The sequence below is a fragment of the Coenobita brevimanus genome, chromosome 106, assembly GCF_032717465.1.
Source record: "Coenobita brevimanus isolate Jiangsu-jjx chromosome 106, ASM3271746v2, whole genome shotgun sequence".
In the NCBI taxonomy this organism is placed as follows: domain Eukaryota; kingdom Metazoa; phylum Arthropoda; class Malacostraca; order Decapoda; family Coenobitidae; genus Coenobita; species Coenobita brevimanus.
In genome coordinates, this window is record NC_137059.1 from 4,506,324 (window position 1) to 4,578,412 (window position 72,089).

General features: G+C 40.9%; 2 protein-coding genes across 3 annotated transcripts in view; one reads left to right on the plus strand and one right to left on the minus strand.

Moving 5' to 3' along the window:
* Positions 1 to 4,754, plus strand: part of LOC145416435 (spondin-1-like) — a 186,973-nt gene extending 182,219 nt beyond the window's left edge. For both annotated transcript variants that reach the window (XM_080285388.1, XM_080285389.1), the window contains exons 18-21: positions 285 to 523; positions 1,290 to 1,471; positions 3,167 to 3,235; positions 3,575 to 4,754. In XM_080285388.1, coding sequence (XP_080141514.1) covers positions 285 to 523; positions 1,290 to 1,471; positions 3,167 to 3,218 — 473 coding nt within the window. In that variant the 3' untranslated portion in view covers positions 3,219 to 3,235; positions 3,575 to 4,754. The remainder of the gene's footprint in view (positions 1 to 284; positions 524 to 1,289; positions 1,472 to 3,166; positions 3,236 to 3,574) is intronic.
* An 18,427-nt stretch (positions 4,755 to 23,181) lies between these two features.
* LOC145416495 (uncharacterized) lies at positions 23,182 to 52,337 on the minus strand. Its single transcript, XM_080285452.1, has 20 exons — positions 52,181 to 52,337; positions 50,074 to 50,190; positions 47,308 to 47,461; positions 46,090 to 46,288; positions 44,183 to 44,392; positions 40,580 to 40,705; positions 38,956 to 39,149; positions 36,963 to 37,086; positions 35,617 to 35,726; positions 31,782 to 31,808; positions 30,659 to 30,777; positions 30,009 to 30,170; positions 29,315 to 29,558; positions 28,548 to 28,727; positions 27,103 to 27,195; positions 26,454 to 26,562; positions 25,639 to 25,806; positions 24,875 to 25,074; positions 23,588 to 23,720; positions 23,182 to 23,301 (listed from the first exon to the last, which is right to left on the minus strand). The coding sequence occupies exons 1-20, from the start codon at positions 52,335 to 52,337 to the stop codon at positions 23,182 to 23,184; spliced, it is 2,946 nt and encodes a 981-aa protein (XP_080141578.1).
* Between the last annotated feature and the right edge of the window lie 19,752 nt (positions 52,338 to 72,089).

Consider the following 72,089-nt stretch of genomic DNA (forward strand, 5'->3'; position numbering starts at 1 on the left):
CTCTCTCTCTCTCTTTCTCGATCTATCTATCCATCTGTCTATCTATTCAACCATCCAGTGATCCATCTATCTGTCTATCCATTTATGTATCTACGTACATTACCTTCCTATCTCTACCTATCTATCTACCATACAATTCATCTATATATCTATCGATCCATTCATCCACCAATCTCTATATCTATCTGTATCAACTTATATTACCTACTCACCTACCTATCTATGTGTACCTATCGATCTATCATATGTAAACACCTCTCTCTCTCTCTCTCTCTCTCTCCCAGCCAACGCTTTCGGTGGTCTAGTGTCACGCAGCTTACACCGAGACCCAACACCCGGGGCCAATACCAGCCACCACACGCCCACCACCCTGCCCCCGCCCTACCGCCCGCCCACGCCCAACCCCCAGCAGCCCTACGAGAGTCATGACTTCATCGCTCCCGCCCTCTTCAACCCGCCCATCTCCTACAACGGGGGTGGGGGTGACAGGCCAAGTTTTCCTGATCTCGAACAAGGACCCAGTGTAAGTGACCTGTGATGTGTGGGTAGATTCTTTTCATCCTCTCTCTCTCTGTATTTATATATCTATTTATCGGTGTACCTCTCTATCTGCCTATCTATCAACCAGCCATGGATAAGAATGGTTTGGAGGTAAAGAACAAGAGAACGATTACGATAAATTCCTTCCCGTTTTTCCTTTCCATTCTTATCAATCTGTCAGAGTGGAATACCTACCTAACTATTCGCCTATATCTATCTACCTATCTATATATCCATTCTGTTTTCCTAACTACCTACATCCCTGCCTATCTACCTACCTACCTACCAACCTATCTATCTACCTATCTCTACCTACCTACATACCTATGCATCCAGTCTGTCTTCCTACTTACCTACAAACCTCCCTACCTACCTACCTATCTATCTACCTACCTACCAACCAACCTCTTTATCTACCTCACACTCTTCCTCAGCTCTATCTACCTACCTACCTATCTACCTACCTACGTATCTATCTACCTATCCCTAACCTACCCACATATCCATCTATCTTTCTGCCAACCAACCTACGTACCTACCAACCAACCTCTTTATCTACCTCACACTCTTCCTCAGCTCTATCTACCTACCTACCTACCTATCTATCTACCTACCTACCTACTGACCCACATATCCATCTATCCTTCTGCCAACCAACCTACGTACCTACCAACCAACCTCTCTATCTACCTCACAGTTCACACTCTCCCTCAGCTCTGCCTACCTCTCAACCTCACACCCTCCCTCAGGTTGACTGCGAGATGAGTGACTGGGGTCCATGGTCGCCCTGTACCCACTCCTGCGGTCCAGAATCCCTCCAACAGCGGTCCAGGAGGGTGTTGGTGGAGGCGAGGGGAGGAGGGATAAGATGTGGGGACAGAAATCAGAGGCGCTACTGCAACCTTATGCCATGCCCTAGGACTTCACACAGGTTAGTAGTAGTAGTATCGTAGTAGTAGCAGTAGTAGTAGTCTTTCAAACGATCCAAAATTGCTATGGTATTTCTTTAACCTCTTCTATCCTCATCCATTATAAATTGACCTAAAACCTACATCATCCGCTCCTATCCTCATCCATTATACCGTAACTTAAAATTTACACCATCCTCTCCTATCCTCATCCATTGTAACTTAAAATTAACTCCATCCTCTCCTATCCTCATCCATTTTAACTTGACCTAAATTTACACCATCCTCTCCTATCCTCCTATCCTCGTCCACTTAAACGACCTAAATATATATAACGGTAAATATAGTTACTCGTAGCATCAATTATGTATACTCCGAAACAGCCAGTATCAGGTTTTGCTTATACAGTAGATGTAAACTAGATAACTTTATATTGTAGTTTATGCTGAATAATGGTGAGAATTATTTGTTTACACGGACTTTATATGTACGAGTTTGGAATGTGTCAAATTTCACCAAGTTGTGTGTGTGTGTGTGTGTGTGTGTGTGTGTGTGTTTCTCAGTCCAATGAAAAAGACTACACGATTCTTTTCACACGTTCTTTAGCCAATAACGCTAAAACTAATGCAGAGAAAAAACTTTATAATTATATACTCAACCCTCAAAATAATAAATGGGTGTATGGTGTCTGCTCTGAACGAAAAACGAGAACTCAAATCCCGGACGTGACATTAACCAAGTATCACACACTTTCACACCTTCACTAATAACATTCAACCATTCATTTATCTACCTAATCTTAGCCTAAAAAAGCTCCCTACTATAATGACAACTGGTGATGAGAAGTATTCACTCCACTAGTCTTTCCAAACCTGAATAAAATAATCTGGAATCAGGAACAATGAATTTAAAAAGACATTCAATGTTTGTTTACATACCTCGTCGGCAATGTTGGCAGCCCTGCATCCTTTTAAATTTTCCAGTGTGGCAATTTTTTTTTTTTTTTTTTATCGACACTACACAATTTATCTGCAATAAGTGTCTCTTTTCTGGTGGTATATGACAACACAATATACCAGTAACAAATTAAGTGCCTCAATTTTCTCGAGGCAAATGTGATGGAAGGCGTCGGGGGTGAACACGCTGGCAGGCGGTGAATGACATGGAGCAGCATCAACAACTTCCAGTTTAATGCTTACTTCTCCTTCCTACGCTTTCTTCTTACGCACAAGCACTTCAGTACACAATCACGGTTTGTTTTTGAACGTGTGCAGTTAATCAAGAGTACCAAATCTATTAAAATAGCACACAACACGCACCGGAAAACAACGCGAAATACCCACACCGTAAGCAGAAGGGGTACTGATGGTCACGTGACTCCGCCAAGCTCCCTCGCGTCTGTTTACATCACTTTTTAAATATCTCTGGTTCTTAAATGCCAACTCGCGATTTAAATTCTGCATATTATGAGCGATAGTACTTGATAATTTAACTCAGCAAACAGTGACAGTATGATATCTGTAACAATATTCTATATTTTTTATCGTTTACTCCTTTCATAACCAATCATAACGCTGCAACTCCATCGAAAGTAGGTTACTGTAGTTATTTATTTCTATGATGAGATGATAACAATTAACAAATAACCGCGTCTTCATGAACTATCCATCAACTTTTAAATCAACGTAAAAATTTAATAATATTCTTCTCCAAAACAGATACCAGCGTGAACCGTGGAACTCTGGTGAAGGCAATTCCTGGCAACCGTGAAAGTACCAGAAATTAAGGCAAGTATCATTACCTTAACAATTAATCATGTCAGTTATGTGTTTCGAGTTATTTGACAATTTTTGGAACCATTAGTTTAACTTAAAAGTATTAATGGGTTCATCAATTCGAGGGAGAAGATTTCGTAAACATGTGCACTATTTTTTATTCCGCTATAAACAGTAAACATTTATAAATCCTTTCTATCATTTGCAGTTTACTTTCTATCTATCTATCTATCTATAGCCCGACGCCCTAATCCCGTAAAGGGTGGCCGCAGACAAAACGCCCCCAAGTCACTGTCACCCACCATTTGACCACAACTAGCAATTATATGAATTACACTTCTTACTCCCCAGGGACATGGAATAATTGTAACCGGAAGGCAAGAAGAGAATGGATGAGGACAACTGCCACTGAAGAAAGAGAAGTGCATTGGAATCTGTTACAATCTACCAGAGAAGCCATTTTCTGCATGATTTTGAGAACTACACAAATTTATTCACTCAATCTAACATGTGCCAATCTAGAGGCAGCTTAGACGATGTACAGTACAGAGGAACTAACTTAATAGCCTAGTACTTCCTAATCAAACTTCATTTCTTAGATCTTTGTTAGTTACACCTCGTTAGGCTAATTATGTGCGCATGTCTGTTTGTTAGGTGATGAGTGGAGTTTGTTTTTTGGTGATTTACCTTTGATTAATGTGATTACAGATGTGAGAAGTATGTAACAGGTCAAATATTACAATCCAGCGGTATTTAAAGTTAGTTAATTGTATAATAATTACAAAAGGGAAATATTTGAAACCTTATTTTCAACTTCAGGGCGTAATTAGCAAAATATTAATTAGGCAGGATTAGGCTCACATGCATAGTAATTACACATGTCCATCTCGCCTCCCACATTATATTAATCAAAGGCCTTTTTTATTAGTATAGAAAATGCTGTTTATAATAAGATTTGAGAGTGAAGTGTTAGTATATAATGTAGCATATGACCCCGGTGAGTATGATAAATGAAGTATAGCATTTGGCATCAAGTGCTTAGTATACTTTTTTTGTAATGAAGTCTGGTATCAAGTTCATGACAAATGGCAAAAATATATGTTATACTTTGGCATTATTATATATGGTATACTTTTCCAATACTTCTATATGGTATGATTTTCCATTGCCAGATCATGTAAACATTCACAGACGTAACATAGGCAAACTCTCTCTCTCTCTCTCTCATTAGCTTACTCTCTCTCTCTCCCTCTCTCTCTCTCTTCTGCCGTGGTCATGAACTTCAGTCTGAGAGGTGCTGTATTCTGTCATGAATTTAGTGTTCATTGTTTATATGTGTGATAGATAGACAGATAGATGTAAGGTGGCAATAATACGTGTTTGGTAGAGGATAACAACATATATATATATATATTTTCATGTACTGTACCTAATGTTGGGGAAATACATATACAGTATACTTATGTAATTTTTTGCCTTGTTGTAAAGGACATATCCTAACCATATCAAAAAATATAACTATCATAACACCGACCTTCATTTATTATTAGAACCTAAAAATTAAAAAAAGTGGTAAGTGACGGCGTCCACTATTCACTCACTCGATGAAGTGCTATCTCCAGGTGACTCTACGCTGACAAAGTAAATTTTTTCGCCTTTGCTACGCTGGGTGGTAACCATATAACCAAATGAACACCTGCTGGGCCAGTCATTTGGGTTAAGGCGCTCAGATCGGATGAGACCTGTAAATGTCTACATCTGATGAACTGTAAAGGATTATTGCCTACGTAATGCCACTCAGGAGCAAGGAAGGCTGGTCATTCTTGCCTATAAATGTCAGGACTGAGTAATAATAGTAAAAATAATACTAATAACAACAACAATAATAATAATAATAATAATAATAATAATTTTGTTTATTAAATCTCATACATCGTAATTTCTCAACTTTAGGGGATTCACTGCACTACCAATATTTAAGTTATAAAAATCACTCTACTAAGAAAAAAGTGAAATGGAATGAAATTTAAAAATCCTAAAGACGAATGAAAAAGCTAGAACATTATTGGAACGAATATGAAAATTTAAAACGACTATCCAACTCAAAAATAAATTACTCCAACGCGTTACTGACACAAAATAGATCACACATATTTAAATTACAGTTTTTTTGGTGTTTGACTAATAGGGCAGTGCAAGGAATGGGAAACTAAGGGAGAATGGGAAATCTTTACTCTTTGGTCTTCTTCCCTGGCGAGATCAGCGTGGGTTGGTGTTGACGATGCTTATGGAGGTATTGTCTTTGCACCTCCTTTCCACCCGTAGCTTCTCTTCCCCGTACCGTACTTTCCACCACCGCCCTACGTACCGTAGTTATCGCCGGAACCTGTACCGCCTCCCGCCATCTGTATACCGTAGGCTCCCTCTCCACCACCTGTACCGTAGGCTGCACCACTTGCACCGTAGCCTCCACCATCCGTTGCGTAGCCCCCACCACCTGTACCGTAGCCTCCACCACCTGTACCGTAGCCTCCACCACCTGTACCGTAGTCTCCACCACCTGTACCGTAGCCTCCACCACCTGTACCGTAGCTTCCACCACCTGTACCGTAGCCTCCACCACCACCGCCTGCACCGTAGCTCCCACCACCTGTACCGTAGCCTCCACCACCACCACCCGTACCGTAGCTCCCACCACCTGTACCGTAGCCCCCAGCACCACCATCTGTGCCGTAGCCTCCACCACCTGTACCGTAGCTTCCACCACCTGTACCGTAGCTCCCACCACCTCCCCCAGTACCACCACCTGTACCGTAGCTTCCACCACCTCCCCCAGTACCACCACCCGAACCGTAGCCTCCACCACCTGTACCGTAGCCTCCACCACCTGTACCGTAGCTCCCACCACCTCCCCCAGTACCACCACCTGTACCGTAGCTTCCACCACCTCCCGCAGTACCACCACCCGTACCGTAGCCTCCACCACCTGTAACGTAGCCCCCACCACCTGTACCGAAGCCTCCACCACCTGTACCGGGACTACCACTGTTGACAACCGGTACAGTGGTGTCGATGAACCGGCCAGCTGCGTCCACCTTGATGTCACAGTCGTCTGGAGAGGGAGAGGGAGGATGAGTTAGGGAGAGTGAGGGAGAGTGAAGGAGAGTGATGGAGTGAGTGAGAAAGAGAGTGCGAATGAGGTTGAGTGAGAGGTAGAGGGAGTGACAGTGAGGTAGAGTGAGAGAGGTAGAGGGAGTGACAGTGAGGTACAGTAAGAGAGGTAGAGGGAGTGACAGTGAGGTAGAGTGAGAGAGGTAGAGGGAGTGACAGTGAGGTACAGTAAGAGAGGTAGAGGGAGTGACAGTGAGGTACAGTAAGAGAGGTAGAGGGAGTGACAGTGAGGTAGAGTGAGAGAGGTAGAGGGAGTGACAGTGAGGTAGAGTGAGAGAGGTAGAGGGAGTGACAGTGAGGTAGAGTGAGAGGTAGAGGGAGTGACAGTGAGGTAGAGTGAGAGGTAGAGGGAGTGACAGTGAGGTAGAGTGAGAGGTAGAGGGAGTGACAGTGAGGTAGAGTGAGAAAGGGTTGAGGGAGTGAGGAAGAATGACGGAGAGTGAGGTGGAGTGAGAGAGGGAGAGGGAGAGAGGGTGAGGGAGAATGAGGGAAGGTGAAGGAGAGTGAGGGTGAACGAGGGAGTGAAGGAGGGTGAGGTCATGCTGAAGAGTGATAAAGGTATACTCTCTTCACTCTAACTTGTCCTAAAATTGCCATCTGTCCATCTTGAATGCTGAGTTATAACAACAGATTAACACCAGAATATAATGCTATACTCTCTTCAATCTAACTTGGCCTAAAATTCCCATCTCTCTATCTTGAATGCTGAGTTGTAACAAGGAAACACTAGAATATGATGCTAGTCACGAAGAAGTGCTAGGAAATGGATGTGGAGCCGTAGCATTGTCTTTTTCTGCCACTAAGCTACATGAAATAAGCTACAAAAGGACGAAAATTTGGGCAAGTGAAGGTGAAAGGAGTATGGGCATCTGAATTAACACTATTACGCTATATACAACTACAATTGCTATTAAAACTTGTATATAAGACTACTACCTTCGTTTGGCTTCGTTGATGGCCATGTGTAGTCAGACTGGAGGATGAATTTGACTAGTAACCAAGGAGACTCATTCCTACCTTCCAGTCAAGACCCATGGAATTTCAAGCAATCACTACCTAGTATTAAAATTGCAGGTGAGGTCCATTTCTACTACTACTACCACTACTACTACTACTATGGTTACTACTACTACTACTAAAACTTACTATAATTACTTTTCAATATAGTAAGTGTTATAGAGACGTTAAGAAAATAAACTCTCTCTCTCTCATCCATCATCTTCCCCTCTTCCGTCGCCTTGTTACACTTTCTTCCTCCTCACTCTCCATCCCTTTATTTCTTCACATCTTTATTTCTCTCCTTCGTCTTTCCCTCCTTTATTCCTTCCTTTACTTCCCTCCTTCTTATTCTTCCCTTCCTGTTCTTTGTTCTCCTTCCTCCTTGTCATTTCCTGTTCTCTTGTTCTTCAGATTTCTTTCGTATATGTTCTGACTCTCTCTCTCTCTCTCTCTCTCTCTCTCTCTCTCTCTCACCTTCCTTGGGGACTTCACACGGCTCTACTTCTGCCACAGGAACTGCAGGAGAGAAATAAATAAATAAATAATAATAGTAATAATAATAATAATTATTATTATTATTATAACAATCATGGAACTGCAGAACAGAAATATACATAAGCAAATAAATACTAATTATAATCATCATCATCATTACCACCATCATCATCATCTAGGCCTTTCTTCCCAGTTAAAGATGAAGTTAGGTAAATAATAATAATAATAATAATAGTAATAATAATAATAATAATAATCCATCCATCATCCAATCCTACGTTGCCCCATGAGGAACGTAGGAGTCCGGGGCTAGGCAGTTGGTCCTGACATTTAAGATGAGATAATAATAATAATAATAGTAATAATAATAATAATAATAATAATGGCAACTATCTCAGAACATCGTAATATAATCTACCCATAACCATCCCATAACTATCCCAAGACTATCCCAAACTATCCCATACTCACCGTAGGGTTGGAGGCTGGGATGGGCGTCGACGGGCTTGTGGGATGGGACCGTGGGATGCGCCGGGACCGAGGGATGTCCCGGGATGGTGGGATGGGAGTGGATGGGAGGATGGGATGGGACAGTCATGTGGCCGGGGATGTAGGGATGTCCTGGGATAGTGGGGTGACGTGGGAAGGAAGGATGTGCTGGGATGGAGGGATGGGGTGGAATCTTTATGTGGTATGGGACTCCGGAATGGGATGGGACGGCAGGATGGGCCGGGATCCCCATGTGGCCTGGGACAGTAGCATGGGATGGGATTAGTGGGTGGCTAGACACGGTGGGATGGCCTGGGATACTGGGATGTGCTGGGATGGAGGGATGGGCTGGGATGGTGGGATGGGACGAGATGAATGGGTGCGATGGAACAGTCTTATGTATTGGGATCTGGGGATGGGATGGGACGGTCTGGTGGGATGGAATGGAGGTGATGGCCGGGACGGTTGGGTGGGATGGGATATCTGCATGGGCTGGGATAGAGGGATGTGCCGGGACAGACGCATGGGCTGGGATAGGCGGGTGTCCTGGGATGGAGGAATGGCCTGGGATGACGGGATGACCAGAGACATTGATGTGGCCTGGGATATAGGGATGGGATGGAAGCTGCTGGTGGCTTGGCATCCCGGAGTGCCCTGGGATGTAGTCATGGCCTGGGACGGGTGGGTGAGCTGGGATGGTGGGATGCGCCGGGACAGAGGGATGGCCCGGGACAGACAGGTGGGGTGGGACAGCAGTGTGGGACAGGACCGGCTGATGTCCCGATATGGTGACATGGCCCGGGACAGTGGAGTGACCTGGGATGCCACTGTGCTTTGGGATACCGGGATGGGCTGGGACGGTGGGATGGCTTGGGATACTCGGGTGGGCTGGGACAGAGGGATGTGCTGGAATGGGGCTGTGGGCAGGGATCCCAGGATGTGCTGGGATGGAGGTGTGGCTAGGAATCTCAGCATGGCCTGGGACGGTAGGGTGGGATGGGACAGAAGCGTGGGATGTGACGGACTGGTGGCTTGGGATAGAGGCATGGGCTGGGACGGTGCTGTGGCCTGGGACTGCCTGGTGCCCGGGCTGGGACGGGTGCTGCGGGACGGACGTATGGGATGGGACGGACTCATGACTTGGGATAGGGGCGTGACCTGACACCCCTGGATGGCTCGGGACGGTGGGATGTGATGGGATGGTTACATGGCCGGGCACCGAGGGATGGTATGGGATGGATGGGTGTCCTGGGATAGACGGCTGTTGTGGGATAGCTGGATGTCCCGGGATGGTGTCGTGTCCTGGGACAGATGCGTGGCCGGGTACGGTGGGATGCCGTGGGACGAAACCATGGGCTGGGATAGTTGGGTGGCCAGGGACTGCTAGATGCGCCGGGGCAGAAGAATGAGCCGGGATAGATGGGATGGATGGGACGGAGGTCATCCCACTGATGGAGGGGTGAGCTGGGATGGTGGGATGGGCTGGGATGGAAATGGTCTGGACTGGGATAGGAACCTCACATACAATAATCCTTTTAGCACACAACACACTTCTGCTTAGACTCATCCCTATCCCAACACTGAGCGAATTACCTCCCATCGCATCATCCCCCATCCCAATCATCCCACCAGCACCACCCATTCCAGTATCAATTATTCCTCCTCCCATCCCATCATTTCCCATTCCCTCTCCCATCCCACCATCTTCCATTCCTCGCATCCCATCATCTCCCATCCCTCCTCCCATTCCACCATCTCCCATTCCTCCTCCCATCCCATCACCTCCCATTCCACTATCCCCTATCCCAGCATCCACCTCATTCCCATCAAAACCTCCCATTCCTGTCCCCTCATCCATACCTCCCTCCATCCCAGTCTCCCCTTCCGTCCTTTCCTCCATCCCATGTTCTACGTGTCTGGGGGCCCTGGAGGAAAGGAAGGGGGGGAGGAAAAACTGCCCTCCCTCCTCCTCCTCCACGCCCCTCCCTCCATTTTCTCTCCGTCTCAGTGAAGGGGAAGCTCTCGTAGTTACGCTGTTATTTTCCTGATCTTGTGTTGTGTATTCTGAAATGGAAGTGAGTAATTACATTCTAAGGCTTAGTGTGAAAAATATGTTGAGGAAATGCAATGATAACAGCAACGACGAGGATACTACTACTATTACTATTACTACTACTACTACTATTACTACTACTACTACTACTACTACTAATAATAATAATAATAATAATAATAATAATAATATAATAATAATAATAATTGACACCAACTTCAGTCCTCCCATTCTTCAGTGTCAACAATGTTTTCCTTAGCTTTGGCACTCATACTGAGAGAGAGAGAGAGAGAGAGAGAGAGAGAGAGAGAGAGAGAGAGAGAGAGAGAACCGCCTTACCTGTACGTGGTATGGTAGGTTGTGGTAGCGACCCGTGTATGGTAGAATGGTTGGACCCACTCGAAGACCACTCTCTGTCCTCAGCCTCCCTACCATACTGCCTACAGAAGAAGAAGAAGAAGAAAAATACTACTACTACTACTACTACTATTAATAATAATAATAATAATAAAAATAATAATAATAATAATAATAATAAAAGAAGAAGGGGAGGAGGAAAAGGAGGAGGAGGAAGGTGAAATAGGAAGCTTCATAACACTTCTTCCTTTGCGACTGGAGCGCCTTAATTACCCACTAAACGACTAGGCGCCATAGTTTGGTTATATGGTTACCACCCAGCGTAGTAAATTGTTTCCTGGTGTACAGAAAACCATCTGGCTTGTCACTCGGTGTAGAGTCACCCGTACACAGATGGAAGAGGAAAGAATGAAGGAAAGAAAGGCAGAAGAGGAAGGATGGAAAGGATGAAGGAAGAGAGGAAAGGGCAGTCACCCGAGAGCAGCACTACATCGTGTGAGTGGATGGTGAGCGCTCCCACCTACCACTCTTACACTGTAATATTTTCTTTTAATACTACTCATTCTCTTGTTTATTTATTTAATTATTTATTCATTTTATTTTTCATTGAAGTTGAGGAAGCTCCCTAACACCTTCTTCCAGGCAATTTATTTTGCTTATCACACCTTCCTGTCCTCCTCTGTGTTACATGAATCCTTCCAATATCGCCATACTCTGTTTAAGTAACTCACCAAAGGATGTTAACCAGTCATTTCCAAAAATGAATCGCTTAAGAAGAGGTGTTAGGGAGCGTCCTTAACCGATGCCATACTGACCTAACATAGATAAATAGGTAGATAGATAAACTGATAGATAGATATTTATAAAGACCTAAAACTGGTGGAGTGTAACTAATACTGACCAAGTACGAGTCATTTCCCAAAAATAAATACCTAAGGAAGAGGTGTTAGGGAACTTCCTTAACCTGAGAGATGGGGAGATAGATAAATAGATAGATATAGACAGATGGATAAATAAATAGATAGATAGATAGACAGACAGACAGATAGATAGATACGTACATACATACATACATAGACACAGATGGTTAGACACAGATAGACAGACAGATAGATAGACAGATAACTTACTGAGCATGTACTGGAGTTAACAGCATCACCACCACCACCACCACCACACTACCACCACCACCACTCCCCGTCATGTTGCAACTCAGATTTGCATTTGCAGAATCAGCAAGGCGATGGCACGTTAATCTTCCCTCCTTCCTTACCCTTCCTACAAAAAAATAAAATAATAATAATAATAATAATGATAATAATAATAACAATAATAAAAATAATAATAATAATACTTTCATGCTCCATCGCGTTTAAGTCACTTTAACACTCTCTGTCTGTCTGTCTGTCTGTCTGTCTGTGTCTCTAAATAATCGTAGGCAGGAGGAATATTGAGTAAAATATCACTAAAATCTCTCTCTCTCTCTAAATAATCGTAGGCAGGAGAAAAATTTAATAAAATATGTTATCACTAAAATCTCTCTCTCTCTCTCTCTCTCTCTCTCTCTCTCTCAGTGGGTTAATAGTTACCAAGAAGGCGGAGAGGTCTGGATGCCCCTTGCAAGAACTTCCCCTATCCTGCGGACACACGACTGCTTTCCACGGCGCTCCGGCTGAAAGTGACAAGCCAGGGGAGGCGAGGGGATTCACACACACACACACACACACACACACAGACCTTGCCTTGCCTACCTTACACAAACACCTCTCTCTCTCTCTCTCTCTCTCTTTCTCTCTCTCTCCTACATGACCCTACACATATAATTTTGCAGGGATGGTAGGCAACTTAGTGTGCTGCTCTTCGCCTACTAACTCACAGTCGCAGTCTCAGTCCAAAATTTAGACCTCCACCTTCACCCCCTAATTAACTACTGAAAAAATGCCCGTAAAAAGCTCCCAAACATCTTTTACTAAGCGATTTATTTTGTTTATTACACCTTGACGTTCTCTTCTGCGTTAAATCATTCAAATATCACCATACTCTGCAAAAATAACGTACAAATACAGAAATAATTCGCTTAGAAACAGATGTTAGGGAGCTTCCTTCACCGACGAGAAAGCCAATGACGCCTTATATTTTATTTTTGCTGTCTTCTTGGACCCAAGATCGAATCCCGGCTGGGGCAGGGAACAGGTGAAGGATTTAGATTTCGTTAGAGCAGACTTAACTGATCTACCATAAGACCCGCCGACGTATGGTAAAAACACCCCCGCTAATACCAATACACCAGTCCTACATGAGACGGCCCTAGCATGTATTCAATATGGACGGTGGGTGTTAGCGCTGAAATGGTGACATGTGGAGGTGAATGGTATGTAAGACTACTGGGACTTGGGAACAGGTTGTTAAGACTATATCCGGAGGCGGACACACACACACAGAATAAGCCATTACAACGAGGAAGTGTAGTACCCGTTTTGGTGCCAGAGTGGGACGCCTTCACGTGGTGGCACCGATGTAACCAGGCGGCTCCACTGCCTGGTTATACAAATGTCCCTCAACTTACTCCTTATCATCTGAAAGGAGGATGGTGGACTGCATAAAAGGGCAACTTCAACCCGCAGTCCACCGTTTTTACATTCAGATACCATCACACGAACAAAAACAGCTACTACAAATATTACTACTACTACTACTGTACTCTTTTGCAACCCAAGTACATCCTACATAAAAGTATATAAACGTCAGCAGCCTTAAAGAGTCAGCGCATCAAGTGTTATTGTCAGCACGAAGCATCAACATCAGCAGTTCTGGGAAGCGAAGGACGGAGAGGAAATGTTGTTACGATTGCATACTTCAGATTTCACGGATGCGGGATGCGATTCGTAAACTTTTTTAGCTCTGCCGCCACTGCCTTCGTCAACGAAATTGGAGGTTATGTATTCACCCGTGTCTGTTTTGTGTTTGTTTGTGTCCACGATATTTTAAAAACCTGTTATCGGATTTAAATGAAGTCTGGTGGGTAGATAGGCAGAGGTTCAAGGCAGAGTTGATTATTTTTGAGGTGGATATGGAGACAAGAATGTCATAAATTTTACTGGCGTCGAGGGAGGTATGCACTCTCAGATTCTATAACAGGACAGACAAGGAGGAAAAACTGAATGCTTATGTGAGACTGTAAAAGTGTTCGTCTGGTGGGAAAGAGGGCGTCTATCAATAAATCTTGAATTTTATTGGCGATGGCGAGGGTAAGCATTCTGAGTTCTGAAAATTATACTCACATACTAAAATTGTGTTTATTGTGAAGAAAATACAGCTTAGGCCCGACTTGGATCCCCTACCTCACTATACTCGTCACGCAACGCAAGTGACGCAATCAATGGACCACCCTTTATATACCTGAAGAGGGTCCATGTCGAGCTGGAACTGCTGAACCCTCAGAGTAAAACGATTTCAGTGATACAGAGGGACGCCTTCATGTGGTGGCACTGATATGACTAGACGGCTCCACTGCCTGGTTATACACACGCCCCTCAACTACTTCCCTATCCACCGGAAGGAGGATGGTGAACTGCAGGGGCAATTTCGGGTGAACTGGGTTATAACAACGACTGCAACAACTACTAATACTACTACCATCATTACTACTACCACTGCTACTAGCACTACTACTACTACTGCTACCATCACTAATACTACTACTACTGGAAGGTCAGGGTAACTTAAGAAGCATCCCACTTTATTTTTTCTTTTTCTTTCTGCTATAACAAGTAGACCTGTTAGTAGTGGGGAAACTCTCTCTCTCTCTCTCTCTCTCTCTCTCTCTCTCTCTATCGGTCGATCTATCTATCTATCTATCTATCTACGCTGGAGGGAGAAGGAGGAATGTAAAGATATTTTCCTGCAATAATACATCTAAGTTATGGGAGGTGAGTTGATCGAAAGTTTGCTGGTAAAGTATGACCCACGGGGGAAGTTGCTGCTGTTGTTCTTGTTTGCTGTTGTCTCGGTTATGTATTCACCTGTGTTTGTCTGTTTGTCTGTTCGCTTGTTTTTCTTTGTCCACAAGATACCTCAAAAAGTTTTTGATATGCGGATATGTGGGTCATGTGCCAAGGAAGAGCTGATTAAATTTTGGTGGTGATCTGAGTTCTTTGGTATAAACGATGGCAGGAGGACGCGCTTCTTGAGTACAGTAATTGCATTCTTATTGGAACACTCGACTGAATAGGAATTGGACGGAGATTTTGATCATAACATGAATAAAACAAAATATACATCATATCTACACTTCATACATAAGCACTTATCACAAACACTGCAAAAGATGGAGTTTCTTCTCACGCATTTTGGGGAAACTGCACATGGTCACACTCCCTCTGATACTATCAAAACAGATTGAGTGTGGCCATGTACAGTTTGCCACGAGGGTGAAGGAAGTAACTACATTTTATACGGTATCTGTGGTTAGTGGAAGATGTAGTGGTATTAGAGGCAGACTGCGAGATAATACTGATTTCGTACTTGTGTGCGGTGTGTCGGGGAGAGCATAGTTTTTTTTTTTTTTTTTTTTTTTTGAGGGACACGTTATGTTCCTGAGGTGGGGCTGAAACTATAGCTCTGTGGCTAGGGTAAGGTGTGGCTGAGGAAGTCCAGGGAGCTGTTGTCTCTCCTGACATTGTGAGGGCGCTCCCTCCGTGCTAAGGTTTCTTTGTATGCGGCATGTGTTAAGAGGTGTAATGCTGTGTGGTACTGAGACCTGGGCAGTAAAGGAAAAGGATATTCGTAGGCTCAAACGTACAGAAATGGCAATGATCAGATGATTGTGTAGTGTGTCCTTGAATGCGAGGCCTGGGGGAAGAGGGGCTAGGACTGCAAATTGAAGAGTTGAGGGGGAAGGATGGGACGTGAATGTGTTGGTGTTGTGGTAAGGAGAGGTAGACTAAGATGGTTTGTGCATGTCGAGAGGATGGAGGATGAAGACATGGTGCGGTGGGTGATGTGTGAATAGCGGAGATAGCGTCGGGAGAAGCAGACCGAAAAAGACCTGGGACAAGAATGTGACCTCAGGGAAATGGGACTTAATAGGAAGGCTATAAGAGATCAGGCAGCGTGGAGAGCCGCCATTAGGTGACCAAGGCCGACTCATGCAGCCATGTTTGAGCCTTTATAAACGATATGAACAATACGATACGATCATAGTGGAGGTTAGGATCTCTGCACTCCAATGACATATTCTTGTGGTTACAGAAATTACATTTAGCTCAAAGAAACCCACCCAGCCAAGTGAGTAGTAGTAGTAGTAATAGTAGTAGTAGTAGTAGTAGTAGCAGTAGTAGTAGTTGTAGCAGCAGCAGCAGCAGTAGTAGTAGTAGTAGTGGTAGTAGTAATAGTAATAGTAGTAGTAGTAGTTAACGTTGTAGTACCCGCAGGTTCATCTGAAACGTGAACCCAGCAGACTGCAGACTAAGACGCCCTTCACCTTCAATCCACCATCCTCCTTTTGACAGAATAGGGATGTTTGTATAACAGGGCAATGAAGCCGTGGAACTGCCTAGCTATTCAAAAGTCCCTCGTCTCCCTCCCTCTCCCCTTAAATGGAAGATGGTGAGCTGCCGGAGAGGGAAATTTCAGCCTGACGTCCACTGGGTTCCCATATCATTGATCCTGGGGTTACAACAAAAACAAAAACAACAACAACAACAACAACAACTACTACTACTACTACTTGTCCAATGACGTATTTTGCATTTTACTCCTGCTGCCACCAGACCATCTTATTTAACCGGGGGAGACATTTGGGTTTGGAGGGGTCAGATACAGCCTTCATTTACCCTTTCACAGCAAGAGATCTACCCAAAGACAAATGAAACAGTGTGGTGGTACATGATGAAAATGAAATACACATCAGATAGTAGCAGCAGTAATAGTAGTAGTAGTAATAGTAGTTGCAGACCCAGGTTGATCTGAATGTAAACCCAGTGGACTGCAAGCTAAGACTACTCTGCTACAATCCACGATCCATCTTTTGAGGATAGGGAAGTAGCTGAAGCCTGTTACATCAGTGCCACCACACGAAGGCAGCCCTCTCCAGCACCACAACCTCAGACTGAAGAGGTTAATATCACTGTGCTGCATCGTCACTGGCATTGAAGATTTCGTAACCATTCTCTCAGTGACTTTTTTCTTTTCACATTTCACCTTCAGTAACAGAGACAGTTTTTATCAACTAACCTTGAAAAGCCAAGGGTATCATACTGGAATTTCACACACACACACACACTCACTCTCTCTCTCTCTCTGGCAATAGAAACGTGCATGTGCAGCGTTAAAGCTTTTGGTCCCATGTCATTTTTATTTCATTTTTGCTGCTGCCAAATAATTTTATTCAATTTAGTAGAATCCCCTTGTAGAGAAATGTTTTACATTTCTTTTCACTAATGGCAGCATCTAATTCAGCTTAGTAGACAACTCTCTGATTTGAAAAGTTGAACCTTACTATTGCTGTTGCTGTTATGATTCCAAGTTAATCTGGATGTGAACCCAGTGGACAGCAGGTTGAAGCTGTCCATCTGCAGCCCACCATCCTCCTTTCAGGTGACAGGAAGGGACTGAGAGAAATTAGTATAACTGGGCAGTGGAGCTTCCCAGTTACTGTATATTGGTACCACTATGAGACAGCATCCATCTCCAGGACTGGGGTTGATCCTTCTACCACCATGCTAGGTAGGTATACAATATCCTGACCAAGCTTTACAATAACCAGCTCCAAGGATAACACTGTACTTTTCATTGTAAAGTTCATTCCACTTTAACTATGAATGCTTGGTACTGTAGCTACATGACAAAAATTAAAAGTATATACAGTACAATCAATCTCATATGCACATTAAGCTTAAAAAAAGAAAAGAAAAATCAGTACTACCTCATATGCAGTGGAAGTCTCCGGTCAACTTCTCGTGCCCTGACTCACACTCATCACCCTCTCATGCTGTCATGCCTGTTGCTCAGTGCCACCTATTCCCTTCCCCCCTCCCTTTTTTTTTTTTTTCCAGCCTTCACCATGCACATCCTGCTTGCCTTTACATGGTGTATTCCCCTAATCAGTGCCACCACCATCTCAGCCTACCCTTACAATAACCCCTCCCCCACCTCCCCATAACATTTCCAGAACAGCAGATGCACCTGGATCAATCATCACAAAGCTATTGATGAAGACGAGAAATCATACACCAATGTGGATTTGATTAAGAAATTATATGAAGGACAGATACATGATACAGTGGAAAGGAGAGACGGATTACTGTATTGTTTCACATGAGTACACAGTTACAGTGGTGCTGGAGAGGGATGCCTTCTTGTGGTGGCACCAATAATAACCAGGTGGCTACACTGCCTGGTCATACAAACATCCCTCAACTCCCTATCGATCCCCAGGAGGATGGTGGACTGCAGGAAGGGGGCAAATTCAGCCTAGAGTCCACTGGGTTCACATTTCAGATGAACCTGAGGCTAGAACTACTACTGCTGCTACTTCTACTACTACTACTAGTCTACTTTTACTACTACCACACAGGTACACAGTTACAGAAAATCCTTGGTAGAAGTAATCTTTTTTGCTACTAAATCAAAATTAACTACAGCAAAACAGCCTATTAAAGTCCCATTGCTACCTAAATTATTAATTGTCAATTTCTCCCAATTTACAGAACCAGTTATAATGGAAAGGTATGATATTTTGGAACCTGTCCCTTACTGAAAGACATCCCATATCATGTGGTGCTGGACGAGGCTGCCTTCATATGGTGACAGATATGACTCAGTGGCTTCTATGCCTGGTATTAATAACTCTCATATCTATCCCCATTTCATGAAAGGAGGATGGTGGACTGCAGGAGGGGGGAGGGGGGGCAACTACAGCCTGCAATCCACTATATTCACATTTCAGACAAACCTGGCTCCACAACAACTGTTACTATTACATGCAATTACCATCACTGTTGGCACCACAATACAATACTCTTTACTCTGAGATAAGTGCAGGTACAAGCTGTTTCCACCCAGACCCATCACTTACCATCACGACACCCTAACACAGTAGTGATCGAAGGCATGTTAAGAGAAAACTGTTATTCATTCATTCATTGCCAGACGCCATGTATCCCAGACAGGGTGGCCAAAGGCTTAGAGTTAATTGTTTTACAGGGAGGGGCACTAATCCTCCACCAACCCCACTTGACGTAGGGATGCCAACAGCATCTGGTGTTCCCAGGCGGTCACCCATCCAAGTACTAACCAGACCCAACTGTTATGATGTTGATTAATCCAACCTGCCTAATGATGTATTTCTTATTTTACTCTTTCCAGAACTTGACAATTTTATTCACTTTAAGGCAGACTGTTCAGACTGGTGAGGTTCGATATAGTCTTCATTATCATCTTTACTGCTAGACATAATTCTGAAGTTAAATACAATCATCCAGAGACAGCATAAATAAGCTAAAATGATATACCATCAAAGTGAGGGGCTAAACTCCTTGAGGATGTATAAGTATGTCCAGGGGCGTAAAGGACAGCACACTGGGGGGAGATGTATACAGTATAATTTCTAACATTTCCTGCCATTCTAACATTTTCGCTCGTTCAGGTATTCCCATCCTAGTATACCCTGCTATTCCTGCCTCTATCTGAAACTTGGCAATTCCAGTTTTAGTTGAATCTCTCAAACTCTTTTTTTTCTCCATGCCTCAGCTCCTTATCCCACTCAACCACAAGTGCTCTGAGAGGGGAAGCCAAGGGTGTCTGCCAACTCTGCTCACTTAGCTGTGTTTAATGGTGTTTGGAAGACAATGATACAGAAAAATGTTAGAAATGAGTGACAAAAAGTTTTTAAAGAAAGTGAAATAAGAAATATGTGAGAAATGAGTGAAAACGTTTTTAAACAACTTTGTGATAATTTTCTAAACATCTGCATTTTATTTTCAAGGAACTTTATGAACACAAATAAAAATGTGCTTACAAATTACATAACAGTAACTTCACATAACTTCACATGATGATGATTATGCCATTATTAAAGTGGTTATATAATAAAATCAGTTTGTATTGCCTGAATTATCACTTTCAGCAAACACCAGGAAATTTGACACATACCCTTAGTACCATGAAAATACCCATAAAAATGCTTTTCTTACTCTAAGTGACATATTTTACCATTTCATAAGGCTACAGGTGGTTTTTGACAGGTGTGTCCTGTGAAAACACTGAGACCACTGAATTTCTTGAAATATATATTCCTTACTGAGAATGATGTCCTTGTAGCATTACAGTACAGTACAGTTATACAATCTGACAATACCATACCTTTCTTTTCAATATACAGTAAAGTGTTTATGTTTCGAAATATTTTACTATAATTTCATACAGTCTAAACTAACAAGTCTCTTACTATTCCATAAAAATAATTTTATATCATGTTAAATAGTATATAAAACATCTATCAAATATATAAAACTTCTATTAACCTATGTTTCCAGTAACTAATGCCCCATCCTGGGTGTTTATCCATGAAACTTGCAACAAACAGCCAACAAGTGACTCTAACTTGGCAAATTGTAGCTGTTTATTCTGTTCCAGTCAACACTCCATCAGATACTCTTTTATTTATGGTCAGTCCTCAAAGTAACAATAAGAAATCCTGGGAGGAATTCTCAAACATACTGTACTTACAATCAGTTCCCTGTTGTAATTTAGATTTGACTTTACAGAACTAGAGAGAAGGAAAGATTCTGTATTCCTTTTCTATTTCCTTCTTGTAAAACAAAATATTTGGTCTCATAACTAATATCTGCTTTATATGTATTTTTGCAGAAAGAACAAGATTCACTGGAAAATTCTGCACCTTCTAGTCATTCCTGTTAAACAAATGACAATCAAGTTGTGGAATTTATCAAAAAAGTATTTCTAAATCCCTCTCCAGACCACCCTGACTCACAACCACTGCTCTGGCTGACTATACAGTAGGCTAAGGAACTCATTTCACACCTTAGACAGCTGAGACAACGAGAGGACCGGAATCCAGAGTGCCAGTAAATAGAAGTGAAACTTGATCTCCAAAAGTATGTTAAACACCTACTAAAAAGGGTCTTCAAGATCAGTGTGCAAATATGGGTCTAAAAATTGTCAAAGGCTCTGAAACTTAACAATAACAACAACAACAACAACAAGATTATCTGGCACTGAAGGGATGCCTACATGAAGTGGCACTGTACACCCTGAGTGGAGCAAATGCAGCATCCACCTGAACCTCCTCATACCACACCTTCCCACGGGAAGGACTCTGGTCTGACCCTGGTGAGGTGCTGTCTACCATCCTTACATGGTGTATGAATTGTACTGTAACTGTAGGATAGCACCAAAGAAGCAGTTTCTTCCCTGCAGTCGACAGGTCTGCTCACCCATACAGACCTAGGATTACCAACAACAACAACAACAAAGTACTTAATGAACACCAAGGAACCTGTGGAAATAAACCCATGAGTTTGGGGACATACTGTATTGTTCAAATTATTCTTCCTATCACCAAACAAATTGGTTCCCTTTAAGATGGACTTTTCAAACTGGAGGGGTTAGACATAGCCCTCATTAACCCCTGCACTCCAACAGTACATTTATCTGACAAAGACAATGGTAGGTGGTGGCAACCATCATCCACTCACTTGATGCAGTGCTGACTACTTCTTCCTTCACCTTTATCACTGTTTTCTGTGACTGCCCTCCTCTCTCCCAATTTCTCCCATCCATCCTGTCACACTTTCTTACTCTTCTTTCCCTTTTTAGTGGCTCTACACTGAGTGATAAGCCTAATGGTTTCCTGTAACCCAAGAAACCATTTACAAAACTGAGTAGCAACCACATAACAAAACACTGGGGTGATATGAACCTAGTAAGGTAGCCTTGTGAACCAGGTTTTGGTGCCAATATGGCCTCCATCCAGGAACCAAACCTCCACACTGTTCTCTATGCCTTGCTGTGGTGAGGCACTGTCTACCACAAGGGAACACTAGTTCACTGCATGGGACAGCCTTGGAGAGGCAGTTGCTTGGCTGCAGCTGATAGGTCTGCTCGGCCGGACAGATTGGGGTTATTCAACGACAACAACTTGACAAAGACTCCCATTCCCTGTCATTTTGATTAATGGCCAAGTGCAGCCAGATTTTAGAGAATATTTGACCAGTAACCAAGGAGACTCATTCCCACTTCATAACAAAGGATTGACCAATTTCATGCAACCACAACTTGGTAGTCAATTACCAGGTAGTTCCACCGAATGAAAACCAACCAATCACAATAATCCTATCATAGTGTAAATACAGGTGTCTGCAAGCAGGGAGAATATACTGTGTGTGTGTGTGTGTGTGTGTGTGTGTGTGTGTGTGTGTGTGTGTGTGTGTATACACACAGTATATATAAATAACAGCCACTGGATGAAATCATTAACAACAACAATACATAAACACCATCAAGGAACCAATGGAGCTTGCTTCTAAATCTTGCTCTTCAGATTGCCATGTAACCTGAAATGAAAGTACACTTCTTCAGTGTAGATTTGATTTGTACATTTTGAAATTCATCACTTAATTAATATTTATTTTTCCCCCCATTGATGCATTATAATTATGGCAGCCAAACAAAGCAGGCTTGTGGGCTATTTATGGTCACATCCAGACCTGCAAAATTTAGGAGAAATATCTTAAGACTAAAGCCTATATTCTTTTAACTTGACAAAGATCCCTAACTACTTTCAGCTCAACTGACAGCCAAGTGTATTTGATCAGGCTGAAGGGTGGATTTGACTAACAACCAAGAAGGATCATTTCTACCTCATTTCACACAAAATCATGACTTACTTATCAAATTGTGTGAGTGGCCCAGTTCTGTCAAGTAAGGAAGAACTGACTAGGTAAGTCTTAATGACATGCTGGGGATGTGTTCTAATCATGCCTATTTCTATATACAACTGGTTTGTAAATTTGGGAAAGGCAGAAAACCATCATAGGTAACTAGCAATGTAACTTCAATATACAGTTTTTCAAAAAAATACTGGGACTTACAGCAAAAATGTGCTAAAAAAGTTACATATAATTAAGTTCTCCATAGCTAATGACACTATAGTTCTTTCACCTTACCCTGGTACAGAATTTCATCCTTCTGTAGCTAGTTTCATACATCTCTATGGAAGAAAAAGACTGCTATGGCTCTACATCCTTTCAACAGAATTTCTCTGTAACTAGCACCAAATTCAACTAATAATTTACTGTGACAACTATGCATGCAAGATAGAGTAGGGTAATTTCAGGTCAAGCTAAAGTGAAGAGAGTAAAATGTGAATGACTTACTTCTTACGAGTGTGGATATAATGTGAGGCCTGCTGCATGCCACTCTGAAGAGCCCCATGGACTGTTGAGTAGAACTTCTTGCTGTTGGCTTCACCCGCTAACACCACCACTGGAACCTGGGGGTGGTGTGGGGAATTAACATACTCAGCTTAAGGATGAAATTATATTTTTGTTGCTGCCAAACATCATCATCATCATCATCATCAACAACCAGACCTCCCTTCCCACCCTAGGTTGGGTAAGGAAGGGTCCAGAATGCCAGAGAGACCTTGACAGAATGAGATGCTGAAGAACTGTAGCTTTATACTTCCATCAGTAATATTAACCAGTTACTGCAAAGGTGGTGGGGCATCTCTGACAGGACATTTTAAAAGTACATTACTACAGTGGCCTAATACTGACCTGACTGCCATCCATGGACACTGCCATTACTGGAGTGTTGAGGTCCACACTCCCTGGGTCCGAGCAACATGCACAACCAACACCATGGTATGAGTATGACCCATGGAAGAACTTGTCACTGGCCCATCTGGATCTGAAACACACTTTTATCTTAACTTGCCACATACAAGTACTGTACCCAATCAGCTAATGAGGTTGAACCAAACAGCATTAGGCATTAACCTGGGAAATTTATATCGTAATTTAAAAATGGTTAAATAAACTTTCCCATCCGATCTACAACAAAGTGGCTCTATGAAAGGAAAAGATAGAACATTCTTTACATTATTCCACACGTGTCAGATACAACCTGTAAGGAAGGAGAGCAGAAACGCCTAATTAAATTACAACACTTGGCAACACAATATACAGATATAAGCATTCTTAATAAATACATACAGTATAAAAATGGTGAATGACATGCACTACAGTGCTTTGTATTTTTGTCTCTCAAACAAAATCATGTGTAACAATCAGTAAATGTTGTGTACCTACTGGGCTTTCATTCATTCATTCATCATCTAATCCTGTGTTGTCCCATGAGGAGCGTAGGAGTCCGGGGCTAGGCAAGCTGGTCCTGACATTTCAGATGAGAGTGACCAGCCTCACTCATCCCTGAATGGCATTATGTGGGCAATAAACCCCATCCACCCCTTGGATATAAACCTGCACCAGCTCAATCAGGACGGAGCACCTTAATTACCCACTAAACCACCAGGCGCCAAAATTTAGTTATATAGTTACCAACCAGCGTGGTAAATGGTTTCCTAGTGTACAGGAAACCATTTGGCTTGTCACTCAGTGTAAAGTCACCCATAGAAAAAAGGAAAAGGAATGACTGAAGGAAAGAAAGACAGACGAGGAAGAGAGGAAAGGGCAGACATCCAAGCAGCACTAAATCAAGTGAGTGGACGGTGAATGCACCCACCTACTGGGATTTACACATCTTATTTGTAATAAATTAGCATAATCTAGTAATTATAATATGAAAGGTTACAGGAAGGTAAATTAGCAAAGATAACACAAGCAGTCAGTGGTTAGCATCATTTGGTCTCATATTATTACATTAAACAAACTTCTGGCTGTTGCATAATTTCATCAGCCTACTAACCCAATCAAGGGCATGATAAGTGTGCACTTTTATTTCTAGCCTGTATACATTCTTGAGGCATGGAATGTTGGTATGGGGGAGAAAGTACCTGAGGAGATGTGCACAAGAACATAATAAAAGAAATTGTTGATTCTAACCTGTATACTTTCTTTGGATAGGGAATGTTGATATGAGGGAGGAAGTGCCTGAGGAGATGTGTACAGTCTTGTCCAACCTGGTGATCTGTGAGTGTTTCCATGTAGTGTGCCTCGGGGCCACACAGCCACCCACACAACACTGCACGCTGGTTGAATACTGGGTCAAATCCAGAGATGGCATGCACCCAGTACTCACTCATCTGAAACATCATACCAATAGTCTTTATAATGTGATACACTCTTACATCATCTGGTTATTCTCAGTTCTATTCAATAATCTCCACACTCCTCAAGGTTCCTCCAGGATGAGCAGAACAGTCTGACAGTGGGCAGACAAGGTGCCCTTGTCTGAACAAAAACTTGCTTTCTCTATATGAAATCATGGAGGTATCATGGGAAGGAAGGTAAAGTGTCCTGCACCCTAGCACTGCACATAACAACAGTGAAGGCTGGGGATTCAACACAGCCTGATGATGCTGAAACTGATATCCTTGTAAAATTACTATAAATCAAAACAACATTATCCTTACAGTTTTGTGTACTGGTGATTGCAAGTGTGTCAGTGAGACTATGATGAACCTATCCAGTCATTTATGTGTCAGCGAAGTCCATGTGGCTCGCCGCCATCTCAGTTTAAAATGACAATAGTATTTCAGGGAAGTTGGATGGGCATCTACCTTAAATATACTGGAATATGGTATCCTTGCCATGGGTCCCCACACTTTAAAGGGGGTAACAGAGTATGAGATTCACCTCTCTCTTACCTTTTCATGTGATCCATCAGTACACTTAGTATGAGGAGCATGACGTTCAAAATCAGGAATGCGTTTTGTCCACACCAGCTGTATCCCCTCACAATCCTTCCACCACCAGGCTGTGTCATATTCCAGGAAGATCTTGTCCAGTGTTCCATACCCTCTTGATGAAACAGTCTGCAACATAACTTGTCAACTGCACAAAAATACTTGCATCATCATATCACCATCACTATCATCACAATACAATATTTGCAAACAATACTAATCAACTACACAAAACACTTTGCATCATCATATTCATCATCATTCCAATCTCATTTTCCCACTCAAGGATGGAATGAGGCAGGACCCAGAGAACAAGAAAAAATCGTAAATAGGAACTATCAACAGCATGCCCAATTAAATAGGCCACATTCTCATTCACTTAACAGGACATCCTGCTGATAGTTTTCCCTTTATCATATCAACTACAGAAAAAGTCTTTGCATCATATCTGTAACAACAAAATTCTTTCATCATACAGTACTCATCAACTACAAAAAAACTTGTACATCACAAAAATTGCATCACATTAACTACACAGAAACTCTAGTTTCACACTAACTATACAAGCTTGAGGCATACTTTTAATTCATGAATGATGGGCTATTAAAAAAAAAAAAAAAATCATTTCTGATTTCAAAGCAACTTTATAATGAGTCATGAACAACTGTTATGTAAAATATAATGGTTAATTCATCAGCAACTTAGTAATGAAATAAAATGAAACAATTATTAAAAGGCACTGACGGTAATAATGTATGGCACTCACTTCAACTAACCTGCCAAAGCCTGTCAGGTAAAGATGGAGAGAAAAGATCCGGATGAGCCTTGAGGTACCCAATGGAAGTTGTCACAATCACATGCTGAGCCTCGTATTCACTGCCATTTCTGTAGGGCCAAGTTAGACACAGATTAATTCACCAAACACTTGTTCATCTAGAATCTGAATATCAAGGGGCTTATTAATCTCTAGTTACAAATAGTTTGATTCTATCTCATCTCTGTATCTGTTACATTAACTCTGGTGACCTTTCTTGGCACATGTACTGTCTGTCTATATTCTTTTTAAAGGGAAATTTCTTAATATAAATAACTTACACCGTCATATTTCACATGAAAAAATATATGGTGATAAAGTTTTGACTGATTACCTCTATTAGTCAGTTTTACAGTGGAAAAAGTGGAGCACATATCCTTTCAATTTTTACATTTTTCATTTTATCTTTGCTACACTTAACAATAGCATGCTGCTCTTGGGAAACCTTTCATGGTGGAGAAATTTTAATGGAGACTGTTTTAGCCCCTCCAAAGCAAGAAGATTATCCAAAGTTAGATAAAACTACGGATTTTGCAAGAATACGAGTATATACTGTATATAAAAAAAAAAGTCACAGGACTGAAAGGATTAGGTACAAAAGATGTACTCACGAACACTTCACTATCACAGGACATGTTGTGCCATCTGGTCGAACATACTCACAAGCACCTCCCTTCTTGGTAACCTCCTGGCTGTAATCAATGCTGCAACACAACAAACAATATAGTACTGATTAGGCCTTGACTCACAAACAGACTTATAATTAACTCCATATTATAACTAGGATTTTTACTACAGGAAGAACAAAATAAATCAAAAGTTTCTTGCCTCTCCTTTCCTTATCCTCCCTGTAAAGAACATGAAAATAGCTACTAACAATGTTCTTGCTTAAAGCTTTATTTTTGCAGAAAGAAGTGAAGACATGAGAAGACTTTATATTCCTACGGTCCTTCTTCCAAAAACAAATGTGTAATGAGAGGAAGCTGATCAATAATTTTGTTTGTAAATCTCAGTTGAGTAATGTAGGTTGCTTCATCAACTGGAACTACAGTGACTTCCTTATCCTTATAATTCATCAGCCCCTGAAATGCTGGCAGTGTCCATGAACACCAACAGTACTGACTTCATCCATTAAGCAGAACCAGGGCAATAATTGCAGCCATGTATGAGTACTGTACTGTAACAGGCAGCCTCTACATGTCCCACACAAGTCCCACACTCTCAAAGTCTCTCCCTGCTCCCTAATGGGGTAGTTAACCTCTTCTAGCCCCTGGAGGTAATTAATTTCCTTTAATCACCCTGAGAGTAACTGACCCAATATCCCTGGGATTAATGAACTACTGTAATAACTCCCTTACCCTATTCCTGGGGCAATTAACCCCCTCTTCCCCTATCCCCTGGTGGTACTTAACTTCCCAGGTGTAATAACCCCACCTTACCCTTTCATATATGCAGTCAAAACTGCTACGTTATATCTGTGATGATCAGGAAACTATAAAACCTAGAGAGAGGTGAGCCTGGTATTTCTCTACAATTCTATAAGGAAAGATCTGCAGTAAAAAATGGTTCAGGTGTCAGCAATGGGGAAGGGTTCTATGTAGAGGGTTCAGCAATAATAAAATAAGAAAGGTGAGTAACCTATGACCGTCTGGACTAGTTTACATTGATCCAAACTGATGCACATCCAATGAAGACACTTTAGTACAATTAGACTAATACAAAGAATAAATCACCATCATCATCCATTCCTTATATGTCCCACTTGATGCTCATAGGTCCAGGTACCAATACGGCTAAGCTCAATATGATTTGCAGAACATGATCCTTTTCTTAGTCTTGCTTTACAGTGAAAATTCTTAAACCATTCATTAATACAAGTTCACCATAAGACTAATCAAATGAAAGGGAATTGGGGAGGAGGCAGCTTAGAGTTACTGGAAGCAGTTATGGTGAAAGGTTATTACCAAGTTCTGAGACAGGATGAACTCCAGGAAAAGGCATTTGAAAACAAATAGACAGACAGACGGGTAGACAGTGATACAGAAATAAACTTTACCATGTTACTTCACTGTCAAGTTTGAGATCAGCTGTTGTCTCTGCCAGTAAGGCCCTCAAGATGGATATGAAGCCAGTTTGGGGGTTCATATTGTCATTTCCCTCACAATATATATATTGGCCCCAACACCTGGCGGAGAGTTGGTGCAGGGAGTCACAAGCATTGTCGATCCTCTGCCATCTGCAACACAAGAGTCAGAAAAATTAAAAATGCATACAGCATCACAAACATCATCATCTTAACCTTAATTCTTATCATAAACATAACAAATATGCAAAAGTTCTATCAGCTACAGTAAATCCCCTGTGAAATGGTTCATCCATCCACTCATTCACCATACAAGCAGCACACACACACACACACACACAAAATGTCAACCCCTCCCACAGGCAAACAACATCTGTTTAATCTCTTCACTATCAAAATATCTTTCTCCTCCTGTTCCTGCTGCATTCAGTCACTTGAATTCAGCCTGGGGGAGACTTTTTGAAGTGGATGAGTTAGACATAGTTTTCATTAATCCCAAATGGCAGTAAGTAATAGTGGTAGTAGCTGCAACCCCAGGCTCATTTGGATGTGATCCTGATGGACTGCTGGTTGAAAGTTTCTTACTCTAGTAGCTCACCATCCTCCTTTACGGGGATAGGGAAAAAGTTAAAGGATGTCTGTATGGCCAAGCAGTGGAGCCACCCATTTATGTCGATGACATCACGTGATGTCATCTCTCCATAGCACCACATACAAAACTGCAGTACAGAAACACTAACCTCAAGTGCCAGTAGAACAAAGCTTCCTTCAGTGCTCTGGTTTCCGGAGAGTCTCCCGTACATCCTTCCAAGTACTCAAAAAATTTCCTTCTAAATACCTCACCAACAGACAGGCACTCCAATCCATCATGTTTTCTATCATGGAAGTAACATATGCACTCCTCATCAGCTTCACCCATCACTTCAGACACTTGCTGAATAATATCTTCACTTATAGCTTTTCCATCTTCCGTAAAAAAGCTACCTGGAAATACGACCAATGCATTCTATTAATAATGGACAGGATTTCCAAATCTACCTATCTATTGCCAGATGCCTTAATCCCATAACGGGTGGCCACAAACAAATCGCCTCTATGTTGCTCTGTCCCCCACCATTTTACTGCCCTCCCCCCATTTCACCCCCCCTCTCATATACCTCTCTAATCCATCCCTCCATCTTATCCTCAGTTTCCCCTCCCTCTGCCCCCCCACCAGCTCACTCACATGCACTCACCATGTTAGTCTCTCGCTCTCCATCCTCTCCACATGGCCAAACCACCTCAACATATGTCTTCTAATACTTTCTAGCACAGCCTTATTATTGCCTTACTCCACCATAGCTACGTGAAAGAAGCTATAAAAGGAAGAAAATCTAGGCCATGTTAAGGTAATTGAATCACAGGTACATCAACATACTGTGCAGTGGGCTGTACCTTTGCCATCCTGTGAGAGGCGGGTGTGCAGGAGGCCTCGTGTGGCAGCAAATCTGTACACAGCATTACCCACCTGCCCATGGACCCACTGTGCACCCAGCTCCACCACACCCTCTCCTAGGGTCTTTACTGTGTTGATACGACCACCAACACGATCACTACCTGGAAAGTTTACCTGTATCACAACTTTTATCTTTTTTTTTTCTTTTTTACCTAACATACCAAGTAATGCCATCAGGTATATAGGCTGGCCTACTGAAGCACAACAGATTGCTTTGGTTCCCTACACCTCAAGGGGGTAAAATGAGATTTATTTATTTTTATATTTAGTTTTGCCACAGCTTCAGTATGCTGAGAGACATAAAACTAAAAATGAAACAACAAGGAAATGTAAAACATTACATAATATGGACTAAAATGGGGAAATCAATGTCCGAAAAACAAATACCAGGTAAATGCTGCAATATATCTTGTGAAATGATGGAGAAATGTTAGATGAATATTGCCAGCAGACCATATTCAGTCAATGGGCCACTGAAAAAGCTACTGATATACCTAACATCCCCCATTTGAAAAGACTCCTCTACTCTGAATAAACCAAAAAATGATGAAATAATATTACCAGACTGGAAGGATTAATTGTGATATACCTTCTAGTATGATGACTGATTTAATGCCATGGTGTGTCAGTTCCCTGGCTGCCCCAACACCTGCTACACCTGCACCAACCACCACCACTTCATACTTCCCTCGTGCCTTCACTGAACCACTCACCTGAGGACTGTCAGGAACATCAATATCATATACACCACTGTTACAATCCATACACAGCACAGCACCAATTTTACACTTATATTACAGTACTGTACTACACTTGCCATGTTTTTAAGGAACAGTTTAACTCTGGATAATCATACAATACCATTTTTCATTCCATGTACATCATTGCACCTTAGAAGAAGGTGCAAGGCCCTGTGCACTTGTGCTGTATGTAAGCACTGATGGAGAAGGATTTGATCTGCTACAGCATAAGTCAAGCTGGAATGTACTGTAACTCCACACAATTGCAATCATACAAGTATACACATTTGATAAAGCAGAGTTCCATACTTATATGGGTCACCCCCCCTCCCCATTTTATCTGCATTCTAACAGCTGCTTTCCAAGCAACAGAGTCTCCTACAGCACTCTAATCAAACCTGCTAGCTCTGAGGTCTATTTTCAGGACCTTACCTGATATTTTTCTTGTTTGGCTTGCATGGTAGTTCACTGTGTTTAGCTTGCTAAGGGCTGGTAGCCAACAAAGGAACTGAAAGTGAGGGGAAAGGCAAGCAGTTGCCCCCTCTGAATTTTTACAGGGAACAAGATTTTTTTCATTTTCTCAGTCTCACTGTGAACTCATTACAGGTATGCTTTGCAGCACTAACAAGAACTAAATCTGAATGCATATTATGCTTCAGTACATTATTCCAAACTAACGTTGCTTTCCTATACCAGTCAATCAAGCACCAATATATATTGTCAAGACCCTCACAATAAATCTGAGGACATAATAGATGTAGCTTAATGATCTTTTACTTCTATTAACTCTGATGCATTGTGCCATCTGGGAGCTCCTTCCAAGGGGTGGGAATATGGCAGAAGAGCCTCCAGTTGTCATTTTTCAATTATTGCATGCACTCTTCATATCTGAACCTCTGCATTTTCCTCCTATTCCAGGTCTGTCACTTTTTGTGAAACAATACCATTACCACTTGAAAATAATTCCAGCACCAAAGCTGGCAGAGAGATGTCAATAAACTTTAGCTTACGATAGTACCTAATTTACCCCTATATTGCTTTTTTTTTTTTTTATGAGTTTACTGATTTTGTTATTCTTTGTTACATCTTCCTTCTTTGGCTTATCTTCAACTGCTGCTCCTCCTAATCAGACAATCTCAATTACACTGCAAATTATGCTGACCATGCTTTCCATTTAACCCCTTCAGAGCATATAATCTTCCTAACGTGGTTCTTGATTCCCCAGTTGCACTGGAGTAGTCTCCCCTTTAAGGGATGATCTACCCCAAAGGACAGGCACAAGCATAAAGAAAAGAAGATCGGCATTATCAATTTATTATATTAAAAAATGAATAAATAAACAAATACACCACAGCACAGTCCTGTCATGGAAAAACAGAGGCATCCCTCCAAGCTGATGACAAATTTTGTACAGTGCTTTGTGCTTACTATCTCCATAAGATTTTATTCACTTTAAGAGAATATTATAACCAAAGGAGTTGGCTCAAGTGGTAAAGAGGTGGCCTGCAGTCCACGAGGACCCCAGGTCAAATCCCACACAGGACTGGTGTATTGGTATTGGCAAGGGTATTTTTACGACATGTTGACGGGTCTTCTGACAGATCTTGCTATCTAGATGGCTTTACACAATTTACGATATTTTCTGAACTGAACAGATTACATACAGCTATTACTAATCCCTCCTGAGAATCTGATATGAATGAAATAATCTGGAAATAGCAATACAGATATATAAAAAATAAAATAAAATACTCCACCATTATGCTCATTATCAATAATCAAAATTTAATAATATAGGATTATCGGATGATTAATAAGATAATATTCAGCTCTTATTTTATCAAACCTCAAAGTATCTTAAAACTATCAGTACTGGTAATTTCCAAACTTTTTCAATTATTTCAATTACCGCAGCACTACAGCACTAATGGTATACTTTGAGTACAGTAAGTAATGTAATCGAACACAAAAGTCATACTCAGCTGGTCATCGACATCAGATTCGCTGCAATACTACAAAATTCCGAACAAAGTTAAGGAGAACAACTTTACTGTCATCTCATGCAGTTCTGTGCCTGATCAACTGTGACAAGAAAACAATCTGGGTGTGAAGGATACACAGAATAGAGCTTGAAATCTTTGTTCCTCTAACATTTCAGGCTAAACAGAACTCGTCATCGTGGATCTCTCTGATGATGAGTCATGTGTATCCCAATACATTACAGAAATTAAAAGAAATCAAGCTCTGTCCCATACATCCCTCACACTCAAGCTGTCATGAATTTCTCTTGCAGTCTCAGTCTCAATTATCTGTTCCATACCTTGTCACTAACAGCACTGGCCAAACAATAACTACCACTGAATTCTACTGATGCACTATTCTCTACATTATGAAACCTTTGTATTTAAATGATATAGTCTCAGAATCTAAAGGCCTTATGCTCAAACCTTATACTGCACTGTAAAGTGGAGTGCAAACCCTAATTGCTGAAGGTCAATTATGGAACACCCGTGGTTATTACGTATAGTCAGTCTGCATCCTATACCATAGAATGCAGTCAGCAACCATATAGGAAGGTCAGATATGTTCCATCATTGTCAAATACTTCACATACACTGTCAAATTTGTCAAAATTTTGGGTCCGCATCCCACTTCTTGATTTCAAGTTTAAGCATACAACCCCAGGATTCTATGCGATGTTAACACTCATCCGACCTAATCTAATACATATCAGAATAACAAACAATGGAAAGAGAGGTATATGGAACATGATCAAAGGCATATGCTGTATAAATGTAAAGTATGTCATAAAAGTACCAAACTATACTGGATACAAAACAACTGAACATATCTCCAAAGCGCTTGACAGAGAACACAATAGAGAAAGCAGAAGCAAAACAAGGACAAGGAACCCACAAGAAACTAATGTACATAGAAAATGCAGCACAATACCATAATTTTCAGTTTATTCTTATCTTTTTATTATTATTATTATTATCATTATTATTATTATTACAGTAGAGCCACATGGTCCACAAAGGTAGAGAGTTTGGATGGGTTTCTAAGGACAAGCATTTGACTCGTATGTGAATGTTTATTTATTCATTTATTTATTTATTTTTATTTATCACCAGGCAGTTTTATGAAGGTTAGGAGACACTTTTGAATTAAGGGGTTAGATACAATAGTTAATGACCACTTCACTACAAAACGGCTCCTCTAAGATGAATTATATGACCTGAAGTTAGCATGAATAACCCAAAATAATAGAATATCTGACTGAGCAGGATAAAAATATCTGTAGAAACCATAATGTTCTCATTATAAAATCTGTGCACACTTTATCTATTATCACAAGCCCATCTTTTGTTAAAGAATTTGTCATTCACTTATAAAGGCTCCAACATGCTTATATGCATCAACCTTGATCAACTAATTGCAACTCTCCATAAAATTCGATCTCTAGCAGATTCTCTACTCAGGCCGTAATCCATGGTGTCACACTCCAAGACCTTGTCCCAGGTCTTTATGGGCTGCCTCTCACAGATTAAATGACACTAAAGAACAAATCTTCCTATTCATAAAGGCAAACAATGCTTCATAAAATTAACTCCATGAATCTCAAGTAGTATCTCTAAAAAATAGAAACCAGTAGCAAAAAACTGAGGTACAGTATATATTTAATTTCAGTGAAGTGCAGTTCACATTTATATCTCTGACTGACTGAATGAGATGTACTGTATGTGTGAAATGCAAGTCACTCACACTTCCAAACTTTAAAACATGAATACTACAATTTCTTTATTTCTACATGGTTATATACTGTACATAATGGGTCATTTTTATTTTGATAATATGCCTACCACTGTTATTATACATAATCTTTGATAGCTTCATTATCATCATAGCTTTTTATCCACGTTCACGTGAAGCTGGACGATCTGGAGCTAAGTTTTATGATGTCCTTTAGGGAGATGTTATTCACACAGTAGTTCTATGACCTACTTCCTCTACCATTAACACTATAACACTACTTACACCAAGTGATAGGTGATGGAGTTGCCATATTCCTGTGACGATGCTAATTTCTGAAAACAACGGAACTGTATTTACACATTCCCTGTCTGCTACAAAATCAAAATAACCAAGTGGGAGTGGGTGGCTGGGAATGCATCTTTGTCCAATATGTATTAGCATAATGCTATGACAACCTTATCATCCAACAAACATGCAGCCTTGTACTGTCCACAGCACAGGAAGAGGGACACAGTACAAAGATTTCCGTTTCTTACATTCACATCCTGACAGATATCCAAGAACCTTGCTCTTGATCTCCCTATTATTTGTAACCAAAGGATATTAGACCTGGATGAGGATCATAATTTAAACACATTACAGGTCACCGGAAAAGTTATACCTGAAAGGCGTCATGGTTGGTCCAAAGCTTTTTTTTTTTTTTTCTTTTTTTTTAATGTGAGGAAGAAGGAACCAAAGGCCATAAACAACTTCAGTATGTAGGCATGATTTTTCCATTTCTACAGTTCAGGGCACTGTGAAACAAGACATATTCCAGTTAATAATTTTACCTGAGATTAAAGAGAGCTTATTTCAATTCAGTCATTTATATTATTAGGGCTGTGGCAGTGTTAGGAGTGTTTATTTACTGCTGTGACCTACTGTAACTACTTACTGGGAGTCAGGTAGGAAGTTGTCATCAGGTGGCAAACATCCCAATATACAAGCCTCCCTTATTTCTATGGTACAGCAGTCAACGATGAACATTACCAAGCATTATACCTGTCATTACCTTTTAATGTGCTTCGTGAGTCGGTCAGCCTCCCTGCGTCCCGATTCAAGTGCCCCGTGGACTGTGGAGTAGAAGCAATCATGTGTTGCCTCACCAGCAAAGCACACTACCTGTGGTAGACAATGCCAACAATGTACAGTACTGTGTACCACCACCATCATCAACATTATCCAGCACCATCACCACCACCATCATCATTTACATCATCCATCACCACCACCACCATTACCATTATCACCATTAGCCCCCGCTGTGCTAATTCTTATCAACCTGGTTAACTTCCCTGAGTCATTGTTTTTGGACCTTTCTTTTTTTATATAATAACTTGATTTTTTGTCATCAGATCAAACATTTCTGAGCTTGAACTCTTCATCACCCTCGATTTTTTTGTAATTTATGCCTCTTGGGTGGGTGCGAGGGCAGTGATGTCACGTGATAAGTAGGGCATGAATCTGCCATTGCTGAACTACAAGCAAGAACTGAATTACTAAATAAGCAGCATTTGGTAGCTGTGGTGTGGCAGGGCTTGGCAACTGCTCTGATGGTGTAGAGGAAGACTCAAAGTTCCCATGGAAACTGATGCTTCCTCGTGCTTGAAATTATGGCGTGGAGACCCATCACCTCATATGCAGCGGTCAGTATGGCCAGGGGAGGCCTGCAATTGTCTCATATGAGGCGATGAGTGTGGCAGGGGTTAATATCACATCATTATCCCGATCTTTTTTTCTCACCCAGAGATGGGGTAAGGTACAGTCCAGATAGCAAGGGAAAAAATCAGATGAGCTGGGGACATGACAACATTTCCTGCAGACACTTCTCTCCCTCTCCCTTCCCTCTCAGCCAAGGACTGCTCCACTAGTCTTTTTCATACAACAAATGGGGTACCTCTTCCACCAAAATCCTTAGCATCATTCTCAAGGGCTTTCTTTCACACCCATCTTAATTTATTTTTTCCATTAGTCCAAGCCATCTCACATTTTATCTCCTTTATCTCTCTACTGCCTAGTGTCATATTCCGTAAGAAGTGTTTTGACAGCAGAATTTCCAAACAACAATTGGTAGCAATTAAAACAGTCATAACAACTGCACATGCACTCAGAAACAAACATTCACCTAATATTTCACCTTGTCAACCTTTCACTTTCCTCTGTTGACTAATATTCATAAGCTGAAAGAAGCTTGGTATGTTTCTTTGCCCAGATATAATGCTCTGTGATATGAAGTATCCGGAAAAAAGTGATGGACATACTCCAAGTATGAAGCAGACACAATCAAAAGTAGGTAAACATGTGTCTTTGACTTTATATATTACTGTAACAGCACTGATCATTCTCCTCCATACTTACTGCAATGTTTTTGGAGTCCAGAAGTGGTGTTGCCAAGTCTGATGCCTGTACTGCCAATTCCACAGATTTCAAGCTGTGGAAACTGTATGATCCTCTGGTCCATGGGTTTGCTCCCCAAGTTGACCTGATGTAGTGAAAAGGCTGAGGTTCAAAAACAGGGTTCACTTGAATTTCCACTCTACCTCTAAAGCCATGATTATCACATATCCTTCATGAAGGTGGTGATCAGTTATTAGAAAAGTGGTCTACTGTTTAAAAGGATGCATATGTAAACACAGGCTGAAGCAGGGAACAGTTTGTGGAGTTTAATTTTACTTATTTAAAAAAAAAAAAAAAAAAAAAAAAAAAGCTGCTTCTTCACAACTGCCACCAAATGTTAGACCAACACCCTACCTACCATCACACCAGTCTTGAATGAGACAGCTCAAGCACGAACTCAGTATGGATGAGAGGGATCAGCATCATGAACTCAGTATGGATGAGAGGGATCAGCATATGGATGAGAGGGATCAGCATCACTGTGGTGACATGTGAAAGTGTGTGGCACCTAAAAGGCCTACTAGCCCTCACAGAATGGACTTGAACCTAAGACTAGAGGCATGGGGGGAAAAAAAAAAAAATGATCCTTGGTTTAAGCCAGGATACATTCCAAAATACCACAAATATTTTTCATTTAGCTGGATCTGCGAAATGGAGATTACCATTAAATTAGTTTTACAGTAGCACTGAAGCTTTAATACACAATTTCTCTTTCTATTATGCATCCTTAACACCCCCGCGACAGCTCACGTAATATCATGAGTGTATAAGGCAGGGCGGCTCATGTAACATCATGTTTTTGTGTTTCCCACATTGTTTTGTATAATGGTGTGGAAAGTATAAGCTGTATGGCAACACTGGGATGCTCCCAACCACGCTCTTGCCTGCTGTGACTGACCAGCCTGCCTTGAGGGGTCTATCATTGTCACACTGTTGTTATGGATAGTCTGTAGCCTTCGACCTCTTATGCCTGCTCCCCTCCACCACCCACTGTGGCTAATAGATGCTCTGCCCATGACAAGTATCCCAGGCTGCCCATAGCCTCAACTCCAATTAAAGAAAAAACACCAAGGATATTGGATAAATCAGCTGAAATAAATCAGGAGTTAGCAAATTTGAGTAACACTGACTTTAACTACTCATGGGACAAACATGGTGATCATAGTGAATATGTGCCAAGTGATGCTGCCAATGATACTATTAATTTCTTTCTTTTTTATAACATACCCTAATACATTTAAAAAGTTAAAACGATTTTCAAGATACAGTAGAAGTCGGATTTTTCGGCATGTATGGGACCAGGCAAGTGCCGAAAAATCAAAATTGCCAAATTATCAAAAACCCTACCCACTCAGTACCTTATATGTTTCAGTGAACACTATCATCACTACTCATAACATTACAAATATGTTTGGAGAGAGTACTGTATACTGTTTGATACGGTACAATACTGTAATGAATACAGTACTATACATGAATATGAAAAATAAAAAAAATAGTGAACATACTGTATATAAATGTAATGATACAGTAGGCCTACAAGTTCACATGCACTTACCTAAACTTATAGTAGGTTCCTTATTTACATATGTACAATAGAAGGGGTTGATTGGAGTCTGCTACTGGTGGAAGAAGTCCCCAGCGGAAGAGGGGACGAAAAAAATTGAAAAATCTGCCGAACGATTAGAGATTTTCGTAAATGGAACTATTTCTCAAAACTGCCGAAATGTCAGATTTGCCGGGGAATTGGATGCCGAAGAATTGGATTTTCACTGTACTTTATTTTCCTTGCCTGTGAGTTCCACTATGTGACTTTTTGCCTGCCGTGGAGGAGTTAATGAGAAAAAGAATGCAAAGAGGACGAAAGTTACTGCAACCCATCACAAACAGTATTTATAAGATGGATATTCTAAAAAATATCAATTATAAATGAAGCATGTGTGTCAGTACTTACCGTCTACACCATACTGCATCTGGCACAGTCAGTTGAGATGCCAGCAATCGTCTCAGCATGGCCACACATCGCTGCATCACCTCATTTTCTGATGTCTGCTCTACTACTGTGGCTGTGGGTCCATACATCCAGCCACACAACATATCTGGTTGCTTGTACACTGTGTAAAATCCAACCAGACCACACTCCCAATTCTGAAACACAAAAATTACTAGTCACATACTCTGCATTCATATACAATACATGCTACATTTTTAGCTCATTCCTTGAGGTCCAGCAGTCCTCCTGCTTACTATACACCAACGCATGTAATAATAACAATACACCAACACATGTCATCATCCAATCCAACACTGCCCATTAGGAGCCTCAAGGCCTGGGTCCAGGCTACTCAGTCCAAACATTCTTGATTAGGGTGACCAGTCACTTCTCCCTGAGCTGCATTATGTGAGCACTAATCCCCAAACACCACTAAAACTTTCACCAGCACTGATGAGCAAAATAACCCACAAGAACATCCATTACATCTGCAAAGCTGCTTTAATAGATTACCACAGTTTACTGTACTAGTTGTATGGAACACGTTGTGATATTTTGGAACATATGCTTGGCTTGTAATTTGAACTGCTGTACCTGCAGTTGACTTAAAGCGGCAACAACAAAGAACTGCCCACAGTAAAATGATACACCAGATATCCTCTGTACTCCACAGAACAGTATCCAGAAACTTTAACTAAGGGAACTCATGTTGGTTTTTGGAGATAATAAAAAACAATTCACACTCTACTGTATAAAGAATTGACCTAACAGTACATTATCTTCCCAGACAACCTCAATTTTTCATGCACAATGATAAAATCAAGGGATTAGTTTGCAGTATTTGTTCATAATTAAGATAAACAAAAACAATACCATAATATGCTTATTTTGGGATGCAACTGACATATGATCTGGCTGACAACTGATCACAGGTAGAGGAACAATTTTAATATCTCCTGGTGGTCTAGTGATATTGTATCATCCCAGGACTTTTTCGATCTGCCTCTAGCAACCCTACCCCCAACATTCACACTTCCCACCTTCTGAATTCAATTATCATATTTCATCCTCCCACCATGCCCAAACCATCTGAATCTACCCCTCCTCATCACAACATCAATCCATTCTTGTCCCATCCATCCTCTCAAGGATGGCACTGGAATGTATTGGTGTTCTGATGAAGAGGGGTAGACTGAGATAGATGACCTGAGTAAAAGGTGAAGGCCAAGCATAACACACATTGGTTCAAACCCTCAAAAGATGACTGAAAGTTATTCTCTCATGGACATTGCTGCCACAGAATTCAGTCACTCTCCTACCTACAACTCCTTGTCTGGTGACATTTTTTATTTGTTAATTTCTGGTATCATCCAACCATCCAATGATTTTCATGGCTTAGGAGCAACTTTCTGAACTTGAGCCTCCATTGTCTCTTTCACTATAGGGGTGCTTTCCCAAATCAATTTAAGAAGTCTGAAAAAAAAACACACACACACACACACATATCAAACAAAGGGGTAAATTGATCTGGACTACAGGTAATATGGGTTCGGTTATTGACTACCCTTTTACCATTCACTATTACCTCCTTAGTAATCTTCTCTGGCATATCTGGAAGGGATGGCAATATGCTGAAGCCATCACAATCATCGGCCCACCACTGATGAGCAAACTGCAGGAATATCTTGCCTACTACACCAAATCCCAAACCCTGAAATAGAGATAAAAACACTGCCAATTATATCAGGCAGTTCACAGTTTTCTAATCCATACCTTTAAATTGTTCCTGATAATAATTATAAACTGACGAGTTCATGTGTCCCACCTCTGACACTGCAACAGAGATTATTATTAAAAAAAAAAAAAAAGGAGAGAAAGAGAGAAAGATTTGAAAAACAATAAAAATAGCGGCATTTATATAAGACAATTCAAGCTTCTCCAATCCCTTAACTCTACAACAATGTCTTAAAAAAAAAAAAAGTTCAAATTTTCCTTCTTTAACATTTAGGCAGAAGCATGTTTTATTACATTATGTGTCCCTGGTGTGGGAATCAATGACAAAACTGACCATCTGTGCCTCAAAAATTTCCATACAAGTGCTTTATATAGGCTATAGCAATATACCGGTATTCATACACAAGCAAATAAGTCTTCCAATTTACACACAAAATCAACAGTATGTCTAGGTAACCGAAATTAAATTCTGTTATTAAAATTGAGCGTGAGAATGTATGCAAACCCGTCACTTCTGATGGTGATGTACAGAAAAGCTGTATGCCTCAGACATGGTTAGCCTGCATGCCACATTAAATAGCAGTCAGCAGTAGAAAGAAGCTAAACACACCTTACTCCAAGCATCAGTTTCACAAATTAGTCTGAAATAAGGGGCTTTCTTACCCTTTTGGTTTTTGGTCACAGTAATACCATTTATTTGCTGCCTAATCGCACCCATCACAATGCAGATCCGTTTCACCTCGCCCAACTACGCAAAAAATAGCCATCACCACTGACCATACATTAATATACTGGTGTGTTCTGAATAACTCCTTTCACTCTTACCCTATTACTTCTGTCTATCTATCTATCTATTGCCAGACGCCTCAATCCCATTTGGGGTGGCCACAAACAAATCGCCTCCAAGTTGCCCTGTCCCCCGCCATTTCACTGCCCTGCTCCCAACTCACACCCCCCTCTCTCATATACCTCTCCACCCCATCCCTCCATCTCATCCTCAGCCTCCCCCTCCCTCTTCCTTCCTCCACCTCACTCACATACACTCTCTTCGTCAGTCTTTCACCCTCCATTCTCTCCACATGGCCTCCTACTTACACCTGTATTTTCCCCACTTGATTTCTATCTGTCTATTTACTCCCAGATGCCTTAGTCCCGGGGGTGGCCACAAACAAATCGCCCCCATGTTGCCCTGTCCCCTGCCATTTCACTGCCCTCCCCTCAACTCATCCCCTCTCTCATGTACCTCTCCACTCCATTCTTCATCTCATCCTCAGCCTTCCCCTCCCCTTCTCCCCCCTCCACCTCATTTACAAACACTCTCCTCATTAGTCTCTTGCTCTCCATCCTCTCTACATGGCCAAACCACCTCAATGTATATCTCTGAACACTTTCTATCACATCCATATCCACACCACACCACAATGGTCCTTCACTTCCTCATTTGTCAGTCTGTTTCTCCATGCAACTCCACATGCTCCTCTTAAATAGCTCATTTCCACTACTCTCACTCTTGACTTGTGTCCTTCCAAGAAGGTCCAAGCTTCACTTCCACATGTTAGAGCTGGTATCACAATACTATCGTGCAATGACTTTTTTATTTCCGTGCTCACTTCCCTATTACTTATCACTTGCTTTACCTAGGCTTATTACTCTGATGTGATGGGGAAAACTGAAATGAACTGGATATGTACAGGCAACACAGGATAACAGCTGGGTGAAAAGATATATGAGCATGAATATGGAGAAAAAAAAAAAAAAAAAAAAAAATGGATGGAAAGATCTAGTGGCATTAATATGGTGGGGGGGGGGGGGAAGTATGACTGAGAAGATTTGGCAGAAACTCCTACAAAATGTCCTCAAAGGTTAAGGGACAAGACAGATCCTGCCTGAGAGTGTGTAGCATTGAGAACTATCACAGGTGAACAAAGCTGAAACATACAACAGTGTAAAAAGTCTTTCAAAACTAAACAAATGAAGGATTATTCACCAACTTATTCTTGTAACTGTGTTTACATTTATTACCATTTTTGCCCTCTTCACATTTTTATTTGTGGATTTACTTTTATCTATATATACTTCTGTACTATTCTTCACATAAAGGAAGAGGAGAAGGAGAAGGAGGAGGAGTAAACTAGATCTATACCAACATCTCAAACTTCACTGGGCAAAACTATATCAGTGCAAATTCCTACAAAATAATATCTTGGTCCAGGTAGCCTATGTGAAAAAAGCAGAGGAACAGAATGAGGATAATGGATGGGAAGAGTTGTGTGTCTGTGTCTGGTGAGTGTGTGTGTGTTGGGGGGGGGGTGAAAGATGAGGCTAATTTCCACAGCTTCAAGTGTTGCCACATCTGCACTCTCGCTCATTAGCTCTCTCTTTGTTCCTGATTTCTCTACACTTAACCCCACTGCTTCCTTCTCACTTTTCCTCTTCCACATCTTCTGCTTCCTGTTTCTCTTTTCTTCACCTTGCTACATATATACATATATGATCCATCTCTATGCATATCTGAAGAAGGTCTAGGTTTGGCCAAAACTGTTATACCTTCCAAATAAACATAATAAGCATAATTTCTAAATGTGTGGTTGCATTGTGATGGGGAGAGGCAGACTGAGATGGTTTGGGCATGCTGAAAGGATGGGGGATGATAACTGGGTGCAGAAAGTGACAAGTGTTAATGTTAGGGGTAGGGTTGCAAGAGGCAGAGCAAAAAAGACCTAGGATGAAGTCACTGAGCGTGACCTCAGGGACAAGGGACTGAATAAGGAAGATGCCAGAGGTCGAGCAGCATGGAGAGCCGCCATTAGGTGACCAAAGCCAATGCATGCAAGCATGTTGAAGCCTTCAAAAATGTAACGAAATGAAACGTGGGTATAATTCTTCCATTTGAACACTTACAGAATTGTAAAATCTGAGCTACATGTACCTCTCATCTATCTAATGCACATTCATAAACTAATGTTTACAAAGAACATTTTTAAAGTACAGTACTTGCTCCCTCCACTTCCTGCAACAAAGGTGAGTGAATACTTCCTTTGTACATATACCATATTCCTAAGGCTTATAAGTGTTCCATTTATTGGTGCTTATCCTGTTTTTTTTTTTTTTTTTTTTTTTCATTAATATATTATAACTAGCAGAAGTCTTGGGTAGGAGGAGAGGCTGCATTACAGGGCCATGGTTCAAACCCAGAAAGTGAGTGAAGTTCTTCTGTCATCTAGGCAATAACAGGGACATACAGTAGTCTCTTGTGGTCTAAATCATCTGGACTAAACTAGCCAAGCCACAGACCATCCACAACCCCCACAGAGGTAATACAAGGACTGGGTTTGGCTCTTAATGATAGGAATATAATTATTTTTTGTCCAAGACTAAATGTTTACTTAGTCAAATAAACCACTCCTGCTGGGGCACCTAAACTCACTAGACCACCAAGCATCTAAATACTAACCTCAATAGCTCTCATTTTCTTGGCAGGTAGTGCAGGAGAGAAGAGGGTGCTTGCTTTTGCCTTGAGCACCCCAAGTGAGGGTGTGAAGATGACATGGTTGGCTGTGAGGACATGGCCAGCTTCCAGTGTGATCCGGCATCCTTCAGAACCACCCCACTCTATACATTCCACTGGGCTCTTCAGCATGAGGCGTGATGGTGGCACTTTTTCCTGCAATGTTTAATTTACCCATTCCATCAGAGATCATCATTAAATTTAGGGAAGACTTTCTGAATTGGAGGGGTTTGATAGTTGTCCTGAACCCCTTTAATAAGGAAGGTCTCTCCTAAGCTGAACAGACAAAAAAAGAAAAAAAAAAAAAAATCATCGGATTACACCAAAAATAAACGAAGATAAATGTCAAGTGGATTCTAGTTCTGAAGTGAGATGGGCACTATTCTTATGCTCAGCAGTTGACAAACTGACTCTATCTAGCACATACAGTATGTGAAGGCCATCAACACAAATAAATAAATAAATACTGTACTGCAAATAAATAAAGTAAATACCACACGTTCAGACGATTAGGACTGTGAGGTAGAGGCAAGATTCTGGGAGCTATGTGGGCCATTTCACTGGGTATGCTGTTGATAAGTTTTCCCACTTTTGGACTTTTTCTTTCCTTGTTTCTGGATCCTATCTCACTCCATCCTTAGGAGGAAAAAAAAAAAAAAAATAATCAGGGTGATGAAGATCATAACCAAATACTAAAGTGAAGCGTAAAAAGAGCTGATAGGTCACACTCCAAGACTAAGCGCATTTGAACAAGCTATCTTTTCAGTAACTATGGAATGACTTGGAAGAACAGGTAAAGGAATTGATAGGTTCATGAAGAATGCAACATGGAGATGTAGTGAGAAAGGCAAACACAGGGAGTCCCAGTTGTACATACGTGATGTGTTCTAATACATCATGACATCCATCCACCCATCATCCAAACCTTTTCATGACTATTTCCTTAATACTAGTTTTGTAAATTAAGGAACTGCCTGATCAGGCTTACTAGGAGGCTTGGGATTCTACTGGGCAATTTTCCATAATTCAATGTATGGACTTGGTCATTGTAGCCTCATGTTTATCTGTAATGTGAACCTGATGGACAGCAGATTGAACGTGCCCTTCCCCGAATGTCCAATATCCTTCTTTTAGGGGATCAGGGATGTAGCTGAGAGATATTTATATGACAAAACAGCTTAGCTGACTAGCTATACAGTGCCACTACCTGAAGGTATCCATCTCCAGCACTACCTTATGAACTTAATAACAAAAAACAGAGACAATGAAGATTTATGGTAGGTTTTGGTTTCCCAGTGCTGTGATCTGCTCAAATGGAGGGAAAACATGCAAACATACTGAAGCTGTGTCTTGTAGGGATGGAACTACTCTATCTTCACAATTAAATCAATTTCAGAGTGTGGATATAATTTCTTCCACAAAGAGAGAGACATATTTTGAGGTGATTCTGGGGGGAAAATTAAGACAGAGTTGTGGAAGTGGATGCAAAGCTTGTTGTTGTAGCCTATCAACCCAAATATGTCTGACCAAGCAGCCCCATCAAGGACAGGCAAGCAACCACTCCTGCAAGGTTGTTTGATGAATGCTAAAGGAAAGAGTATAATTTTTAATATATGACTCCTAACTGTTCACAGGACAGAAAAGCACTTGCTCCCGCATCAACACATAAAGCATTGGTCTCATGCAAAGCAAAGCACAGTCCAGAAATGGTTCTCATTTGAACAAGTGCTGAACTCCCTAATAAGGCCAAGAAGCACTTGTATGTTGGCTACATGGTAAACCACCCAATGTAGTACTATAAATGGTTTCCTGGGATGCATACAACCATTAGCTTGTTGGATCCACAAAATTACCTGTAAATGATTAATCAGGTTTTGGTAGCCACCTTCCTTCCAGTTAACTGTAGGATTTCCTGGACATTCCTTGTATGACACATGCCCAACACCCGAGAGATCAAACCAGCTGTCTGATGCATTGATGCAGTTCTGGAAGCGACTCTCCCACTCCAGCATTTCATCTCCAATTATCCCCCATTTGTTCACTAATTTAAACCTGGGAATAAACCATCAACAAGCAATAAGCAATTCAAGTGGAAAAGCTTATTAGTCTTGTTCATTAATTTTAGCCTGGGAAAACCATGAACATACGATTTTCAATTTCTGTGAAAAATATGTTAACCTTGTTCACTAATTTAAACCTGAAGAAAAAAATATAAACAAACAATAAATAATTCAGTCAGCACAGTCTATTAACCATTTAATTCCTAGTGACCTCTTTCTTAGTCTATTCTTCTTGCTACCAAATGACTGTATTTTTCAACTATGCAAAGGCCTCTTCCAATGAAAGAGTTTACAGTATTAAGGCTGTATTAAATCCCTCCAGTGAAAAATGTCAATCTCTGATCAATAAAATTACTAGGGTATACTGTGACATACAACAAAAAAGACATCACCAAGTTGAATGAGTTAATCACTTCAATCTGATCTCCATTTTTTTTTTTTTTTGTCTTTGGGGATATTTTTCAAACTAAGATTACCTTTATATACCCTTCCACTACAAGAGGTCCCCCCCCACCGAAAAAATTGTCTTGAACTAGAAAGAGTTGTCTACAAAGCTGATTTTCCTGCTTCCCCCATTATATGCCACTGACTGTATGAAAAAAGCTTGTGATAATCTGGAACGAATCCCTGACTTAAACAGAGGACTGCACATATTTACTGTGAAATGGGAAGTATAGATCCATTACAAGTCAAGATGATAATTTTCAAACTATTCACTACATCAGAGCAGAAACACACGCAGTGCAGAGAGAGGAAAGGGCAGGGTGATCTGGGGTATTTCTGGATGAAGGGCATGATGAAAAAAGCATCACATGTGTTGTGAGTAGTCAGGTAGCTAAAGCATACAGGCACTAAACAATTATTGTGTACCTTTGTGGTGTGAAACAATAAGACAAACAGATCAAGGGTTCAGAATTACTAACACTATCAAAGGTACATGGTTTCACTTCTGAGAAATGTAAGAATGCAAATATTATGAATTTTGGATTAAAGCACATATATTTAACTCACTTCTCATGGTAGTAATGTCCAACAGAATGGGGATAAGTCTTCATGTCCTCTTCTGAGTTTTCTGTAATGTTTGCTACTGCCATCAAAAATCCATCAACTGCTTCTTCAGGAACCACCTCCCCATTTTGTCTAATAAACATGGTGTTTCCATAACCTTATTTAAAAGAAAGAAAAAAAATCATATAATTCCTGTTTCCTTACTTGTTATGAAACAGTTTCCTTTCCTTCAACTTCAGCTCTCCTCTCATTACCCAAAGCCACAACACTTGTACTCATTTAACCTATTCAGGACTGGCATCATACTTCAGTATACTATTCTGGGTAATACTTGCCAAAGTCTGATGATTTTATTTATTCAGTTGAAAGAAACCTCTACACCTAGAAAGGTTACCTCTGAAACAATTAGCCATTTTATTGCACCTATTTTTTTTTTTAATTACAATTTTTACATTTTTCATACATGCATGGGAAACAAAACGCTGAAAGCTTACAACAGTCCCTTCTAAAGTAAGACAAACAAAATACCACAAGAACCAAGATCTATTCAACTCATGATGTCAAGACACACTGAATTTATAAGACTTGACAACTGTAAACATAGGGACTCATAAACAGGGGAACACTATCTAAGATGACCAGATGCATATAGCAAACAAAAGTGCTTGCTAGGTCCCACTTTCCATGCCCAAAGCTCACTGTACCTCCCTAGAAATAGCCGAGTTACTGTGGGTCTGATTTGCACTTTGCCCATTTATCATCCATTAATATTCTCCTCAACAAAGCTCCATCAAGACTACTCAAGTTTAGCTGCTATCCTAATAAGATTAAGTTATGTGCATATAAAGACTGTGAACACCAATTAACACTTGCATGAAAGAGCTGCATACAAAGCAGGTGGGAGAGTACTGACAGGTGCTGTACACCTATCTGACGCACCTAAGAGGAGTTCGGAATAGAATGTCCACTGTAACAGTAAAAGAAAAGAGACACTGGTGCAACACTTTGGCAAACAGATACACTGAGGGGAATCCATATTAGATGGGGAAATGTAAAGAAGTCTTTGACTCCAATCTGTTTAGTAGTGTTGTATGTGATTAACTTTCTAAACTGAACTGTTTTTCATACATGAACTGACTGAACAGACTAGTGCATCAGGTTCTTAAGGCATCAATCCAGTTCAGCCAATACTATGCTGGGTGGTAACCATATAACCAAATTATGGCACCTGGTGATTTAGTGGTTAATTAAGGTGCTCCAATTGGATTGAAACTGTGCAGGTTTATATATAAGGGATGGCTGGGATTTATTGCTCACATAATGCCACTCAGGGATGAGTGAAGCTGGTCACTCTAATCTTAAATGTCAGGACCATTTTGCCTTGTCCTGGGCTCCTATGCTCCTCACTGGGCAACACAGGATTGGATGATGGATGGATGGATGGACAATAATAATGATAATAATAACAACAGGATTATGCGGAGTACAAAACTTGAGACTAATCCAAGGCTTTCAATACGGTACCAAAGGCCACACCAACAATCACTGCATAATATGCTAGGTACACATACATGTGTAATATGTAAAAATAAAAGAGATAGTTTCCTTCTCTCCAGAATAAAAAACATACCTGAATCCCATTTAACCCTGACAGCAGGTCTGGCACAAGTGTATACCCGTTCCCCTGAATGCTGACAGACCTTGGCACACTGAGGTGATGTGTTCACTGTTTCCTGACATCCATGAGTACACCAACTGGCTGGGATCAGTGTCAACATATAGTCTATCATTCAGTTATTACACAAATGCAATGACAATGATAATCAATATAATATACTGTATTTGATAATTGTAGGAAAATTAGCAGAACACATGCTTAGCAATAACTTCATGCATAAACTCTGAATTGGCACCTCTATTGGTTCCTCTTAAGCTGTAATGGAAGAGTATGGTGTTTTGGACCAAAATTTGCCAAGAATTGTTAAATACACTAACATACCAATGGTTTGTTTCCCATATGAATGGGATAAGTATGATAGGATAAAAAAAAGAAAAAGAAAAAGGGGGGGGTGGAGGAGAAGCAGACACAACAGTAAGAGAACTGCTGACATTGTGCCCAGTGATGTGGGATGAACATCCATTCCAGCCTTCGAAATTTATGGCAGCATCTCAAAACCAAAGTCATCCTCATTATGTGCCTCCTTAAATTAAGCCACTTTTACAGAATCTGTTTGACAGACCCAATGCATCAACTTTCAGAATAAATGTATGGCAATTGGCCTACATTCCCATGGTCGTATTCCTGTCAGCTTAAGAGGCTTTCAAGCATGACTTCCACAGCATTATATTCTGCATATTGCACCTTTCTGTTCTCTTGTAGGTTATTTATGTCCTAATAATACTGACATAGGTTGCTTTAATAACCTACACAAGCACATTAACATACTGGTACCGGATACTGAAATAAACTGGTCAGAAAGAGGTGTTAGGAAGGTTCATTAACTTACGTGATTATGGGTCAGCAACAAAAGTTCTGTTGCCTCTTCTACTTCACCTTCCATGGGCTTTGAATACCAGTCTTGTGATTCTACAGCAACTGACACTGATTACTTTATTTGGCCACAGACTGGTGTCATTTGCTTAGCATTCACGAGACAAACTTTCAAAGACTGCAGACAGAAAAGCAGCAGAGATGACAGGACTTTAGTTGGATACAGTACATCATGTAGTACAATATGGTATACTCAACATATAATTAAGTTAGTTTACCTGTTTGTATTGTGGATGCCTCATCAGACACCAACCCTTGCTCTGCTGCCCACTCATACACCACATTGCCTTCTTCACCATGGATCCAATGGGCACCCAGTTCAATGAATTCTGAACCTGAAGTTGATTGAGCTACTCCATTAGCGTACAAAACATGCTGTCTGTACTAATGAATCACACAAAAAAACATAAGTTCAACAACAATATGTATAATCTATAAATAAATAAAGCAACCAAAGAACTGAATCATGACTATTGGCACACAAAAGTGGCTACAAGAATTTCTGATAAATGATAATTCTGGTACATAATGGTGAATATATTTGATAGCATGAAGTTGCACAGACAGGGAAAAGCAAAATTCAATAACACTTCCATCGTCTGGACAACTCTAGTGCTCCATTTCAGCTACCACCCGATGATTTCATTCAGCTGAAAGTGAGTCAGTAGAACCTAACCGTGTTAATACTGGTACCACTAACTCTCATGGTTGTTAAAACTGTAGTACATTATCCAATTCCAGCCAAAGCTAGATTTTATTTAGCAGAGAGTGAATCATAGGAATACGAAAGCATCAAGAATTGTAATGCCATGTACAGTATATGAAGGCGGTGACTAAATTAGAGTATGTAATGAACAAAGACGAATAAGAAGTGAATGACTCCCATCTAAAAGATAGTGAACTGTTGAGGTTTACTGGCAAGAGGATGAGGGGTGAGAAAAGTTGCTGTCAGTAATGATAACACGAGAAGTACAGTATCATAAATGGGAGAAAGAAGATGTGATGTAATGAGATAGAAGGAATGAGAGGAAAATAAGATGAGAGTTATGACTGACTGAATAATCAGTGAATCAATGTATGGTCCTTTTCACTAGACACTCTGTTGAAGGCTGTCCTTTTCTGTTCTTATTTCTGGATATTATCCACTCCACTCATAAGTGGGAAACAAGGTTATGATGTCAATAATATCTACCAGTATGATGATTATAGTAGTGGGTGATGATGACAATAATATGATTATGAATGATGAATGATGCCTGAAAGATGACTAAGAATGATGATGATGAGTAAGGATGGGTGATGATAAGTATGATGATGATAACAGAAGAATAAATGAAAACTGTGGTACTGAGGAGACAGCAGAATGCATGCTGTGTAGTTGTGGGTGAGGGTAAAGCCCTTGCGAGTCTCTTGTCAAGTGGCGGCATTTTCTCATATATGAGCAGCCCAACCGTAACACTTTTGAGGGCTTATATCTCAGCAACCACAGGGCCAATCACTGCGTGGTTTGACCCATATGATAGCCCAATTCTTTAAGATTTGTTTTTGGCAGGTTTCATCACACCCAGGCGGTGCATGTGGCACGTGACACGTGCCAAGTGCAACATGTTGAAAATCTTCAAAAGAGGGCCACAGGCCATAAAGTTTGTTGAAATGGCATGAAACTTGGTAGGTAGATAGCCATCAGTATGCTCTACTGTAGGCATCCTCGAGGTGTAAGGCAACATTCCAATGCTTTCGGATTTAAATGGCCTCACTCATACCTTGATGACAAAGACGTTTTATGGTACTGTACAACAGACAGAGAGAGATGGACCAAGGTGAACAAGGGAACACAATGCAGGAAAACAGTGTAACAGGAAGGGTGTTTGTAAGTCAAGTACTGTACATGGTAATGGTATTACAGAATACCATGTATGGCATCTCTGCACAGATAATGCTTTCTAAGGATGCATTTAACATTAATTTTCAATATTAAACATAGCTAACTTCAGATTTTATTCAGAAAAACACATAATGAATTGATTTAGATGGGGGAAAATTCAATGTGTCACTAAATAATATTGATTTTAACCCAAAAATAATTACTAGAATGAAAATACATGCAAATCTTTTTGTGAGTGTGTGTGAAAAATACTTTACCGTAGCTATATTGTATAATGATGAGTGTGCCAGATGAGACAAAATTTTGGAAATTGTGTCTGGATATCACAGTGCTGTAAGTTGTTAAAATGGAATATTTTATCCACTTGTGGACATGCTGCATCCCACTCACATGTGGTAATAATTCTTTCAACTCAGTTTCATGTTCTACTAAATACATACCATGTTTAACAGTATGAACTCTTCCTCCGACTCTGTCCTGGGCTTCTAATATAAGAATATCGTCTATGCCTGCTTGTATGAGGCGCTGTGCTGCACCCAACCCTGCCACACCTGCTCCCACAATACACACACGCACATGGCTTGGTATGATGTTCATTCCACTAGCACCACCACCTCTGGAAGCAATACCAACAAATCAGTGCTCTTCTCAGATGTACACTCATGAGCAAAACTTACTGCTCATCCTCAAATCTTGTCCTGGCCAAAAGAAAGCCGTAGCCAGGATTTCACACTGAATGAAGACTTGTTGGTGTTACAAAGCTCTTGTACACCAGACAAGTTACAATGTCATCACAAGCTGTTACTCATGCAGTCTTGCAAAACTTCTAAAATCCACTTTAACTCTGGACAACCGATCTACATTTAGTGTGAAACCGTCATGATGGCTTTCTTCCAGCCAGGGGGTAAGACTGGAAAAGGCTGGGAAAATGAAGGGAAAAAAAAAAAACACTCATATCACACCAAAACATCCAGAAAACCACATTTCTAACCTAACCTAACCCAACCTTACCTTCCTGTATATTTCACTACTGTTCACTTTTCTTCTCTAACATTTTAGGCACAAAGTAACTCCCACCCTCTTAAATTAATCCCTTCCACAGGGCCATTAATCCTTTCTAGGGGGTCATTAATCTCTTCCATAGGGCCATGAATCCCTCCCACAGGGTCATTCATTCCTCCATGGGGTCATTAACAGCCCCCGAGGTAATCGAAGTACTGTATAGTTAGTCAGCACTGACAATATATCGTTGTACGATATATATATATAAAAAAAAAATCGAATTACTTGAACTACAGTTGTTGTTTCTGGTAAATATTATCAAAGGGTGTGAAAGAATTTCCATATAATCACTCAGTAAGTAGCAATATCGTCATATATCCTGCGATGCTCCGTGCCTTATCCGCTGCTTCTCTCTGTCATCTCCGCAGTCCGCAGCCTCCGACAGATGGAAAACCTGGTTGTCTTAAAATTGAACGGTATTACGTATAATATCAAGAGCCATTAGACTCCGCAAAACAATGATCCTGTTTGAATGGGCTGACATAGAGCGTCAATGTGATACTCACCCAGTTACGCAAGGTAATGCCAGTACGGCATGCGATGTTTGCGGATTGCGCATAGTTTCTTCTTCTTACGTTCAATGTTGTTCTCACTGCACAAGCTTGCACAGTAGGTAGCAGTAATGTTTTTCGCTGTAAAAGTACACAAAGTATATATACACAGCAAAATACTGTTATTTTTCTATATGATATGGTGTGTCCTCATAGGAGGAAAATAGGTCCATGCGGGGATTTGGTGTGTCCTAATGGGAAGAAAATAGATCCATGTGGGGATTTGGTGTCCTCATGGGGAGAAAAATAGGTCCATGTGGAGATTTGGTGTGTCCTGATGGGAAGAAAATAGGTCCATGTGGGGATTTAGTGTGTCCTCATGGGGAAAGAATAGGTCCATTGAGGGAAAATAAATCCATAAGGACAATAGGTCCATGGGAAACATAGGTGACTGTAGGGAAAAATAGGCTTTAGAAGAAAAACAGTTCCATGAATAAAACAAGTCCATGGATAAATAGGTCTGTGATGAAAATGAGTCCAGGAGGGAAATAGGTCCATAGGTGTAAAGTAGGTTAATGGGGTATAATAGGCCTATGGGAAAATGGGTTTAAGGGAAAAATAAATCCATGGGGAAAAATGGTTCAAGGGTCCATGGATAACTGTATTAAATTTACGACTCTCCTGCCTGTACTATAAAAACAGTCTTTAGAGATGATATGGTGGATTTATCGTCACTTTTAAGTTGTCTGTCGAGAAAAGAGGATGACAGTCTCTCTCTCTCTCTCTCTCTCTCTCTCTCTCTCTCTCTCTCTGTCGTCCAGTGATCTCCATGGCAACGCAGACTCTCTGCCGTCCAGGGATCTCCTTGGCAACGCAGACGCTGGGGAGGGGGTGGTGTTTTCTTATGTTTAGGAAGTTTTCATTACTCTTTTCGCTTTAACTCGGCCTAAATTGTCATCTCTCCATCTTGTGACGACAGATTAACACTAGAATATGATGCGAGTCACGAAGAAGTGCCATGAAGAATATTTAGTGCGTGTCATTGCCATTTTTTTGCCACTGAGTTACCTGAAATAAGCCACAAAAAGACGAAAATCTTGGCCCAGCTAAGGTAAACAGAGTCTAGGGCCTTTCTTGGCGATGTGTTTCTGTATCTGGTATGTTAATATATTTTTCTGTAATATACACCCAATATATTTTCACATTACAAAGCCACATACAACGCAGTAGAGATAATGGTAAGGTGTATAAGCCCTTCATTTTAACTTGGCAAGGTTTCGTCGTTTAACAGCCACTTGCCCGTAAATCAGTTATACCAAAAAAAAAAAAAAAAAAACTATTGCCCTATATCTTTTCCATAGCACTCCTCGTGATTAACGCCACAGTCCAGTCTTAATCTCTCATTATATCTCAGTATTAGAGGAGAGATGGCATATTTACGCCTTGTTAAAGTAAATCTAGTACCTGTGTAGCTAGCAAAATTTATCGCTAAGTTGATCTATCTATCTATCTATTTATCTATTTATCTATCTATAGCCAGACGTCTTAATCCTGCAAGGGCTGGCCAAAAATAAATCGCCTCCATGCCGCCCTGTCCCCTGCCATTTCGCTACCCTTCCACCAACTTATATCCCCGTCTCTCATGTACCTCTTTGCTTCATCCCTCCATATTACCCTCGGTCTACCCTCCCTCTCCCCCCTTCCTCCATCTCACCACATACATTCTCCTTGTTAGTCTCTCACTTCCATCCTCTCCACATCGCTAAGAAAGAAGCTAAAAAAAAAAAAAAAAATGCTAGCCGACGAAAATCCGCGCGGGTCGTCTTGTCGTTTTGCGGGTTTTTGATAATTCTTTCACCTTAACCTGGCCCAGATTTTCGTCCTTTAGCAGCTTATTTCACGTAACTAAATGCCAGAATAAGACTATACCATGGCCTTGCTTCCTCTCCGTAGCACTTCTTCGTGACCAGCCTTATATTCTGGTGTTAATCTATCGTTACTACTCAGCATTCAGGATGGAGAGATGCCACTTTTAAGCTAGTTTAAAGTAATAAGAGTATAGTACGTCCAACTTACTGTCTTATCTATACAGTAAAAGCAACTATCCCCTCCCATCTCTCTCTCTCTCTCTACGAAGCTGCCCTCTCCCGAACTCACACACCCCTCTCTTAGACACCTCTCCATCCCATTCCCTCATCTCATCCTTGATTTCCCTCTCCTCCTCTCCCTTCATCTCACACTCCTAGCCAGGCTCTAATCCTCCGTGTTTCCCCTTTAGAGGGAAAAGAGTACTGGCGGAGATTTTCGTCCTTTTGAAGCTTATTTCCAAAATCTCAGTGACTGATTAAGACAATACTACGACTCTGCATTCCTTCCATAGCACTTCCTTGTGACTAGCACCATAATCTATTATTAATCTATTGATACGGCTCAGGATTCAGAGTCGAGAAGCGGCAATTTTATGCATTGCTGAAGTGAAGAGAGTAAATAAATGTTAAACACGCCATCAAAGGAAACTGAACTCCTTTCTCCTTAACTTGGCGCAGATTTTTATCCTTTTGTAGCTTATTTCACGTAGCTCCTCTCCATAACACTACTTCGTGACTGGCACCTTATTCTAGTGTTAATCTATTGTTACAGCTCAGCATTCAAGATGGAGGGATAGCAATTTTAGGCCAAGTTAGAGTAAAAAGAGTATAGTTGAAGTAAAACCCTTTCCAACCTTTACATTCCCCGATGATTTTCTTCTTTCGCTTTTTTTTTGTTTTTGTTTTTTTTATCTATATCTTCTCTGATATTTAAAAGAACTTCAATTGTAAGGTCAATTTCCCAAAGAGGTACCATACATTATGTGGTGAGAAAATGCACGCGTTTTTTATGGTGATGTATTTTGGGAATTCGACTTCAGGTAGACTCAAATTCCCCCCCCCCAAAAAAAAAAAAAACCGAGATCACCTCCCAGTCGTAATTATAGTTCATTCACTTCAACTTGACCAAGATTTTCGTCCTTTTGCAACCTATTTCCCGTAGGTCAGTGGCAGAATGACAATACTACAGCTCTATATAATGACTAGCTCCATATTCTGTGTTTGACTAGTAACCAACGCCAAAGCTTACTTGGTATTCAAGTTACAAGAGTAACCCAGTTCTGTCAGATGAAAACAAACCGACTACAGTTAAAAAGAGCGACCTATAGGATTTACTTTTGCAAAAAGAACAGGGAATATGGCAATTGATTCTGCGCTTTCCATCCTTCATGCAACAGCAAATGCAAGGTTGCCAATTTCAAAGTTAATATAGCTGTTTTCTAGATGCTTATGCAAAGATTTTGGGATATATTAGGGATAATTGACCTTTCCCATGTCATTTTCAGATTGTTTTGTATTTTTGCGAGGGGAGGGATATTTCAGTCTCAGAGCAAGTTTACCGATGATTTGGCACCTCTGCAGGGAAGTTTCTGTTATGGCAGTGAGAGGAGTGATTGAGTTGGCCACGCTGTTCCGGTATTGGACAATATTAAAGGTAAGTAGGCATCATTCATGGTTATTACCGGTAGGAAAAGTAAGATAAAAGTGTATGGAAGAGGCAAGGAATAAGAAAAGCTTGAGATAAGGAAAAAATAGTTTGAAAAACCGGGAAGAAAAAAGACGGCAAAAGGAACGCGTGGCTGCCGGCCTCCTTGTAGCCCACCGTTCTTTACTTTTTTACCTAGGGATGTAACCGATAAGTATACTTGTAGGGCATATAATAAAAGTGATGGGAGAAACATACTGAATAAGGCAGGATATGGGAGAAGTGAAGTTGATAAGGTTTCGTTGGCAAGCATAATATTCGAAATTATCTTAAGGTATAATTACATCCCCTCGTCCCTCTCTCGTGAATGTAATGGCTTGTTGACTGGGGGATTATGTCATTAAAAAGAATTATTTCTTCCCCATAGCTACGGCACATCGAATTCCATATACCCATGGTGTGACAGGCTAAATTCCATCGAATTAAAGGAAAAAGTTGAATGTATTGCATACAGGTTCTCGGCGAACGGCAAAAGTATAAGCTATTTAACTGTAGCCCAGTTCCATCAGATAAAAGAAACTAATTGCAAATATTAAAAAAATTCTCGGCGGTGAAAGTTACTGGTTGAAGCATACAGCCTTTATTATTTTTAGCGGGTTTTTGTCAGTCTTTTGGTCCGTTGTGCGTTGTGGTTATTCGTTTTGGCGCCAATTCGCGTCAGCCAATCACAGCGCACCGTGACTCTGGACGGGAGAGCGCGCTCCCTGTCTGGAAAATTTGAACAGTTGAACTCAGTCTCAGGTTGACCATGGTGTGAGTGGGGGCGCTGGATTTTGTAATTTTGTTCCTGATTTATCTCCAGAATAATCGGGTAAGCTGTAAGATTGTTGTTTCTAGTGAGAATTATGAGTACTAATATACGAAACGTGGCATTAAGTTTGTGATAAGAAGAGTGAGAAAAAAACGAGATCAGTTGGAGACTACTTAGCCGGAGGAACGTGACATGGCTGCTCGTATTGCAACGGGGATACTTAACCACCCATTATCCTTGAATATCGCCTTCGAATGTTAATTACTATCGCGATTATGTATTCGAATGAAAAAAGTTCTATGGGTGATGAGTGAACTTTGGAAAATTGACGTGACGTGCCAGCCTAACCCTTTCAGTCCGGTGATATTTTTATTCTTGCTATCTCGGGATTTGATTCACCTTTAGGATAGATAGTTTGAAATAGACGCGTTACATATAGCCTCCATCAACACCTTCAGTACTACCGGTAGAGGGCACCAAGTAGAGAAAATAGCGGTAGCTGAATTAATGAATAATACATAGGAAGGCTGAATAATAGTGTAATCCAAAGTGAACGTTGAGGAAGAAGTTGAATGTACAGAGTTGTGCGAATTTTGACTAATCTTTTGTGTTGCGGGATCGGCTCAGCCTGCTTTTATGTGGAGCAGACATTTTGGCACCATGAAATAACCAGCCAACCATATAGTCGGTTCGGTATCTTTAAAGCGCAAAGCATGAAGTGTTATAAGTAGAAATACAGAACATTTGTAAGTGGTATGTCCTCGTAACGGAAAATGAGTTGCATATTTGAACCACCCTGTAGAATAGACCATTATAACGTTACAAGGAAATTATAGTGCGTCCACTGTAATCAAAAATATCCCTAACGCGTTTCAGATCGATTGGTAGCCAGGTATTATTTGCAATTTAAGGTTTAAGCATGTCCTTTGGTTTTTTAGCGGGTCTCAATTTCTGCGTTGTGGGCATTTGTTTAGGCGCCAATTATTTGAATCGGCCAATCACAGCGCGCCGTGACTCGGGGCGGGAGAGCGCGCCCCTGCCCGGGAATTTGGCGGGAAAGTCTCAGGTTGACCATGGTGGGGGTAGGGGGCGTGGGGGATCTGCTTCTGCTTCATCTCCAGAAAAACCAGGTACGTTTGAGTAGCAGATTGTTTTTGTGAGTAAGGATTATAAGTATCAGTTAGGGAAAGACGACAGTGTTAAGTATGACAAGAAAAGCAAGAGAAAGGCGATAAATCAGTTGGAGAATACCTTTGCCGAGGATCGTGTCGTGGCTGCTGGCGTTGCAACCTGTGTACGTGACCACCCATATTCCCTCACGAATATCACCTTCGAGTGTTAATTACTATCGCGATTAAGTATTCGAGTGAAGGAAATAAAGTATTTAATGGGTGATAAGTATAAAAAACAAGTGGCTAATACTTTGTGGCAGTGCAATCCCTTCAGTCCGGTGGCATTTTTACGTTATTGTTATCCAGATCTGATTACCCTTTGGGATAGATATATTGAGATAGACGGGTTACATAATTACAGCCTTCATCAATACCTTCACTAGAAATAGAAGCAGAAGTAAAGTGAATATATACAACTTGGGGCGAAGGGTGAATACTATTTCAGTGTAATCCATACAGGGTGGCGCAAATATTGACCTTGAATTGTGTTGTGGGGACGGCTTAATCTTTATTTTAGAGAAGGCATTTTGGCATCATGAAATAACCAACCAACCATGTAGTCTAACTTTTTAAAGCTGACAAAGTATGAAGTGTTATAAGAAGTGATACAGAACGTATTTGTAACTTTAAAAAGCTGACAAAGTATGAAGTGTTATAAGAAGTGATACAGAACGTATTTGTAACTGGTACGTCCCCGTAACAAAAATTGAGTTGCACAATATATGAACCACCGTGTAAAATCGACCATTATAACACGTACTAAGGAAATTGAATTATAGTGCGTCCAATCTAACCTGAAAAATATGCCTAACGCGTTTCAGATCGGTTGGTAGCCAGTTATCATTTGCATTTACAGATATAAGCATACGTCCTTTAGTTTTTTAGCGGGTCTCAGTTTTTGCGTTGTGGGCATTCGTTTTGGCGCCAATTATTTGAATCGGCCAATCACAGCGCGCCGTGACTCGGGGCGGGAGAGCGCGGCGCTGCCCGGGAATTTGGCGGGAAAGTCTCAGGTTGACCATGGTGGGGGTAGGGGGCGTGGGGGATCTGCTCCTGTTTGATCTTCGGAAAAACCAGGTACGTTCGAGTAACTGATTGTTTTTTTGAGTAAGGACTATAAGTATCAGTTAGGGAAAGACAGCCGTGTTAAGTATGACACGAAAAGCAAGAGAAAGGCGATAAATCAGTTGGAGAATACCTTTGCCGAGGATCGTGTTATGGCTGCCGGCGTTGCAACCTGGCTACGTTACCACCCATTTTCCCTCACGAATATCGCTTTCGAGTGTTAATTACTATCGCGATTAAGTATTCGAGTGAAGGAAATGACGTATTGAATGGGTGATGAGTGAAGTATGAAAAACAAGTGGCTAATATTTTGTGGCAGTCTAACCCCTTCTGTCCGGTGGCATTTTTACGTTATTCTTGCTATCCAGATCTGATTACCCTTTAGGATAGATATTTTGAGATGGGTTACATAATTACAGCCTTCATCAATACCTTCACTAGGAATAGCAGAAGCAGAAATAAGTGAATATATGCATGCATCATAGAGCGAAGGGTGAATTTTATTGTAATCCAGTGTGAAAGTTGAGAAAGTCGTTGAATATACAGGGTGGTGCGAATATTGACCTGGAATTGTGTTGCGGGGACCGCTTAATCTTTTTTGAAGAAGGCATTTTGGGAGCTTATGAAATTACCAGTCAACCACGTAGTCAGTGGATGTAAAAAAATAAAGAAAAGAAAAAGAAAAGCATGGAAAGTTGTAAGCAGAAATAATACAGAACATTTTTGTAACCGGTATGCCCCCATAACATGGAAATTGAGTCACCCAATACCCACCCTGTACAGTGGAATAGTCGGCGATTGATTTACGATAGGTTATAAAGAAACAATTATCGCGCGTCCAGTCTAATCTGGAGAGTATACCTAACGTTTCAGATTGGTTGATGCCAGGTGCCATGTGCAGTTGCAAGTTTTCGCGGGTCTGTGAGGGTCTTGGTCCGTTATGCATTATGGGTATTCGTTTTGGCGCCAATTCGGATCGGCCAATCACAGCGCGCCGTGACACGGGCGGGAAAGCGGGCCCCCGGAGCGGGCGGGAAAGTCTCAGGTTGACCATGGCTGGGGCTGGCGTTGCGGGGATCTACTCAGGCTTTATCTCCTGAAAAACGTAAGTTCCAGTAAGACTTTTTGAAGGATTGTAAGTATTAGTGATGGAAATGTGGCAGTGTTAAGTTTGCGATACGAAAAGTGAAAATAGCGAGAAATCAGTTGGAGAAAACTCGGCCGGGGGAACTTGACGGCTGCGGGCGCTGCAACATGTTTATCACTCATTATCTCTCGCGAGTATCGCCTTCGAGAGTTAATTATCGCCATTAAGCATTCGAATTAAGTGGTGAAAAAGTATTTACTGGGTAATGAGAACTGGAAAATTGAGAAGTGATGACTAATATTCTTGCATTATCCTAATTACTTGAACCCAGTGACATTTTTACGTGTTTTATGTGCAGATCTGATTCACCTTTACGATAGATTTTGAAATAGATGCGTTATATAGCCGTCAGCGGTGCCTTCGCTACTAGAGGTTTGCACCAAGAGGAGGAAATAGTTTAGCGGTAGCAGAAATAGTGAATAATGCATTGTGGGATGAAGGGTGCTTAGTTGTAATCCAAAGTGGACGTTGAGAAAAAGTTGAATATTCCTGGTGGTGGTGTTTTGCGGGGACGACTCAATCTTATAATCCAGATCAGGCATTTTGGCAGCTTCATCTTCATGAAGTTAAGTCAACCATGTTGTCAGTGGACGTAAAGCAGACAAAACATGAAAGGTTTTAGGTACCGTTAGGAATGATACAGAAAAGACTTGTAACTTTTATGTCCCCGTAGCACGAGAATTGTGTTCATTAATATCTTACTCGCTCTAAAATAGTTTGGTCATTTATTTATAATGGACTTTTTAAGGAAAACTTTGAATTATAGAGCGTGCACTCAAATATGAAAAGTATTCGTAACGTTTCAGATCGACTCATGTGTCAATTGCAACTTTAGATAAGGGTCTTTAAGCAGGTTTTTGTAAGCTGGTCCATTGTACTTACGGCCATTCGTTTTGGCGCCAATTTGGATCACCCAATCACAGCTCGCCGTTTTGGCGCCAATTTGGATCACCCAATCACAGCGTGCCGTTTTGGCGCCAATTGGATCAACCAATCAGCGCGCCGTGACACGGGAGCTGGAGAGCCATTTCCCGTGACATATCGCCTTCGAGTGGTAATTATCGGGATTAAGCATTCGAATTAAGGGGAAAAGTATTTAATGGTTAATGAGTGGACTTGGGAAAATTGAAAGTTGTGAATACTCTTTTACACTAGCCTAGTCACTTAATCCGGTGACATTTTTGTTTCTTGCTATCCGCAGATCTAGTTCCTTCGTAGGATGGATGTTTTGAAATGGGTTATATTGTATATACCGGTACCACTAATGAATACCGTCACTACCTGAGGTTTGCGCCAAGTGGAGATAATGGTTTAGCTGTAACAAAATTAAAGTGGATAACACCATAGGAATGGGAGATTGCAAATGTAACTCAAGTTTTCAGTTAGAAAACTTCAGCTAGCATACACAGGGTGTACTGTAAGTACGTCAGCAGGGAAATGTTAAGTTTTGGCGGGAAGAGGGATGGAGCGGCGCGTGAGACCGGAGGGCTGATGTGGCGCGCAGGAAAGGCGGTTGAAATCCTTGGTTTCCCGCGCACCACCGCCTCCCCATCCCATGAGCCTCTCTCCTGTGTCCCGCGCGCCGCCTCTTTCCTCCTCCTGCCAAAAATAATCACCAAAACTGAGTATATTCCCGTTGAAGTAGATTATTATGTATAATACGCTTCATATTTTATAGATACAAGCTAATTTCTTGTCTCCCCTGGCACTTCAAGCCGCCCGCCATTACTGCTGTTCTCCCCACTTCCTCTCCAAAATGAACTACTTGCTAAATATGAATAATACCATACCAGATTATAAAAACATTTCTTTCTACATGGTAAGAAATTTTCAACCACTTGAAAATGCTGAATTTAACTTGGGCGAACTTCTCCCCGCTGGGTTTACCTTATGCATTTCCCGCCATAACATTATCAGTTTCTACTGCATTTTACAACTGAGGCATCCTATATATATATCCAAAAATTTACATTTCCAGTTTCATTAGCTACCTGAAATTAAATATCTGGTTAAGAATCTGCAATGGAAGATGAACTGTAGAGCCTAAGTTGTCTAATTCGATGACACTGCAGTCCAGTAGTTTGGCTAAACATCAGTCATTGACGGATCTCAAAATTTGAAAACTCTTTTTTTTCTTAATCACAAAGTAACATCGGACGTTAAGTACCCACATCTGTGGGACTGGAACCCACCTCGCCTGTGCATGTCTAAAAGTGTGGCCGTCACGTACGGTATATATGACGTTTTTCCAGTTGGATCCACATTGGCACATTCAGACTTACTGCAGTGTGGGCGGTAGTGAGTGTAAGTGCTTCCGGCCACGACGGTTGACAAGTATAATTGAATAAATGTGAGATCTAAAATTTCCACTAGCTTGTCTTACGCAACCCCACTAATTCTGTACGACTAATAAGCACTTTGTTTCTTAATTCCAGATTATGTGATTAACCCTGCAAAGCTGTGACGTCCATAGAAGATCCAACCATGGGATTGGGTTACTGGGATTTTTGTGCGTGATAGCCCTGCGAAGCTGCTGCCTCACAAGAATAAATCGTGGAGTTACTGGGATTTTATTTTGAAGCACTCGCCATCGCATCTCACAGCCCCAGGAGTGCTACCACTTTCAACACACCTGTCAAGATACGTTCAGAAATTTTATATTTTACAATAATCACCCCATACTAGCCTATGTCAAAATTGTTACCTGGAAGAGTAGCCGAATGGATAAGACTTGATTTTTTTAGGAATGGAACATTCCTCCCCCCTCCCCCTTTTTGTCAAACCTGTCGTTTTTTCAAAATACTGTATTCCTGCCTTTGGTTTCAGCTGTGTTTGATTTATTGTGGGATTTGCGCCAGTAAAACTTAAATTTGTGCTGCTATGTGCAGAATACTGTAAATCAATGAAGAAAAGGTTGTCCAGATTATCAGAGTAAGGTAATAATGAATCAGACGAAGAAATTTAGACTAATTTTAAGTAACGTACATTAACGTTTCATTCTGTTATTGCACCAATATCTTGGCCCCGATCTGTCCCTTTGCAGCTTACTTAATGTAGCTGAGTGGGAGATTAGGGTCATGTTGTGGCTTTGCTACTTTACATAGCCGTTCATTGTGACTAGTATCACGTTAGCATTGATCTTTAATGACAGCATTTAAGTTATCCTTTGATAAAAGTAAGCAGTGTTGCTTAGAACAAAATATTTTTTGGTATTGGGCCAGTATGTTCTGGAAGGAAAAATTGTGAGTGTGTGTGGGGTTAATCTAGGGGAACTTCCACCCATAATTCATTACTTTGCTTTTTGAAACATTCAAATTATATACCGTATGCTGTTTTAAAAGGTGAAAATGCATCCTTTTAAAAACTAAAACCTCATCAGTTTCACATTCAAACCAAGCCTCATGGAACCCTAGGTTAATTGAAAACAGTGGTTTCGGTGCTAACCTCGATAAGGTCATAGCAGCATGGGTCCTTATCAAAGCTTGCAGGATCATTGAGTAGGAGCTCTACTAAAAGTTATTTAAAGAGTAGAGGTAAGAGGTTGTGTTGGTGGACAGTATTCTTACAGATGATTACCAGAACTTCTCATTTTATTATATCTGAAAATCACTAGTTTGAAAGTTAAAGCCGCTACTCGGCGTAAAATAGAACATTAACTTTATCAAGTGCAGCTGTAGTATGTGTATTTCTTCTCGTATGTGTGTGTGTATATATGTACAGTAGGCTATACCGTTGAACTGTTTCATAATTGATTATTAGATAAGTTTGTGTAGGGTTACGCCTGTGGGATGGAGTTGGAATTCCTGAGGCTTCAATATGTGTATTGTCCATTTCATTGGTACGTTGTTTAGTATGCCCCCCCCCCCTTTCTCTCTCTCTCTCTCCCTCTCCCTCTGATTCGGCAAGGAGGTCGGGTTGACGATGATCAACTTGGTGATAGTGATACGGTGATCGTGATATTAGAATCGGTGATAGTATTGATAGGAGGTCGGGTTGACGATGATCAACTTGGTGATAGTGATACGGTGATCGTGATATTAGAATCGGTGATAGTATTGATAGTGGTATGATGAAAGTAATATTGATAGTGGTATGATAAGTGATTTGAGGGCGATGATAATGATTAATAATTGTATTGCAGGAGTGATGAGCAGGTGACAACCCTGGGATTCCCTAAGCTAGTCATCATCCTTCCTGTTCTGTGAATGCATTCGAGAATGGTCGAAGGTTGAGGATCCGGGAGATGGCCCAGATGTCCCTTGCCCATGGAGAGGATAGCGCAGGTGTGGTAATAATTCAGCACCACAGTCGGAAGCTTTGTATCACTATTTTCTCAGTGATTAACAGCATTTTACATTTTTTGCCTTATTACTCCCTTTTGTTATAATTTTTAATACTGGTCTAGCTTGCATTGATATAAGAGGATAGTTTTGGCAGTTTATTGTACATCTTGATTTAACATCTTACATATAAACACAATTTGCATTGGTAAGATATACTTGGAGATATATATAGCTGTTGAGTAAAAGTGCAGGATTACTTGCTGAAGATGGGACATAGCAAAATCTTTATCATCTTCGGTGCAGTATAGGCTTTATGTATTTATGTTTATGTGTATATATAAATATTTACATGTTTATACAGGTGTTGATTACTGTAGCTGTGTTTAAAACTGTTCTTGAATTTATATTTACTTATCTATAGCCAGACCCCTAAACCCCGTAAGAGGTGATGTAAAATGTTTAATTTTTGTGGACTGCATTACTGTGTTCTCTGCTACTGCGTGATACATTAATAGTAGCTCATTAATTTTCAATAATACCATACAGTATTTTGTTTAGGTAATTGAAAATGCCTTTGTACACAGTAAGTTTTTTTTTTTTTTTTTTTAAGTAAGGGAACATATGCTGTATATACGTTGGGTTTTATCTTCTAGGTAGTAGTTGTTCCCTACGCAGTCTGGCCGAACAGCCCCGAGTCTTCTAGGTGAGGTGTGCTGCTATCTTCATCCTGTTGGAGCTTGCCGGTGCTTCCTTTGGTGAGTGTTTGATTTTGAATTATTAACTCATAAACTGCAAGCCACATTGTACATTACATAATCTGTTTATGTAGAGGTTAGGAATTCGCTCTCAGACTCTACCTCACCACATCCTAAATTGGAAAAGAGTTTGGATGATGAGGCGCTAACTCACCTCATCATTAGGTTTGGATGATGTTAAGTTTGTTAAGAGATACCTAAAGTTTCCTTCCTTTCCCCTTTCTAAAAACTAGTTGTTGGTTCAGATGCAGTTCCCTCAGAACTACATGTCATATGCATGGCTTAGTACTGTAATAGGCTCATTACTTTGCTGTAATGGAGTACTGTGATTCAAAATGTTTAGGTCAGAAACTAGATATGGAAAATTTTGAAATGTAAGATACTGATTGACACCTTAAATTGTGACAGACGCAAGATTTAGCATGTCTTTTACTTGAGTATTTTGACATACCTTGGTGTGAATTGGAACACAAATGCTGCAGTTTATGGGTTTACTTTTTGCATAATTATACTTCAAGATAGACATGTTCCAGTCAGCAATAAAGATACCTCACCACCTGCTGTACTTGTGGCTCGTCTCAAGATGTGAACTTTGTGTACTGCAGGCAAAAGTTTCCCTTTTTCTGCAGTCCACCATCTTAAGGTGTGTAAGGAGGAAGTTTGGGGACGTTTTTATAACTGAGCAGCAGTTACGTTGTAGCTAGCACGTTCATTTCTGAGACCACCTAACCTACGTAACGCTGAAATTTGGGTAAGTTATTACGAGCATCCTATCATGAAGTTAATTATTATAGTTGTAGTTGTATAAAAATAATTCAGTACAGGCTCTTATGTTTTGCGATGCTTGGGTAATAGATCCACGTTTTTTAATCTTGTTTTACAGTTCTTTGGGCCAATGGGGTGCAGTGCTCTTTTGTTGACTACTTGTGAAATCTGCTTACATTTATTATTTTATTATTGCTACTCCTCACCCTGCCATGGTGTGGGAAAGGAGGTCCGGATGCTGATGATTGATAATCCGAAAACTAGGTTTGCATAAAATTACCGACTGTGGGGGGAGTGGACTTTTGATAGGGTATGCTATATCAGTATTATTATTCTTATATTGATTAAGACTAAAAACTGGCCCAGCCTATCGTCACCTTCATAAAGAAACTGCTTAAGTCATTTTTCGGCGATTTCTGGATTTTTGCCTAATTCAATTCTTCACGTGGCGCACCTATTGGTATAGCTGCCTTTGCCAGGTCTAGGATGTGAGTGGTCTAAAATGCGCCCCAAGTTTCTGCCTAAGTCATTGAAACTTAAGAAAATGACTTTTTTTTTTTTCTCGATTTCCCGAAAAGTAGAAAAAATGACTTAGGCAGTTTCTTTATGAGGGTGACGCTATATTATCGGGCCAGTAAGTACGGATCCACAGTTGAGTTAACGATAGGGGCCCTTTACTTATTAATTCCTCCAATTTGTATATGATTGTCCATTCAGTTATCTTCATATACAATGCCATATGCTTATAACTAAACTAGGATAAAAATTAGGTTGAATATCTGCCCATTGAAAGACATTATTTGATCTGTTGATATGCTTTTTATGGTGGTATGCTTCTATTGTGGTTGAAAGATGTGTTCACCAGTACTTATACCTGTAAATTACCGATTAGGTTTAACATCTGAATGATAGTAACCGCATGAAAAGCTAAAATTAGATAGGTGAAACAGCTGAACGATTGCAACTATGAGAGATATACAAATAAAATGAATGATACGAACCTAATAAGAAACAAAATCATATGTTAGTTGAATAACCTAATCTTATGAAAAACTAAAATTACACATCAGGTGAATGATCTGACCGTAAGAGCTACTGATATTGCAGATTAGATAAGCTGTTGACCATTAATTGTCTGAAGCTCTTAAGTATTTTTGACGGATCGGTACGAGTGTTGTCATGGTGTGAATAGTAATATGATCTGTAGAAGCACGAACAGAGAATTTGCTGTATGTGATTATGTGATTTATGCGTCTATTAAAGCCGACATTCACTGGCCACCATAAAAACCAGCACCTGGATCACATATCCTCGTTCGTGAATAACCCCGTACCAGCCCCAGCGAGATAAGTTTTTCATTATGCATTTTTTTCTTCATCGTTTAATTATTGTACGTTATCAATGTCCAAAGTTCATTGTGAAATGTACATCAAATTATCAAGGTTCCATCTCCAGTGTTTTCATATAGATAATTTGAAACTTAAATGATTGGAAAACATGGCGAGTGGGCACCCGTATGAGATAATTACAGACGAGGTGGAGCAGTTGAATGATTATAAACTATTGCGACTGGCAAGACAAAAATATACTGATACGGCGAAGCACTTGAATGATTGTAGTGTTGCGATTGGCACCCCTACGAGAAATTTGAGTTATCGGAAAACTTGGCAGTTGGCACTCAAGAAATTAAAGCTGCAGATTATGTGAAGTAGATGAATGATAACCTAATGAGAAACGATTACAGTTAAAGCGAAGTAATTGAATATTAGGAACCTTATGAAGAGCTGTAACTACATAAGTGAAGCAGCTGGAATTAGACCAAGGATGTGATGGCTAGTGTAAAGGAAATGAGTGAAGGTAGTGCGAGTTGGAGGGAGGTTAGCCTGTTGGCAAAGGACAGTAACTCATTGGGACAGATGGAAAGATTGGCTAGAAGAGATGAGACTAGTTAAGAGACCAGAAAGGTTGGTCTGAAGAGTTTGATTGGTCTTGAGAGATCGGTAGGAAGAAGTCAAAGATTAGTCGGGGGAACAAAATGATTGGTCTGGAGTGTCTGGTAAGAAGTCAATAGCGATTTATTGGGAGACCAGAAAGACTGGTCTGGAGTGATTGGTAAGAAGTTAATAGGGATTTGTTGGGAGGCCAGAAAAACTGGTCTGGAATAAGTGATTGGCAGGAAGTTAAGAATATTTTCTTTTTGTTAATTGAGACAACGGAAAGAGTGATAAGAAGAATCAAGGTATTTTTTGAGGGACTAGAAAGATTTGTCTGGAGGGTATGATTGGTCTTGAAAGATCGGTATCAAGAAGTCCAAGATTAGTTGGGGGACCAGAAAGATTGGTCTAGAGTGATTGGTGAGAAATCAGTAGTTTGTTGGGAGACCTGAATGATTGGTCTTGAATGATTGGTAAGAAGTCTAGCGATTTGTTGGGAGGCCAGGAAGATTGGTCCTGAGTAAGTGATTGTCAGGAAGTTAAGGGGGAAAATAATAGTTGAGAGACCGGAAAGACTGAGGAAGGGTCGAGATATTCTTTGGAAGACCAGAAAGATTGGTCTGGACGGTATGACTGGTCTTGAAAGATCGGTAGGAAGAAGTCAATGATTATTTTGGGGACCAGAAAGATTGGTCTGGAGGAGATAATTGGTCGAGATTGATTGTTAGGACTTGAGAGATTAGTTGGGAGACCACAGATTGGTCTGGATGGAATGATTGCTCGAAATTTATTGAAGGAGTTGAAAATAGCTGGGAGACCACGGATTAGTCTAAGGGAATGATTGCTTGGTGTGGTGGAAATGATTGATCGAAATAAATTGGTCGCAGGAGTTGAGAGATTAGTTGCAGACCAGAAGGATTAGTCTGAAGGAATAATAATAGGAAGTCAAGAGATTAGGTGGGGGACCAAAATGGTTGGTCTTGAGTGATTGGTACTGAGTCAAGAAGTTAGTTGGGAGACCATGATTGGTATTATGAGTCAAGAAATATTAGTTGGGAGACCAGAAAGATTGGTCTAGAGATGATTGGTCGAGACTGGTAAGAGGAGTTTAGAGAGTTGGCAGACCATAGACTGGTCTGGATGGAATGATTGATCGAAATTTATTGAAAGGATTTAAGATTAGTTGGGAGACCACAGATTGGTCTGGAGGGAATGCTTGGTCGGAGTTGAGAGATTAGTTACGGACCGAAAGATTAGTCTGAAGGAATAATAATAGGATGTCGACAGATTAGGTGGGGGACCAATATGATTGGTCTTGAGTACTTGGTATTGAGCCAAAAAATTAGTTGGGAGACCAGAAGGATTCATCGGGAGTGATTGGTATTGAGTTAAGAAATATTAGTTGGGTGACCAGAAAGATTGGTCTGGAGGAGATGATTGGTCGAGACTGGCAAGAGGAGTTTAGAGAGTTGGGAGACCACAGGTTGGTCCGGAAGGAATGATTGATGGATGGGAATTGAGATTGGTCGGGAGACCGCAGATTGGTCTAGAGGGAATGATTGTTGAAAGAGTAGAAAAAATTAGGTGGGAGACCAGAGAGATTGGTCTGGAGGAAATGATTGATCGAAATTGGTAGGAGGAGTTGGGAGACCACAGATTGGTCTGGAGGGAATGATTGATAGGAATTAAATTAGGTGGGAGACCAGAGAGATTGGTCTGGAGTGATTGGTTGAGAGGGATTAAAAAAAAAAAAAAAAAAGGCATGCATGACACCCAGGACAAGGAAATGAGGCGATTATGCCCGTACTATAATATGAAAGGAGTGTCTAGGGGTGGAAAACAGTAAACACTTTATATGATTAGGGTACTAGTATGTAGTTCAATAACACCTAATTAGTAGTCTAAACTAACTAAGCTTAATCTAACCTAACTAACCGTAGCCTAACCGAACCTATTCTTATCGGGTATCTACTGTTTTTCACCCTTGGGACAATTCTGGCATATTTTAGGACTGCTGTGCTTTTGCTCTTATTTTCCTGTCCTGTAAATGTCATGTGTACTGGAGTGAGTGAGTGGAGATAGGACGGGACGATATCATGTGTACAGGAATGAGTGTCTGGAGATATGATCGGAAGAAGTGGTCATGATGGTGAAATAGGAGGGTTTAGTCAAGAGAAATTTGTCAGGAGGAAGAAAGACCTCTTATGGAATGTGCTAGAATGAATGTCAGGAGATAGGACAGGAAGAAATGATCATGACAGTGAAATAGTTTGGAAGGCTTAGTCAGGAGAGAGAGAGAGAAGTTTGTCAGGAGGACGGAAGGCCTCCGAAAGAGTTGTGGAAGGTATCAGTAGGAGTTAGGATGAAGGAAGGATAGGATGAGATACACGACAAGGGAATGATAAGGAGTGGACAAGAAAGAATGGTAGGGAGCGATAGAGGATTAGGCCTAGTCGAGAGAGACTTGTTTGCAGGAAGAAAAATCCCGTGAAGAATTGTGGGAGATTGTACCAGGAGTTATAGTCTGAAACCAACCCAGTGGACTACTGGTAGGGAGAAAGATTAAGTGTGGACAGAGATTCATTGGATGTGACGGCTCAGCATGGATTGGATGGGAGTAGGAGAATGAGTGAATAATAGGATGGGATGGACGACCAAGGACTGAGTGTGAACTAGGAAGAATGGCAGGAAGAGACAGGATTAATGATGCTTAATCGAGAGAGAGAGAGATTTGTCGGCAGGAAGAAAGCACTCGTAAAGTACTGTGGAAGGTTGTAGTAGGAGTAAGTGTGAAACCTCAACCCAGTGGACTGCTGGTAGGGAGAAAGATAAGTGTGGGAAGAGATCGACTGGATGTGACAGGGCGCGGCCTGGATAAGATGGGATTAGGAAAAAGGGATGAGGGAAAGATATGATGGGATAGACGACTAAGATGGGATTAGGAAGAAGGGATGAGGGAAAGATATGATGGGATAGACGACTAAGGAATGATTCGGAGTGAAAGTCTATAAAGAATAGGAAGAGACAGAGAATTAGGGAGGCGAGGAGAATTTGTCAGCAGGAAAAAAGACCTCGTAAAGAATTGTGGAACGTACTAGCAGGAGTTAATCTGAAACCAACCCAGTGGACTATTGGTAGGAAGTGATAAAGTGGGCAGAGATCGGTTGGGTGTGATGGCTTTGCAGGGAATGAATTGGAGCGCCAGGAAGAGGGAAAAATAGGATGGGATAGACGACTAAGGAATCATCGGGAGCAAGAGTGAACAAGAAAAAAATGGTTGGGAGAGATAGAGGATTAGGGAGGCTTAGTCGAGAGATTTGTCAGCAGGAAGAAAGACCCCGTAAAGAATTG

Excerpts from the sequence above, each read along its gene's own strand:
- LOC145416495 (XM_080285452.1), bottom strand. The coding sequence starts at position 52,337 with ATGAACATCATACCAAGCCATGTGCGTGTGTGTATTGTGGGAGCAGGT. Across the intron at positions 40,706-44,182 it reads AGAAAATGAGAGCTATTGAG|GGTTTGGGATTTGGTGTAGT; the intron begins GTTAGTATTTAG and ends TCTCTATTTCAG. Across the intron at positions 35,727-36,962 it reads TGGACTCCAAAAACATTGCA|GTAGTGTGCTTTGCTGGTGA; the intron begins GTAAGTATGGAG and ends TGTCTACCACAG.